Raw genomic sequence first — 72,089 nt, forward strand, 5'->3', positions numbered from 1 at the left:
AAAATTATTTATTTTTGTTAACTAGTGTTTGATGACAATTTTTTTTTAATTCTAGTGAGGTCGCACTCCGGTTTGAAGCAAAGAAAAAAGCTGATAGATTTTAGTACGTATTTCCACTTTCTATTGCATACATAAACCAAATATTATAATGTGCTTATTATGGCAATAATATGCGACACAACTTTTATAGCAATTTAGCAGAGCTATGTTACAAAAAAATCCCCTCTATAAGTCCTATGTAAAGTTAACATTGCCAAATACTGTGTAAACGGAGGGAATATAAACAGATATTTTTCATACACTAGATGGCGCTATTAGTTCTACAAAAGTTAACATAGATGTTTGTGATGATGTTAATGGAACTTTTTCTGTTAATTTACTCCTAAAGTTTATTGAATAAATACTGCTATAAATTATACATGTTTTTTCAAAGAGGGTAATATTGTGCAATGTGAGTATGTTTATCTTATCTTGATGGGCTTGTGTAATGAGTAGACACATCCGGGTCAGCTCGCGTGGTCTTTTATTTTGCATTCGTAGTATTTTCGTTCGTTCAATAAATTTACAAATGAAATTAAATTACTTGCTATTCCCTAAAATACTTACGTTTTCTACCCTCCATACACTTTATTGAATTTGTAAGTATTTTTCGCCGATAAAATCACTTTTTATTTTTCAAACTTGAAAACCCTCCCGTATATCTGCCACTGTTCTCTCCTAATACTGAAAAGTAAGGATATTGATTGTGATATGCCTTTTCCCATTTTCATGTAAAAAACACTAGCAAATGCAATTAAAACCTCGTTGGATCCATTTCTTTGAAAATCCATCGTCCCCCAATTGGTTTCTTTTTTAGTGCTATAATTGGTGTAAACTAGTCTGTTAAGCTGTTTCGGCGTCAACTCATACATTGTCAAACTGAATAGCTTATTTCAAATACTCAAACATCTTTCTCCATATCATAACTTGTAGATAAGTCCTCCGTGTTTACCGTGAAATCAATATGCGTGCATTTTTGGACAGATTTAATGCTTTTTAGAAAATTAAAAATTTTAAACAATTTCTAAAAACTCACTCAACTATTATAGACTAGTAACAAAAGAGATGAATATCAGCCACTGATTCAGTTCTTATTGTTCTTTGCATTTTATCAAATTCTTCATATTCAAAATGACTCGAAAAATCTTTATAGGAAAAGCCTTCATCTAAATGATTCAAAATGCTATCGACAAAGAGTAAGTCGATAAGATATATAGGTAACTATATTATATGTAATTTTTCAATCATTTAAAAAGTGAATGTATTCCAAATTTAGCTAACAACAATTTTAAGTAAATTACCAAAGTGAACAATTTTTGTCTCATCGCTGCATAGGATCTTGAGTTAAACCCATAAAGGTTCGTCTACAAACTTTCTAGGAAATACAAGTAGCCGTTTTATGAGCACACTTTTCAGTCAAGGTACTTTTCTTGGACTACGTGCTTTTATACTAACAGAGATCAACCCTTTCCTTATACGTGAATATGTATATTGAGTTGATATTGCCATTTTAAATTAATTTTTTAACTGTCTGGAACCTTTTAACGATTCTTTTAATTAGCTCATCATCTTTAGAATGTTTGGAGTTTAATATCATTCCATAGATAACTTTCAAATACTGCCTTATATAGGCGAACCCTTCTTTCCAAAACCAATTTTTTAATAACTTCCCTTTGCTCGGCATACTAATGTCGAGCTCCTTCTGGTTTTAAAAGATTTACAATATTCTAAACTCCCAACTCGTTAAAATTCTCATTCAGTTAAGAATTTTAAAATGCAATGAAATATGTGTAGCCGAGACACAAAAATGTAATAAATTTAATGTCGATAACTGGAGATAAACCGTCTATTTGATTCTGTTATTGTATCGAAGAGGTGACTCAAAAGCAACAAAAAATGCCATAACAAAAATTTAACGTGCATATGATTCCCAAGTTTTACATTTTTTAAAATGACGACATTGCATTGTAAAAATAATTTGTAATAAAATACGTTCGCAAAAATTGTATTGATGGAATTTTCAAGATACGAATTTCTATTGAGAAATACTATACGAGATGTGTTCAAAAAGTATCGCGAATCGTAACTGACAGTTTTCTTCGATTGCAGGGGCGTGGTGCATCATAAGTTCTTGCCACAGGGAAGAGCGGTCAATAAGAAATATTACGCCGGTCAATAAGAATTATTAAACGCCCGGATTTGTGGATGAACAAAAATTGGCTTTTGCAACACGATAACGCCCCTGCTCACACATCGTTGCTTGTGCGCGACTCTTTGGCCAAAAACAACACACTAATGATGCCGCAGCCACCGTATTCCCCAGATCTGGCCCCCTGTTACTTTTTCTTGTTCCCTAAACTGAAGAGGCCCATGAAAGGACGACGTTTTACGCTTCTCTTGACGAGATAAAGACGCCTCGTATGTTAAAAAGTAATTATATTAAGGGGTTATTCTAGTCTAAAAATTTTAACAAATCGTTTTTTTTTCATATTTCGATAGTTTTGATATTCAAAAAATTCTGCTTGAAAGTATTTTTCAAAATTCAGATTATTTTCAAAGTTATAGCCGTTTTAGTGAGCGAATATCGTATAACGGTTGAGCGAATATCGTATAACGTAAAACTTTAATCGCGTTTTACTCGAAACTACTATTTTCAACACTTCTGACATGATTTCTCAAGTTCTAATCAACCGATTAAACTTAAAATTTGGTGTGAACCTTCTTTATATATCTCTCTATGGTTGGAACTAGGATTATTAAAAAAATTTGATTTTTACTGTTTTCAAAAAATTTTGATTTTTGCCAAAAAAAACGGGCAAAAAATTCAAACAGTCGCCATTTACTGAAATTTTTTTTTATTTATCCTAGTTCAGACGATAGCGGCATTTGTAGTGATTAATTTTTTTTTTTCAATCACCCAAAGTGTTGGAATCGTGTCAGGAAGGGCGCACCCTCATTTTCAACCTCCGCCACGCCACCACGCCGCAATTAATCAAATTATCACAATTTTTTTTTATTTTTTTTTTTGTATTCTTAAAATATCAATAAATATCTGATAAAAAATTGGATAGTAAAAATGGTCTTAGTTTTTTTTTATTGGACTTTAAAATATGCCGTTAAATAACATTTCTAGACTAGAATACCCCCTTATAGTGAGGCGAAAAATTGTCTTAATATACTTATGAAATCTATGGACTATAAGCCGCGTGAGAACCTGTGCAGTAGGGTGATTCAAAAAACAGCGAATATTTGTTTTCGCTAGGTACTCTGACATGACGGTTTCACAGTCCATACTCTAGTTGTGCCCAATTAAAACCTTAGCTTATCATTGTTGCAGACTGAGTTGTTTGCGTTACACAGTCAATGCTTAATTTCTATAAAATTTTATTATGATATATGGCAACGTTATGTGCAACATTTGTTTTACAAATGTCATCCATAAAAATATATTTGAAATATTTAAATTATAACAGACAATACATACATAAATTTGCGAGAAAAGTTATACAGAAAATGGATGAAAACAACAAAAGAACCCCGAATTTCATCGCTAGTAAGTCGGAGCACCTATTGGAACTGGTGAAAATCCCAATCCGATTCCATATTTTTTTCACAAAAATTATTTCTTATTTCTTATTATTCTTCTTTTGGCAAATAACTGAAAATTCAAAACAATTTAAAACAAAAATCAGCTGTTACTTAAGCACTGCTTAAGTCTCCCATTTTCAGTAATTAAGCATAACTTAAGTATGAACTGTAAAACACTATTTTCCTGTTTCATCTTAAGCACAATTTAAGTATGGACTATAAAACCGGGCATTAGACACCTCGACGCGCCTTATTAAAGCATTTCTTTTAATGACTTATGCATTTCCCTACTGTGATCCTACGAATCACATTTTTGTTATGCCGCTTCCTGTTTTAATGATATCATATTGTGGGCGTATCAACAGTCCGAATATATATTCGAGCGATGCTAAATCATCAACCTTTTTCAGAAACTCAAAACCAAATATCAATGAAATATCTAATTTTTTACTCTAGCTTTCGCCTGCAGAACAATCAATCGCAATCAATCAAAATCAATTTGTCTCCTCATCCTGAAAATATTACTATATACTATGAATATCATATACAACATACAGATATAAATGAAATTAATTACACAGGAGTACTAAGTCTAAATATTTAACACAAATTCTGGCACAATGCCTAAAATATAATAATTCCCCGAACAGTGCTTGCTTAATTTGGATAATAAACAACCAGAGTAGAAATAAGATGCTAACAACATTTCAATTTCTCTGTCATTTAATTACGACGATTAATTTCAGGTAAACAATCGCATCAAAGTGACGGACAAAACTTTCGCCAATTGCAAAACAAACTCAAATACTTAATTGCCAATTTAGGTGAAATCAGTGAATAAGCAAACATGTTGATTTGTTGCAAAGAAATTCGCGCGCAAAATCAAACAATTCACTCAAAGGTGAACCTGATAGCGAAGGAGCTAGATTTACATGCTTTCACACATACATACAGAGGGACAATGAAACCTCATTACTACACGAAATACCATCAAAAATAAAACAAGTATGTTTAGTGGTAGCGCTGTAAGCGGTGTGATGAGGTTGAATTAATGATGAATTAAAGTCTGCCAGACTTTAAGGCAAAATCAATTTTCTGAGTTGTGCAGACAAAGGCGTTTATTGCCGAAATCCCACAGCATCCCGAAGGACAACGGACCAGACATCGACGAAGTGTGCTCCTAAGTGAACGTAAATGAAATCAAATTAACTCATTACTCACAACTATTTACCAGCATGCCAGCACTCAGCCACTCACACAGCCCAGTAAACAAGCATAATGGTAGCCTAAACAAATCGAATGCAGTCATCGATATTGTTATTATCAGCCGCACGGGTGGTGCCTGGCTGCAGCGGCAGGCAATAATGGGCTGCCAAATATAGACTGGGGAACGCTAGCCGGGGGCAGCACTTTGTTTTGCCTTGTTAGGGGTATCGTGCAGATGTGTCAATAAAATCTTGCTGCTGCCATTATTGCTGTTTGGACACTTACTCCTGCCCTCCTGCCCTGTCAATGCACTGACACATACAGACGTATCAATTAAATTAATTAAACAATTATTTGCGCCAAATCAAATTCACATTTAATCGATATTAGCGACGCAAAGCCCCTAATGACAGCATACACAGTCATATCTATGTAAAATAGTAAGAAGCATGGCACTTAGTCTTATCCCCAGGCCACCCACTCACTCAACATTTTATGCTCTTGTGGTTGCCTTGACATCTCGCGCGATTTTACGCGACTTTCCATTGCAGTAAGTGCGCATTTGTCGGCACTTAATTGGCGCCGAATTTTTCGCGTCTTTGATTTTATTGTACAACTTTTATTGTGGTAAACCATTCTCTTGGGTGCTACCCTTACATCGCTTCATCACTATATCATTTTATTATGGCGTTCGTCATGCGTCTGACGCCCATTACATTGCCCCACCAGAATTACTCAATCAATCATTTGTGTACGCAGGGGGCAGGGGGCGTCGTTTAACTGTAATAAATTTTCTTTTATTAACCCGATATTAATTGGCAATTATTGTTTTGTCAAGTAATAGTTCAAGCTTTGCAGCATTATTACACTGGCTGTAGGAGCCAGAGTGCTTGGCTACTTTAGGATAACTGCTATGGTCTCGGTAATAACAATTAATTACAAATTGCGAAACCAGCGAAGAGTAACTAAAATAAAAGCTTAACGAAAATAACTAAAAAATTTGTTGTTAAGGGTTTCAAAACCTCTCATTGGCGTTGAAAGCGTTTGATGAAATTAATATGATTGTTAGTGCTTACACCTACCTACATAGTAGGCCGGGTCGATTTGTGGGGAGGCAAAAAAATCGCCCATTGCTCTATGAAAATCATATTCTAGGGATCAAAATAAGAAACTTTGCCGAAGGAATCATACCTCTAAAACCAATTCTGATGTCCCCCAATTCGGGTCGAACTTTTAGGTAGGGGCAAATTTTTAAATAGAATTGAAATTACCATTTCATTCTTATTACCTCTGAAAGTGAGGAGATCTAAAGCAACAACCACTATGGTATTTCAAAAAAAATAATAAGTGAAGTGACCATTCCAAATCAAAAAGTTTACAATGAATCCACCATCTTCTACACCGCAAGATGAAGCAACTACATCAACAACTATCGAAAACCCAATGAGTCATATACCCACACATACATTCCCATACATAGTCATTATTTGTATGCCTCTATCGTTTATACGAGTATTTTGCTAAAAAAAAGATATAATCCATGGCTTAATAAATTCTTGGTCTTGGTGAATTGTCCAGGCTCCCAGCTTACTTATAGCCGTTGGTAGGTTGGTTGAAAAGGGACCGCGGCGGTCGCACTTAGGCCATCCATTGTTCCATTGTGCTCCCGGGTGGTAACCGATTTAAGCCTTATACAAGAACTCAGAGGATTTAGTGAATTTTTCCACCCCAGCTGCACATTGTCCTTTAATTGGAGTTTTAGGAACCGCGGAATATCCGTATCATCCGGCTGAAGGCTGCGCATTCACATAGATAATGCTCCAGTGCTACATCTTCCCCCGCGCATGCCCTGCATTTCACCGAAAACACTTTTCCCATTTTCTGAAGAAGAGATCTTAAGGGTAGGTGCCTTAAGATGATTCCCACAATTTTGCTAAGCTCCCTTTTGATTAGAAGTAGGATTTTGTTGGTCTGACCACCATCAACACTACCCCAAAGTAACTTTGTGGTATACCCTGAGATGCTTGTATTCCATTACTTGAGGTGTTCTTTTGGGGTCCACTGCTTCAAACAACTCTTAAAGGACACCGAGTGGTCTAGCTCGTGTGCCTTTTCATTTTCTTATATTCTTAAGTATATGACCGGACACTCAGATGATGTTAACAGTAACCTACTAAAAGTCTGCATAAACTAACGCAATGACACTTATTATTGGCGTCAACTTACGTTTGGCTGTCAACTAAAATGTTTATAGACTTGCTGTTAGAGCAGAAACTTGACACCCTCTGTTATGCCCACAATTTCTGCCTGAGATACCGAATTGTAGTCATATGGATTACTACAGAAGAAGCCCGTTCCTGCAGCCTTTGATCCATCGGTGAATATTCAGATTTCACCATTGGAACTATCGATCACAGAGCCATTGTTCCAATCTTCTCTACTGTTTAGTTTTCTTAGGTCTTCTTTTCTCGCCATTGCGAGTTTAACCCGATGTCATTAATAAGGTTCAGTGGCCTAAAAACATGAGCCGGCTGGTCGTGACCATTACCTCATACCTCATTTGAATGTATGTATATTGGCCGAATGTCGAAGGCCGATGGCTCTTCTGCGGGATTTCCAGATTCGAAGTGCCCTGGAAGTCTTCCTCTTAACATTTTCACATCAATTTAACTAAACTCAGATAAATATATTTGACCGAGTTCGAGCGTGCAGTTGTTCTACCCCTTGGAAGGGGAGAAATTTCTGTTATATGTCAGATTGAAATGGAAGATTTTTATCCTTCTTGGGAAAAGACAAATTTCTGTTATACATATGTCACAGTTATACCGTGATCTTCCACCCATACGGGGATCTTAAGAGCCCTCTTAATTAAGATTCAACACTGATTAAACACTGAACACTGAACGGCGTGGTCATCCACGTAGCAGACAACCTTGAAAATACCACTATCGAGGATAGTTAATAATTCTCTAATATATTGCTTATCACATGTTTTAACTATAGCCGATAATAGTGCAGCTGTGGTAGCATTGTTGACTGTACCTTCCACCTCAACGAATGCCGCTAAGGTGAATTCTGGGTTTTCTAAGGATCGTTTGATTGTCCCAACTACATCACGTAGAACGGTATCAACTGATTTCATCTTAATTACGCATGCTGCCTGAATTCCAAATGACTTATCGGGATTTGTTGTTTCATGAGATCGTCACAGATCCTCATCGGTCTCTAAGATTTTGGCAAGGAGTAGCTTTGAAGATAACTTTGGCCTTCGGCCATCAACTTTAAGACACAAGCATTATAAATACTAGCAAAGCGATGAGACAGCAGATCTACACCGTTCTATAAATGCTTTGAAAACCATTTTCGGGGTGAACACGAGACCGTCATCCTTGGTAGTAAGACAGGTTGAAAATTTCTCGCCCTACAACCCTAGCTGTTAACCATTAGGGCGGCCTTGATGCTTTCAATGTTTTAAAAGAATTATTAACTCAAGATAATAGTTGAGACATTGTTCGAAACTTAAATGAAATAAAATTTGGAGAATTTATGTACATATATAAAAATCGTATATAATACATCGAAATATATAATCAAATAATGAACAAATATTTAGTGAGTTCTAAATATAATACAAAACCGCAAAGTATATATGTATGTGTATGTAACTATAGGGTGATTTTTTAAGAGCTTGATAACTTTTTTTAAAAAAAAAAATGCATAAAATTTGCAAATATCATCGGTTCTTTATTTTGAAACGTTAGATTGGTTCATGACATTTAATTTTTGAAGATATTTTTATTTTAATGTTGACCGCGGCTGCGTCTTAGGTGGTCATTCGGAAAGTCCAATTTTGGGCAACTTTTCGAGCATTTCGGCCGGAATAGCCCGAAATTTCTTCGGAATGTTGTCTTCCAAAGCTGGAATAGTTGCTGGCTTATTTCTGTAGACTTTAGACTGACGTAGCCCACAAAAAAATAGTCTAAAGGCGTTAAAATCGCATGATCTTGGTGGCCAACTTACGGGTCCATTTCTTGAGATGAATTGTTGTCCGAAGTTTTCCCTCAAAATGGCCATAGAATCGCAAGCTGTGTGGCATGTAGCGCCATCTTGTTGAAACCACATGTCAACCAAGTTCAGTTCTTCCATTTTTGGCAACAAAAAAGTTTGTTTAGCATCGAACGATAGCGATCGCCATTCACCGTAAACGTTGCGTCCAACAGCATCTTTGAAAAATACGGTCCAATGATTCCACCAGCGTACAAACCACACCAAACAGTGCATTTTTCGGGATGCATGGGCAGTTCTTGAACGGCTTCTGGTTGCTCTTCACCCCAAATGCGGCAATTTTTCTTATTTACGTAGCCATTCAACCAGAAATGAGCCTCATCGCTGAACAAAATTAAAGCGCGAAAACACATTTCGAACCGAACACTGATTTTGGTAATAAAATTCATGATTTGCAAGCGTTGCTCGTTAGTAAGTCTATTCATGAATGAAATGTCAAAGCATACTGAGCATCTTTTATCTTTGACACCATGTCTGAAATCCCACGTGATCTGTCAAATACTAATGCATGAAAAATCCTAACCTCAAAAAAATCACCCGTTATATGGTGTATAATCGTGAATGCATATCTCTTATTTAGGCACATGTATGTAGAAGTATGCGTATGATAAGCATTTCAAATCAAGCCTTTATTATACAAAACACAACTTTTGTATTTTTAATTCTTACACAATGTACAGCTATTCATTGCAGTATTCTTATTTGTGGGTAATACATTAAATAAATTGAAAAGCTACAATCCAGTTTGTTTTCCAAGCGACTGTGAACACGTGCAACTTTCCAGAGCGAAATCTTTTTAAGAAACTCTTCAGTTTGTTTGTGACAATGTCACCACCTACGAGTTCTCAAGTAAAGCAGATACCGGGTTGCTGGCAGTCTGCAAACACAACAACAACAACAGCGAAAACAACGTCAAAACCATTTGTTGCCAACCGAGTCTTGCACTTTTTTTGCGATTTCTTTAAACTCGCGAGTTTGGTAAGAAATCAAACGTCTGTATTATCAAATATAAGTATATATACATATATTTATATGGATTACAAGTATATTATATGGTACATACATCGGTTTTTGTGTGCTAGTTATCTTCAAAACTTCTTCTGAGATTCACGAAATTATAATACAAGTTTATTTTCTTTTATTTAATGAAATTGTATCACATTAATTAAGGATTATCGGAGAAAGATTATCTCCGAACTGTAATATTATATCTTACAGATTGACTGATGTGTTCGCTAAAAAGTGGGGGTTCACATATTTGGTATCTGGGGCCTTGAAAAGTTATTATCTGATTTTCGGAATTTTTAGTCTGGGGAGGCATTCCTTAGAAGCGTTTTTTGTGCAAAGTCTTGATATATTCATTTATATACTGCAAAGTGAAAAAATTCAGTTGGGATTTAAAATTGCGTTATACGGGAAGTGCCAGTCTTCCGATTTCAATCATTTTACAATGTAATATAAGAATGTCAAGGTAGTATTATGCACTGAATTTGCCTGAAATTGATCGAGTCGATCCTGAGAATCCTAAAGGTAGGCGAGGGCACGTTCACTGTTCAATTTCGCCACAGATGCCTCTAAAGCCAAGATATAGCTTAAAAGGTTAAAACTAAGAGGGAGAGCATGTCATGGCTACTTACATAAGAAACATATCTGCATGTGCACTAGTCCACTTCACTTCGTAGGTTGCAATTCATATTTCGGGATTTGACAATCATTATATTGTAATCTGGCAACTCATAAAATTATCCTAAAGTATGCCGAATATTGTGGCATACGAGAGCTATTTGTGTTATTTACAGTAACTTAAAATTTTTTATCTTCGGCCAAGAAATGAAATGAAATCGCGAAACATATTCGTGCGATTATTTTTTACAACTTTTTACGTGAATTATCTCAGCAACAGTGCATCGATGAACTTAATTCAATCAAGGACCAGTATTTGTGGATACTATGTTGAGTTCAGTTGAGATCGTACATCAATTTTCGTAAAGGACGTCCAAAATCAGTTGTTGTTTCGGAAACTATTGATGCTGCGCAAAATGATATTGCAAACGGTTTGTGACCTATCATGAGATTGAGACAACTATGGGCATTATACAAATGCACTTCCAAGCAAAGTTGCCTGTTTTGTGGGTAAAATTGCACAAGTCGGAAACATGCCACTACAACAATGTAGAAAGGTTTATTATGAGTCGTAAATAACTATTTTTTGCCGGTTATTCTTCAAGAATACTGGAAAACTAACAATTGAAGATAGAACACTATTCACCACGGCAATGCGAGTTTTAACACATCGACTAAAGCAACGGCATTGTTGAGCAGTTAAAAGATCGATTTGGTTAACTATTGATTGAACTTGATAATGAGATCAACGGTTTTTGGCACCTTACGAAACGGTTGACGCGTTCAGAAAGCAAGTTTTGGAGATAGTACCTCAATCACAGTGACAAAAGTGATTTGAAAATTTCGATGTGAAAGATGCACCTTCCTCTGGTCGACCTTTCGTTGAAAAAGTCAATGAAATTATGGAAAATAGGACCGTCACATAAGCTACAAAAAGAAGCTCGCTGTTGGGATCCCACATGAATTGTCTGTGAAAAATTATTTGGACTGAATTTATAACATCTGCGATTCTTTACTGAAACCAAATTAAATCGAACCATTTCTGAAGCGAGTGGCAAAAGGAGACGAAAAGTAGATGAAATACAACAACAATGTGCGAAAACGATCATAGTTCAAGCGTGGTGGAGCTCAACAAATGGTTGTAAAGCCAGGTTTGACGCTTCGAAAGGTTATGCTGAGTATTTGGTGGGATTGGAAAGGAGTCATCTAGTATGAGCTGCTCCAGTCTGATCGAACGATTGATTCTACATTTTACTGCCAACAACTGATGAGATTGAAGCAAGCAATCGAAAAAAACGGCCAGAACTGTTCAACAGAAAGGCTTCGTCTCCCATCAGGGCAACGCTAGACACATCTTAGATGACTCCTCAAAAACTGGGCGAGCTTGGCTGAAATGTTTTGATGGACCCACCGTATAGCACTGACCATCGGACTACCATTTGTTTTGGTCAATGCCGAATTCCCTTAACGGCTTAAAGAGAAGCCTGTGAAAATTACCTGTCGCAGTTTTTCGCCAACAAACCAGAGAAGCTTAACACTGATAGAATAATGTCTCTAGCGGGAAAATGGCAAAAAGTGGTCTACCAAAATAGCATATATTTGGTTGATAAAAGTGCATTATAAATAAAAAAATAAGTTGATTAGAAAAAAACTTTTCGACTACCCTATATTAGAGTCCGATATTGGCGGTTCTGACAAATGAGAAGCTTCTTTGAGAGAAAAGCATGTATGCAAAGTTCCAAATCGTTAACACGAAACTGAGGAACTTTTGCTCGATATGCTGATCATTTATATATACATATGTATACATACTTTTTAGTATCCTTTTTATTTTCGATTGAAAATATATGAGAGATGTTTGTAAGCAAATTTAGAATTGTTTAATTATATTAAATTATTAATTGAACATTTTCATGAATGTATTTCATAATACCAAATTTTTTTATTTTTCAGGTCACAGGATTCTTTGGAATATGGACAATTTATTTCAATAAACAATTTTGGAAAAACAAGCACATCACTCTTTGTAGTATTTGCGCTATTACTAGCTATTGCCTGGTGTTCGTGGCTTCGGTGGTAGCATTTATACAAATTAAGAGAAGTGAAATTATGGATATTCATTTATTGAAATTGGCTTACGAAAAAAGTCAAAAAAATAAAATATCTGTGGGTTGCTTTCACTTTTATCGATTCATCACTTTACTAAATGACTTTTATTATTTACAGCAAAGCCATAAGAGAGCGAGTATGAAACGAGGTAAAAGCAAAACAAAAAATTTTCCCAACAACAAATAAATATCTATATTATTAATAAAGTAATTCGAATACAACTAAATACTAAAACATATTTTTTTCTGGATTGTGGGCCAAGTAAATACAAAAAGCTTTTCGTATATTTTATGGAATTGAGTAATGGCGTGACTATTATGAAAAAAAATCAAACTGGTAATATTTGAAACTTATTTACAATCATTTTTTATTCGAACTAAAACTTCTGATGTAGATATACTTGTATTTATATATGCAATATAACGGATGATCATAGTAGACGTAGACTTTTCAATAGCCCCTCTTTGACAGACCAAGCATGAGCCGTGTCAAGCTGTCATTTTATTTTTTTTTTCAGTATTGTTTGGCATTTCATGGACAGACTTACGCCTGAAAAATATTTACAAATTTTGGACTTCATTACGATTCTCCTTCTGTAAAGAATGTATTTCGAGTGCTTCCTTCAACATACATATGTTCAATATAATCGGCTTACTGATCGTACTATTCACAACCCCATCACCCATCTAATAATAAAAATATATATTGGGAATACTTTAGAAAGATCATAGAACGCTATGAAAGAAAATATGACTCTATATTAAATACAAAGTAATTAGAAGCTGAAATTTTACATTTTACAACAAGTATGCAACACGCAGCTTGGAAAAGTACACCGGAATTAAAGAAAACTGCTGTAAACTCTCAAACTAAAGATAAAGCTACAACGTTAGTAACATCAAACTCATTACCCAGCTAATGAATTTTAATAAGGTTTCTAAAGATCTTAATCGGATAATTAAGATATTAAAAATGTTTCGTTTTGCAAAATATTATCGGTCTCTAACCAATGGGAGAAATTTCAACTACTCTCTTTGAAAAAGCTGTAAAAGATTAAAAACACCAGAAACCAAAGTATGTCCCATTAAATTAAGCTGATTGTTGGGCCAGAGAAGATTGAAAAAAGCGGAAGTATTTTCGAATTATTTAACTAAAATATTCTCCTCTATCTGAAACACATGTAGATTATCTTACTGTTTTCAGTCAATAAAGCGAAGAAATCTCAAATTGCACAAGCAGTGAACTAAGTAAAGGGTGATTTTTTTGAGGTTAGGATTTTTCAATGCATTAGTATTTGACAGATCACGTGGGATTTCAGACATGGTGTCAAAGAGAAAGATGCTCAGTATGCTTTGACATTTCATCATGAATAGACTTACTAACGAGCAACGCTTGCAAATCATTGAATTTTATTACCAAAATCAGGTGTCGGTTCGAAAATTTTTTATCGACAAATTTTGTTCAGCGATGAGGCTCATTTCTGGTTGAATGGCTACGTAAATAAGCAAAATTGCCGCATTTGGGGTGAAGAGCAACCAGAAGCCGTTCAAGAACTGCCCATGCATCCCGAAAAATGCACTGTTTTGGTGTGTGGTTTGTACGCTGGTGGAATCATTGGACCGTATTTTTTTCAAAGATGCTGTTGGACGCAACGTTACGGTGAATGGCGATCGCTATCGTTCGATGCTAACAACTTTTTGTTGCCAAAAATGGAAGAACTGAACTTGGTTGACATGTGGTTTCAACAAGATGGCGCTACATGCCACACAGCTCGCGATTCTATGGCCATTTTGAGGGAAAAACTTCGGACAACAATTCATCTCAAGAAATGGACCCGTAAGTTGGCCACCAAGATCATGCGATTTAACGCCTTTAGACTATTTTTGTGGGGCTACGTCAAGTCTAAAGTCTACAGAAATAAGCCAGCAACTATTCCAGCTTTGGAAGACAACATTTCCGAAGAAATTCGGGCTATTCCGGCCGAAATGCTCGAAAAAGTTGCCCAAAATTGGGACTTTCCGAATGGACCACACCTAAGACGCAGCGCGGTCAACATTTAAATGAAATTATCTTCAAAAAGTAAATGTCATGAACCAATCTAACGTTTCAAATAAAGAACCGATGAGATTTTGCAAATTTTATGCCGTTTTTTTTTTTTTTAAAAAGTTATCAAGCTCTTAAAAAATCACCCTATATAATAGAAAAATCAAACATCTGAAAAATAAAAAAAAACCCAAGACCTGATTACTGCCGATGGCCATTGTAACCGACTATTTGATGCCTGACATTGAAGCTTGTGATCTCGGCGACATTTGGTTTCAACATGAAGGCGTCACTTCCGCATCGCATCGCATCAATCAATGGATTTAATGGGAAAACGAGAAAACACTTTGTTGAGCAAATAATTTCATGTTTTGGGCCGGTCTATTAGTCACCAAGATCATGTGATATGACATCGTTAGACATTTTCCTGTGGGGATATGTAAAGTCTAAAGTCTATTAGAACAGATCTTGGAGCAAAACATCGCGAGTGTCATTCACCAGTCGAAATGCTCGAACGAGAAAGCGAAAAATTGATTCAACGGATGGACCATCCGCACCCAAAGAATGCTGTTTCAATGATAATAAACATTCTCCATTAAATTTGAATTTTCTGTATTTTTTCTTTAAAAAAGTAGGTAGAATGGATCACCCTCTATAAATTATATTTGATAAAGGGGTGCCACCCGATGATCATTTTAATAACACCCAGTAATACCTCTATGGAAATCATATCAAAGAACTGACTTTCAAGAATTGGAGGAATGATGGTTCATGTATATCATAAATATTGATTAAACCACTCAATTTGAGGGTATTCAAAACCAACTTACACCCGCGATTAATAAAAATACTCAGGTAATTTGGTGCACAATTCCTTTAATTTTATTATATTAAGTATTAAATATGTATGTACATATGTATATGTAGATATGTTTAATTAAACGCAGCGACAAATGTTGTTGGGTTGAAAATAAGATGCTGCTCGCAGGAATTGAGTTGACCCGAAGTTGTTTCTAGCGCGTGGGAACTTTTGTTGCGGCGCAGTACAGAACGGAATGTATTAAAAACTTTAATGTTTACGCGGCGCAGTGGGGAATCGAATGGTAGCGGATTGACTTGATGAATTGTTTAGATCGAATTGTCTTGGCGAAAGGTGTCGACGAGGTGCAGTGTGGAAACGAATGTAGTCTCCTCTCCTGTTGTCTATCCTTTTTTGTTTAGTGGGTAGGAGCACAGGTGTGGTGAGTTCCGTTGAAGTGTCATCAGCTGTGGTGAATTGCGCGGTCGTACGTATATTAGAGTGCGCCAGTTTTTCCCAGGTTGAGTGAGGGGGAGGTTTAACTCATGTAATGTACAAAAACTTTAACGATCTTCTTTATGAAAAAAATCTATGCATGCGCTGTTTGATTGTTCCAAAGTCTGTACTGAGTCTAATCGAACATATTTTGAATAAATATTTGTTGCAATTCCATAAATTTCAGGTATTTAAGACTCACCTTGTATAGATGTATTTAGTATTAATGGAAAATAACTTCGAAACTACGCTAGTCTTTTTTTAACCCTTATAACAATTCTATAGAAAAAATTTAAACATTATTTAAGCAAACATGATACTATACCTATATATTGAGTTTTCCAAAAGGGATGATATACTTTCTAAGAGGCCATTCTTTCGACCATTCTTAATATGTCATGATCTGTAATTTTTATATCCTGAACAGGGTATATTAAGTTTGCACAAAGTTTGTAACGCCCTGAAGGAAGCGTCGGAGGCCCTATAATATATATAAAGCCATGCCCGTCTGTTTGTCTGTCTGTCTGTCCGTCTGTATATACGTGAACTAGTAAAACACCTTTTGAAATATCAATCTGAAGTTTTGCAAAAGTCATTTTCTCTTCAAGAACTTGCTCACTTGTCGGAGCTGCCGATATCGGACCAATATAACATATAGCTGTCATGCAAAGTGAACGATCGGAATCTTGTTCTTGTATGGAACATCCAATTAGTTGTGATTTAATTATTAGACTACTTCCAGTATTATATGAAGTCATTGGTATTTAGCAATAATCCAGACTCTCTTTAGCTGTGAAACTCAATATTGAACAATTCATGTCATACGACTTGATTTAGTGAAAAAAGGACTCGAAAATTTGATTCATCGAATTCGTTCCTGCAAAAGAAGTCGTGGAGGCCATTTAAATGGTATTATTTTCAGAACTTAATTGTTTCGATTGTGATGACCGAAAGTAAACTAAAACTAAATCGGTAAATCGTTTGATATCATTATTATATTCTAAGAGGCCATGAGATCAAAACAATTAACCCAATCCAACGGCAGGTAATTTATTTTTTAAAAATACAGTAGAAATTCGATAATCCGAATAATTGATTGCAGACCCGATTCGAATTACTGAATTATTCGGATTATTGAATTATTTTTTATATGTGAAGATATATAAGAAAAATGCTAAATTTCAATAAAAAACCAAACACGAATTCATTTATTAATAATAAAACAAACATTTAACTCTTAATTATATACATATATTTACTTTGAGAAGTTACAAAAAGTTAAGTTTTTTTTTTTACGATTTAAAGAAATCTTTTATATTTGTTTGCTTAACATTTTTTGTGCAAAGCTCCAGCGCTTCATCTCGCAAATCCGTTAAAAATAATATTTTCTCTTGCTCAATATCTTTTTGCTGTGCCCATAGAATAATCTTTTTTAAATTTTCAACTGCTTCAGCATTTGGGTTTTGCTCGTCTTTTTCAACATTTACTTCCGGTTCATCAGGATCTGACAACGTTAGAATATCGTCTGCAATATCACTTTCGTAGTTTTCTTCGATCCATTCATTCAAATTATCATTACTTACATTTATATTCATACAATTTTCAACAAGATCTCTCATAAAAATCGTTGTTTCAGTTTCACCTTGTATTAAAGAAGACATTATATTTTGTTGAAGAGTAGCCAAAGGAATATCATCTTCAGAGATGGTATTTTCATGAGAAATTTTTTACCAGCGCTTTTTTAAAACTTCCTCTCGAACTTTGTTCCATGCATGTTTGAGGAAAATACATGCATCCTTTAACGTAAAAGACTTCAAAGACTTATCGTAATCTCCACCTCCTCCCATTATATGACATAAAAGCGATTTCTTATAGTACAGTTTGGTTATTCTAATGGCGTTCTGGTCCATAGGTTGAATTAAACTGGTGCAATTAGAGGGTAAAAATAAACATTTGTAATTTTCTTAAGCAAGTTCAGTAGGATGACATGCAGCGTTATCTATTATTAGTAACGCTCTTTGGTCCAGATTGTTTTCAGATTGTAGATTATCTATTATTAGTAACGCTCTTTGGTCCAGATTGTTTTCAGTTTGGTATTGTTTAACTTGTGGAACAAAATAATTCTGAAACCATTGCGAAAAAATATATGAAGTCATCAAACCATTCTTAGATGCTTAGTATTCTACTGGAGGAAGATTTTTGAAAGAACGCGGCTTTTTTGATTTTCCTACAACCATAATCTGCAATTTGTGATCTCCAGTCTTATTTGCACAGCAAAGAAAAGTAACCCGTTCTTTAGACATTTTTCTTCCTGGCGCAGATCTTTCCTTAGCATGTACCAAAGTTTGACTAGGAAGTAATTTCCAAAAAAAGGCCGACTCATCTGCGTTATAAATTTGTGTGTCGCATAAGTCTTCAGATGATTGAAGTTCTTTCAACTGCCGTATAAATGCAGGTACTAAATCATCTTGTGCGGATAGTTTTTCGCCACAAATCTTTAAACAACGGATATTATATCTCTTAAATTTTTGATACCATCCATATGACACATTAAATATTTTGGCACTGCCATACCTATCTTTAAACATTTGTTTGACCTTTTTGCATAAAATTTCACGTGAAAGTATCTTTTGAAGTTCCCGCTGCCTTAAAAACCAAGAGTATAGGCGTTCTTCAAACTCTGGAAATTTACCTTCTCTTAAAGATTGACGCAGTTTTTGATTTTTAGCGCTTGCATTTTCCGATACTCTTTAAAACAAATGTATAAAAAATTAAAACTTGCAAACTAATTTTAACAGTTATGCAATTAAGCTTATAACCTTTTCTTTTTATATCAGAAATAGTCGAACGTCCTACTCCGTATTTGTTGGCTAATTCTTTATTAGATTTGCCTTTTTTTATTTCATCGATTATTTTTATTTTATCTAATAAACACAAAGTTAAATTCCCGTTAATCATTTCATTTCATTGATTATATGAGCACATCATACAATTCGGATTACAGAGTTGCAATTAATTCGGACTACAGAATAGCCAGTAGTAAGAATATAACCCTTCGGATTACTGGATTTCCGGATTATAGAGTAGTCGGATTATCGAATTTCTACTGTACATGTTTTACGATTTTAAAACTTGTATCGAAAATTCACGAAAAATTATGTATTTTTATTGTAACTTTTAAATCTAGCAATATTAGTTTTCAATTTGGCAATTTGGTTTAAAAAAAACTTATTCAACGAAAGTCGTACAAGTTGTCTTTAATAGTTTATTTGATGTGAATTAAATGCTTTAATCATTGATCTTTACTTTTTTGAAAGATGACAATTGAGACTTAAAAATATTCTTCAAAAATATTCCCTTTGTAAGTCATCAGTTATATGTACAGTTCTAAGCCAATATCCAAACATTACTGATTATTCAACTGTTTCTGACACCATTAATTATAATCATAGTCAACGAGAAGTGTACAAACACATATATGTATATATTTGTATATAAGAACATATGTATGCGCAGCCAAAATACTATACAAGCATTATTAAAACAGTTTGACGCTTAGCTTTCTTATGATGCTTATTTATTTACAAAACCCAAACGCGGATCTCAGGTTCAACCATTGAATGAGGCAGAAGATATGCGTGTATATAAATGAAACTTTGAGTTACAAACTGTCAAAAGTGGATCTTAAAGTATTAGCTCTTTTACCTTGTGATGACAGTTAGGTTTAAATATGATATTGCACGATAAAACTCTAAGAATGTTTAATTAAAAAATAATAATACATATCATTACCGTCCACCCATCCAACTGTCGCGAGGGGCGCAATCCGCAAACGAGCTGAATTAGCTGAGTCATAAAAGGGAAGAAAGTTTTTAAGCGTTACGATCTTCAGCTGCTCAGCTATAGCTATATTTCAACAGCCAAAATTAAGAATTATTTAATATATTTTCCTTTATTATATTATACCCTGGACAGGGTTAATTAAGTTTGTCACGAAGTTTGTAACACCCTGAAGAAAGCGTCTGAGACCCTATGGAATATGTATATAAATGATCAGTATGGTGAGCTGAGTCGATTAAGCCATGTCCGTATGTCTGTATATAAACGCACTAGTCCCTCAGTTTTTAAGAACTGCCGATATCGGACCATTATAACATATAGCTGCCGTACAAACTGAACGATAGGAATAAAGTCCTTGTATGAAAAGCTTTCGCATTTGACAATGTATCTGCACAAAAGTTGGCACAGGTTGTTTTATAAGATACTAAGAAATTGTTCAGATCGGCTTACTATATCATATAGCTGCTATACAAACTGAACGGTCGGAATCTATGTAGTGCTTGTATGGAAAACTTTGGCATTTGACGTGGTATCTATGGAAATTTGGCATGGATTACTACTTAAGGTAATAACATAATCTGCGAAAAAATTTGTTCAGATCAGATTACTATAGCATATAGCTTCCATACAAACTGGACAGTTACTAAAAGAAATGTACCTGTAAAGGGTATATGAGCTTTGGTACAGCCGAAGTTAACCTTTTTTCTTGTCTTTTAATGCTACTTGTTAAGAGTATATAAAATAATTTTTTTAATGGTAAAGTGTGAGTTTGTCAGTTCAATTGTGCTGGAATGAGAATTGAAATCGTGACATCCGTATATGTTTGTTTCGGACTGGTTCGTTTAACTCAAACAAAGTGGTCCTAAAGATTTTAAAAGTAAAGGTTGAGCAAATGGGGCATTAAAATTAAGGTCAGACAACAGAGATGGACTGCAGACTGACAAAAGTTTTACAAGAAATATTATAGCAAGCATTTCCCTACGACTAGTGAGCGTAGGTAGATTTATAAGTTTTCAACGAAAAGTATATGGGGGAAGATTTAACCAGGAAAGCCAATGTAAATTATTTAAGGCAAAGGCAAAAATTATTTTTGAACGGACTCTAACTTCTCCGAATGGACTTAACAACTAGGAGTCCATATCACAGAAGCATACTCCAATATAGGCCTCACCAAAAAAGATTTTCGTAGTAAGCGGATCTCTAAATTTTTTAACTTTAACAAAACTAAGAGCAGCTTTAGCTTTAAGGACCATGATTGAGCTTAGTAAAATCGAGGTATACAGGATTTGTTCGGAAAGTAAAAGGATTTTGATTTTCTTCCGTCGCGACTGTACTTCGGAACGTTCGCGTACCGACTGGATTCGGTAGAAGGCGTTCCTATCTAAGGAACGAGCGGCTGGTCAGTTGTCTCGGAGCACCTGGAGAGTCAAAACAAACATTTTCGTGCGAAGTGTTTCTGCGAGTGGTACAAGCCGAAAATACAGCGTTCGTTAAAACAGAGGTACGCGATTAAATTCTAAATGAAATTCGGTAAATCTGCGACAGAAACGTTTTATATGATCAGGAAGGCTTACTCAGATGTCGCTTTAGCAAGAAGTGATGTGTTTCGATGGCACTAGGTCTTTTTGGAGGGCTTGGAAGAGGTCACTGATGAAGACCGAAAGAATGAGCAAATCCAAAGTGAAAACTATGCTCATTGTCTTTTTTTACATCAAAGGCATCGTGAATTTGTTCCTCCTGAACAAACCATCAACGCCAAGTTTTACGTGGAAGTCCTCAAGAGACTTAAACAAAGGGTCTACAGTCTACAGTCTAGATGCAGAAGATATTTATAAATGAAATTTTATCTTTGTACAAACTGTCAAAATCGGCCCATTAAGAATTGGTATATCGAAAGATCATCAACTACATCATCTTGCTACACTGCATAGTCTCTGCTATTTGCTAAATAGCAAGTGCCTACAGACGAATGTTAAATTAAAAAATAAAAAAATAAAAACATTTCTATGAGCTTTTGATACATTAGTACGTATGTATAGTGCAAGTAGGTGCCTGTTCCTCATTTTATGAAACACAACCTAAAACAGCTGCCATAAGTAGAATACTTTTCAAGGTATCGCGAACAAATAGAATTTTGTTATTTATCTACAAAAATTAAGTAAACAACAGGAGCATGTGTTAAGTGTAAAACATGAATGTAAATATTTTCTTAGAGTATTTGTGTGCGCATTTAATACTTTGGAGAGGGCTTACTGCAAGGTGACCAAATGAGTCGATTTGCCGTGCTTTCTGGTGAGCTTTCATTTGATACCAGGAACATTGGAGTTGTTTAGTTTATAATAGTAATAAAAATAAGCGTTGCATACAAAGTTATAAAATTGAAGTGAAATGTAGCATAACAAATAAAATAAATTGTAGCTGAGTTGTTTAATGAACGGATAATATTTCTCGATCAAAAATTTTAATTTAATTTTTAAAAACATTTTTTCTCAATTTGATTTAAGAAAGCTGTTTCAATAGCAACATAAAAAGCAGTCGGTTAAATGATAGAAATTGTTTTTTTAAACTGAGTCGAATACAGAATATTGGAAATTTGGGCATTATGAAAATTATTGTTATTTGGTACATAATTTTGTAACAGCAAATGTTGATGAAATATGGAATACTAAAATTTTTATTTAAAATATTTGCCCATATTATTCATCCCTATGAAAGAAAATGTTCCTATATGGATCTATATGCACATTTTCTTCTCTAAGTTTGAATAATATCAGAAAATAGTTTGAATAAAGTTATTGCGTAAAATTACGATGATTTTCGAAAACGATTATGTCTCTGTAAATGCAATAAATATTGTACTTAATATATGTATTTCAGACATACATGTAAATAAACATCGAATTTCAATTTCCCAGGACCGGACCCGGACCTCAAGGTGGTTCAAGCCCGCACACTGCCCTGTGTATTCAACACTGTTTGAAATTCTTTTGCTTTCGAAACATTTTCTCTTACTTTTTCGGTAATTAATTGTTGAAAATTTGATATTACATTTCTTGAAAGTGCTGCCAAACTTCTTAGAGGCTGATATAAACATTTATTCAAGTGAAATATTTACTCATTTTATTATTAAGTACTGCTTAGAAAATCGCTTTTTAAAGGACCTACATTTTGATTTTTTTTGTTTCCATGTCTTGAGGCGCTTCAAATTTCGAAAATATTCTTTCAGTATGCTGACACTCACATACTATACATATATACATATATATATGTATATGTATAGTACAATTCACTATATACATACTTGTATATACACAAAGTGCTTATGCACTGAGACTCTGCTCTGCATATCGTGTGGTGAGTGTGAAAAGTCCATAACCGGACTGTCGTGTGTGGCAAGTGTCGTAGTGATAAGAAAAACCTTAAACTGGTCACTCTAAATAGCAGCTGTATTCAATACTTTTAATCGACGTTTAATCAAGTGCACAAACGGTGTGGAGCGCACCAGAGCTGTTGGGAGAATTTGCGAGTGGAGTGAGTGCCGCTCTATGCTCTAGCTTGTGTGAATTTGATTGTATTACAGCTGAGCCAAATTTGATAAGCGACAATAGCGGCCCGTTTGCTTTGAAAAGCCGCGTGAAAGTTGGCATTTATGGCACATACGAGTAAAACGATTGTTCACTTACTTTTATTAGTGTTTGTGTGTGTGTGTGTGAGCGCATTATTCTACGCTCATTAAGTACGCACAATAATTTAAAATAGCATTTCGATTTCAACTCATTTGTATGCGATTAAGTGAGCGCATTTCTTTTCAACGAAAAGAACAATGTGAAATGGTACATGCTACAATTTATACACACTTCTATTATACATATGTACATACATACATTATATACAAATTTGGAAAAAACAGAGAATCATCAACAGAAATGAGTGAGTAATATAGTACTTCTACGCCGGGCAGTTGCCGTCGAGCGTTTCATAAGTGCGGCCGCGTGTGTCCGGCTGTGCCGTTTAATTTGTTATTCGCCGCGAAGTGCGAAAGATACAAGTGTTCCGAAATTTGATAAGACTGCTGAACGATACTCACGTTACCATATAAAAAATATTTCAACAAAAATATTGCAGATAAACGAGATATGTACATATACCGACAATAGTATACAGTATAGTAACGGAAAACAAGCAGTATATGTTGTTGTATTTGCTTAAGCACGAAATAACAGTTGTATAAATATTTTCCAAATATTTTGTGTAAACAAAGTTCGTGTTATTAGTGTAGACATCCATATATTCATCCAGTGAAAAAGTAAAAGCTGAAATAAGCAAAGTGTTCGCTTGCAACAGGAACGCTTCCGGACGTAGTAATAACGCTGCAGTTCATGCAACAGTCATACACAGAAAATGTTCTCTACATCCGGCTACGATCGACTCTATGTCCGCAGCTCTTCCGGTTTAGCCAAATTGCTCTGTATGGTAAGTGCGCGCAATGCTGCCTATGATTCAGTAAATTTTTATTATATTTTGCTACACATTTTTTCCCGCTTTTCATCTCTTCATCTCTTAGCTATTTGCCGTGGCTGGCATCGTATGCATTGCTGTTAGCTCGGCGCCAGTGACGAATCTGCGCGGCCTCGTCTACATGTGTGTGATGGCATGCGCCTGCCTCGGCAGTGCGCTGGTGTTTTTGAATAATTTTTGCGAAATGCGGCTTTATAAGCGGCACTTTTGCAATGCAACCAGGTTTGAGTTGTACATTCATGCCACACTCGCCGTTCTGTGCTTTCTTGCCTCATCCGCCGCGCTGACGTTGGCGCTGGTGACCTACTCCATTGCAGCGGTGCGTATACACATACACACATACATATAATAACTAATAATTAAGCATGCTTTTGCTCCACAGTTTTTCGGCTATGTTGCATTCTGCTTGTACGCCTTGGAGGCCTGGTTCAACTATAGGCGATACCGCCAGCGTGATATGAGCACGCAGACGTAGTAGTGTACATGTGAAGGTTGTTGCAGATAACAGTATTTTCGCTGTTTAAGAATTATTTCATAAATGTTTGCGGATATTACCCATGTCGATATCACTTGCCTGCCTCTAATGAATTGCCTACTGCCATTGCACAGTGTTTCAAAATAATGTTTAGTAAACAGTATGTAATACTAGTATAAGTAACTTTTACATATGTACATATATGTATTTAGCGTTATAATATAGTGTTGCACTTAAGCAGTAATGACTTGTATAACTTTGACTCAGAAGTCGAACCTGCTATCGGTCTTCAAACACCAACAAAAATACTCTTGTACAGTCAGATGACTTTAAAGCATTTAAGTTTGGATTCCAAGTACTTATGTATATACATACATATATTTCATATATTTATCTATAAAAAAAAATATTTGCTTACATACATATATATTGTTATTTGTGCAAAAAACAAAGTATAAATGGACTGTATGCTGCCCATATAATTTTGATTTTTTTGAGGTTAGGATTTTCATGCATTAGTATTTGACAGATCACGTGGGATTTCAGACATGGTGTCAAAGAGAAAGATGCTCAGTATGCTTTGACATTTCATCATGAATAGACTTACTAACGAGCAACGCTTGCAAATCATTGAATTTTATTACCAAAATCAGTGTTCGGTTCGAAATGTGTTTATCGACAAATTTTGTTCAGCGATGAGGCTCATTTCTGGTTGAATGGCTACGTAAATAAGCAAAATTGCCGCATTTGCCGCAGAAGCCGTTCAAGAACTGCCCATGCATCCCGAAAAATGCACTGTTTGGTGTGGTTTGTACGCTGGTGGAATCATTGGACCGTATTTTTTCAAAGATGCTGTTGGACGCAACGTTACGGTGAATGGCGATCGCTATCGTTCGATGCTAACAAACTTTTTGTTGCCAAAAATGGAAGAACTGAACTTGGTTGACATGTGGTTTCAACAAGATGGCGCTACATGCCACACAGCTCGCGATTCTATGGCCATTTTGAGGGAAAACTTCGGACAACAATTCATCTCAAGAAATGGACCCGTAAGTTGGCCACCAAGATCATGCGATTTAACGCCTTTAGACTATTTTTTGTGGGGCTACGTCAAGTCTAAAGTCTACAGAAATAAGCCAGCAACTATTCCAGCTTTGGAAGACAACATTTCCGAAGAAATTCGGGCTATTCCGGCCGAAATGCTCGAAAAAGTTGCCCAAAATTGGACTTTCCGAATGGACCACCTAAGACGCAGCCGCGGTCAACATTTAAATGAAATTATCTTCAAAAAGTAAATGTCATGAACCAATCTAACGTTTCAAATAAAGAACCGATGAGATTTTGCAAATTTTATGCGTTTTTTTTTAAAAAAAAAGTTATCAAGCTCTTAAAAAATCACACTATATAATACTAAGCATGCCTTTGAAGTGGCTCGAGCTCGTTGAAAATTATATCCAAAGAAATATAGTTGAATTTTTCAATTTGTATTAAGATACTTCGGAATTAGAAAAACTTTGTAAAACTATAAAATTCTCTGTTTTAAATATGAATTTATATCCGTTGGTCAAGTACTATTATTTTTTACAGCTTCAAGAGATTCCTCCTTGTTATCTTCAAGTGTTCTGCAATCGCTGATCATCATTTCAGGTTGAATTGAGTTGTTTTAACTATGGTGATAATTAACTAGATTTAAATAATGTTTTGTCATTTACATACCTACTAATACATTGCGTAGTGATTGTAATATTACATCGCTGCTTAAAGGCTTAAGTTAAGAAAAAACAGCATATTTATTTATGTTCCCTCCTACTTGCTAAACAAAACATTGAATGCAGAGAGAATTGAAGATGTTAACTTAAAACCGGGACCGCCTTTGTTATGCCATCAATGTTTTAAGTTTTTCAAGACTAATTAATCGGTAGTAACCGATCAAGGGACATTTTCGAATACGTTAATACGGTTGACCAACGAAGTTAGCTTGAAAACAACACTTTCCATAATTTTACAGGCGAAGGAAAACCGATATAATAGAAATTATTCACATTTAGGTGAGGAGTAGACAATACAATTCTCATTTGATTGTAGACCGTAGGGGCCAAGGACTAAACCCATTAGTCGTTAACGTATCTTCCCTTTCCATGTTAATAGGATTTTGAATCAGCTGTTCGAAACAGGCACAAACGCTGACAATAAAACGTAAAAACGTCACCCTCGATAATGTTCGTAAATGTATATAGATTAACTTGGATTCCTGTCGTGATCATAAGTTAACTAATGTGGATCCGGTTCAATATGCTTTTTCAAATATTATCTTATCTATATACACAAGTACACTTGTTACAGTTTGGCAAATCAAAATAATATTCCTTGCTTAAGGAGTTATATATAGTTAGAAGGCCGAAAAAAGCGAATTTTTCAGAATTTTTTCTGAGAAAATTTTTAAATTTATTGATCCAAACCCTGCGTACACCTTGCATATTATGGTGTCTTTTAACTGTAATTTAAGACTTAGTATTAGTAAAAATATTTATATGTAAAGGCACTATAGCTGATCTCCGATAGCTCTTTGAAGTGGATCCTCTGATATTAAATAAAAATAAAACAAGTAAGGAAGGGCTAAGTTCGGGTGTCACCGAACATTTTATACTCTCGCATGATAAAGTGATAATCGAGATTTCATTATCCGTCATTTACATATTTTTTTTATTTTGGTTCCTAAAGTATATATTGTATTATACAGAGAAGGCATCAGATGGAATTCAAAATAGCGTTATATTGGAAGAAGGCGTGGTTGTGAACCGATTTCGCCCATATTTCGTACATGTCAGCAGGGTGCTAAAAAAATATTATAAACCGAATTTCATTGATATCGGTCTAGTAGTTCCTGAGATATGGTTTTTGGTCCATAAGTGGGCGACGCCACACCCATTTTCAATTTTTAAAAAAAGCCTGGGTACAGCTTTCTTCTGCCATTCCTTCCGTAAAATTTAGTGTTTCTGACGTTTTTTGTTAGTCGGTTAACGCACTTTTGGTGATTTTCAACATAACCTTTGTATGGGAGGTGGGCGTGGTTATTATCCGATTTTTTCCATTTTTCAACTGTATATGGAAATGCCTGAAGGAAACGACTCTATAGAGTTTGGTTTACATAGCTATAGTAGTTTCCGAGATATGTACAAAAAACTTAATAGGGGGCGGGCCACGCCCACTTTTCCAAAAAAAATTACGTCCGAATATGCTCCTCCCTAATGCGATCCTTTGTGCCAAATTTCATTTTAATATCTTTATTTATGGCTTAGTTATGACACTTTATAGGTTTTTGGTTTCCGCCATTTTGTGGGCGTGGCAGTGGGCCGATTTTGCCCATCTTCGAACTTAACCTTCTTATGGAGCCAAGAAATACGTGTACCAAGTTTCATCATATCTCAATTTTTACTCAAGTTACAGCTTGCACGGACGGACGGACAGACACGGTGACACAGACAGACATCCGGATTTCAACTGTACTCGTCACCCTGATCATTTTGGTATATATAATCCTATATCTGACTCTTTTAGTTTTAGGACTTACAATCAACTATTATACTCTCCTTAGCAACTTTGTTGCGAGAGTATAAATATTTCGTTGAAGTAATGTTAAATCGAGTAAATAATTGAAGGAATAAGCAAAACAAAATGGCGGTTTCTAAAAAAATCGATTTTTGACCAAAATTGCGAACTTATATTGTTTATAAAAAAATGTTTATCGGTGAGAAAACATTCACGATTAATACTGAAAAAGGGCACAATAGACCCACGGTCGCAGTGCATACCTTGATTAATTCTACTACTGAAAAATATATTTAAGAAGCTGGTGTTAAAATTTGAGACTAAACATTTAGCCGTTTTCAAGTAACCGACTTTGAAAACACCATTTTGAGAAAAGCGCTTTTTAAAGTTTGGCCTTGTACTTCCGAGCACTCTGAAACGCCTTTTCAAATTTGCGTGTAACTTCGAAAATGTTCACCGAAACAATATGAAATATGTCGTCGCCTGAAATGCAAAATAACGTATCATCAAAAAATTCGAAATTGATTGATTAATTACGCTTCACTACTTCAAATTACATACATAATATTACATATGTTCAACATTTTCAGGTTCTGCGCTTAGATATAAGCCAGTTTTAACCAATATTAATTTTTTTTCACTCCTGATCCATTTTATTTCGGATTTCATTCGTGCCATTTTAAATTTCCGAAAATCTTTTTACGTTATTTTACATTTCTGGTAACATTAAGAAAAAAAATATTTTTTTTTTGAAAATTCTATCTGTATATAACCCCTTAAATATATGTAAATATAAAATAATTTTATAAAGAAGAAAAGATTTGTTTACTTTTTTTCCACTGAAACATTAACCCATGGTCAGCTAAAGATCTTAAGAGGCTATATCAGTGTGACACTTTCAAAAAAATCAAATTTTTTTATTTGTTTTTTCGATATCTTATATTTCCATAAATCTTCTTCTTCTTAATCTTCTTAATCTCTCATCCGAGGCTGGTTGTTTCTATTCGCTGGGGTTGTTTTTTACGTGGCGGGTCCCAAACCCAGCACACAACCCTATGTAGGGGATATTTCGCCTTCTCACTTTAGCTCGCCTTCAAACGGATGTTCTTAGGCTACCCAGAGGATACTTGGTCAAAGACCGGAAGTCGTGAGCTGCTTGAGTCATATGTAAAAGAATCGTTTCTGGCCACTCCCAAGTGAATGGCGATCAGAGAACTAATTTATAATATAATAATAATAATAAAATATTCCATAAATATCCTGTGAAAATATCAAGAATTAATAAAATGGTGTAATTTTGAAAAAAAAAATCGTCTTTTCTTTTTTAATGCCAAATTGACAATTTTCAACCAATCAAAAAGATCGTAGGTCATTATATAGCAAATATATTCAACAATACTCAGTTTTAATTTAAAGTCGATTGCTTAATTTCTCGTTGAGTTATGATGTCAGCAATTTTAAAAATTGTCGTTTCGAGAAAAACGCGTTTAAATTTTCACTCATATATGATTATACCTGCGAGTGGTAGCTCTTTAGAATGCTGCCATCCGAAAACTATTCAAACTATTCAAACTACGACCTCGCCGATTTTACAGAATATTTTTGGAAATGTAAGCTATCGAAGAAGTCAATAAAACATTTTTTTTGTTGAAAGTGTCACACTGGCTTAACCCCTTAATACTAATATCTAACTTATCACAACAAAGTATAAATAAGGAAATTAAATCATATGATCCTTTATAAAAGTAAAAGAAGTAAAATACTGCTGTGTTTGAGCGAAATAATAATATACTCTTCACGAATTCGTAAAAATATTAAAAAAAAAAAACGAAGTACCAGTTGGTATAGTTTTAAAGAAATACACATATTTTTTCGATTCCACATATGTATATGTATAAGCTGCAATCAAAAGTAAGTGCACATGCACGCCTAGAGTATAAGTAGCAATGTACAAGGGCGTTATAATAACGAAAATTATTGAATTTACAGCTACTATAAGTTCCAGCTAAGTAAGGCATTTTGTCACGTAGATTCATATGAGTGCGAGTTCTTGACGCATAAGTAAGCAAATTGAAAAATTTTTGAATCATAAATACATTAGTCAAGAAGCAACATTTTGTCATATCCAACTGTACAATTATTCGAAGTGAAGCTTTTTTCATTCATTCGAAATGTTGAACAAAATAGCATTTACTGAAGATACATACGTATATAATGTATTACTCGTAAGTAAAATAAATGTTATTAAGCCAAATAACAATGTTTTCGTAAATATATGATTTCAGTTAATAAATATGGGAAAATTACGACGTCTGAGTACAACGGAACGCACTGCAGTGATACTTGAAGGCAAAGTTAACGCTCAAGTGTATCTCAATTTAATAATTTTGAATTGAATAGGCGGACTTTTTATCCTTCATCAGGGCAACGCTCTCATTCATAGCAACTTGAGGTCGCTGGAATGATTCCCACAAAGCCCCAACCTTTCCCCCATTGAAACTGTATGGGCGTGGATAAAGACGATGGTATGGTTGAGAATGCATTGGAGTTTATATGAATTAAAGGATATAATTATAGAAATATGGCCAAGATTTTCACCAGAAATGTGTAAAAAGCATTATCTTTCGTTGCTGCAGCGCTTGACGAAGTTATCACAAAATGAAGGTGGTCAACGCGGTTACTAATTCTTCTTCTTCTTTACTGGCATAGACACCGCTTACGCGATTATAGCCGAGTTAACAACAGCGCGCCAGTCGTTTCTTCTTTTCGCTACGTGGCGCCAATTGGATATTCCAAGCGAAGCCAGGTCCTTCTCCACTTGGTCCTTCCAACGGAGTGGAGGTCTTCCTCTTCCTCTGCTTCCCCCGGCGGGTACTGCGTCGAATACTTTCAGAGCTGGAGTGTTTTCGTTCATCCGGACAACATGACCAAGCCAGCGTAGCCGCCGTCTCTAAATTCGCTGAACTATGTCAATGTCGTCGTATATCTCGTCTCGTACAGCTCATCGTTCCATCGAATGCGATATTCGCCGTGGCCAATGCGCAAGGGACCATAAATCTCTCGAAAACTCGAAACGTCGACTCATCAGATGTTGTCGTCGTCCATACCTCTGCACCATATAGCACGATAGGAATAATGAGTGCCTTATAGAGTTTGGTCTTTATTCGTCGAGAAAGGACTTTATTTCTCGTTGGATTTCGAGGCTAAGATTGTTGTTGGTGTTAATACCGGTTCTAAGTTAGATGAATTTATCTACGACTTCCAAGTTATGACTGTCAACATGACGTGGGAGCCTAGTACGTAGTGAAAGTGATGACTGTTTGTATGATGACAGGAGATATTTCGTCTTGCCCTATCTCACTACCAAACCTACTTTCTTCGCCTCCTTATCCGATCTTGAGAAATCAAAGATAGCGGTGCAGGTGTTGAGATCAATGCTGTCAATATCATCGGCGTACGGCAGCAGCTGTATACTCTAATAGAAGATTGTACCTTCTCCATTTAGTTCTGCAGATCGAATTATTTTTCGAAGTAGATTGAAGAAGTCGCACGAAAGGTAGTCGCCTTGTCTGAAACCTCGTTTGGTATCGAACGGCTCGGTGAGGTCCTTCCCGATCTTGATGGAGCTTTTGGTATTGTTCAACGTCAGTTTACACCGCCGTATCAGTTTTGCTGGGATACCAAATTCAGACATCGCGGCATACGAGGGCTGCTATATATATTTCTGGCCTAATAATGAAAATAGGCATATTTATTAACGAAAATGTTTTTTTTTCGTTGGATTTGGCTCGTCTTGGAAGACCCACACGGTCGATTGCTATTTTGTTTCGGGCTCATACGCATGGATCCATGATTCTTCACCTGTGACGATCTCATACAAGTAAACGTCTTTTGAAGCACAGCGATCGTATTTTTTCAGCACTTCTTTACACCAATCCACACGAGCCTTATTTTTTTGAGCGATTGTCAAATTGTGCGGGATCCAACGAGAACAAACCTTTTTTACGGCCAGGTGTTCATGCAATATCGAATGTATGCTGGTGGGAGAAATGCATAGGCATGCCTCTATCTGAAGGTATGTTACATGACGGTCTTGCATTATCAGTTCACGTACGGCATCGATGTTTTCTGGCACAACGGCTGTTTTTGGACGACCTTCACGGAATTCGTTTTTGAGCGAGCGTCGGCCACGATTGAATTCGTTGTAACAGTTTTTCACAGTGCTATAGGATGGTGCTTCATATCCAGACACAGAGTATTGTTCATCGATGCACTCGTGGCGTGATCATCCACCTCGTAAGTTGTGAAACATGATCGCACGTCAATGTTCACGAGTTAATTCCATTTTTTGGCCGAGATGAATTTTTAATTCCCTGTAAATAAAACAATTCACGATTAAATGACAAAACGTTCTGAGTGATGTTATGCTAAAAAATGTCAAAATTTCCAATGAAAATGTCAGATTGGACCTGGCAACACTTAGTGTTGCGTAGCCAGAAATATATATAGCAGCCCTCGTAAAGGCACTCCTTTTCGTGCTGACAAAAGCGGCTTTGAAATCGACGAAAAGGTGGTGTGTGTCGATCGTATTTTCACGGTTTTTTTTCAAGATTTGGCTAATGGTGAATATATGGTCGGTTGTTGATTTGTCAGGTCTAACGACACACTAATAAGGTCCAATCAGTGTGTTGTCGGTGGGCTTTAATTCTTTACACAACACACTCGATAGAACCTTATACGCGATGTTGAGTATGCTTATCCCACGGTAGTTGGCGTAGATTGTCGGCTCCCGTCGTTGTTTTGTTTTTTAGACGGGTAATTGCTATACGAACTTCTTCGTTGTCGGGCAATGGAACGTCCGTCATCGATCGGGGAATCGGTTTCACCATCTCCTGGTGATAAGCTTTCATTGGCATTCAGCAGTTTGGAGAAGTGCTCTCTCCATATTTTTAGTCGGCTCTTGACATCGGTTACTAGATCACTTCTGGGGGCTCTACAGGAGTATGCTCCGGTTTCTTTTAGTCGCCGCATCTTTACCCCTGTCGGCCAGCTTGGCAAACTCTACGTACTTACGCATTTCGGCTTCTCTGTTTTTTTGTCTGCAAATGCGTCTCGCTGCCCTCTTCAACTTTCGATATCTAACCACACACATGACGCCGAAAATTGTTTTTATATACATAAGCGACATCTTAGTGGAAACCGATCGAGTGTTTTGTGAGCTATGAATTTTTACCTTACAGTGGATGATGACACTTCTACGGCCCAGTCCTTTCAACGTTGACTTATAAAATGTCAAATTTTATGAAAAATAATAAAGAACAATATATCTACAGATTTTGTTATCAATACTCTCTATAGTTTTTTTTCTACTTTTTCACTATGCACATGTTTAGGGAATTTTTAGAGCTTTTGCTTTATGTAATATGTAATAGTTCCAACTATATTTCATTCTCCATTTCATCCAAAAGTGTACAATAAATTGTATGTTTAGTTAAAAAGAGCTGCTCTTAAATTCTTCCAAAGTCAAGCAAAGACATTTTTGCGGGTTGACGGACAATATATTATTATTTAATATTAAATACTGACTGTCGCAGCATAACAAATCCCGATTCGCACGCAACAAGCATGTCCAAGTTATGTTCCTTAGACATTCATTGGCGTGTCGTAAAAAGCCCAACAAATGATTCAGCAAATGGGAAACAAAGATGTATTAAGGAATCCCACTCGTTGCATTGTAAGGACAATTCAGTCGCCATAATAAAGTCTACGTGCCTATGTGTTGCACGTCGTAAAGTATGTGCTTTAGCAATATTAAGTCCTTTGCTGGACGGCGTAGAATTCGTAGGCTTAAATGCTTTCATAGCTGGCGGCGAACTGTCATAACTTTGTGTCAAAGAGTAGCCAATGAGATAATGAAATTGTATGCGCAGCCAAAAAGCGAAATAATTTCATAATACCAAGTGCGAAAAAATCCTTTTGTAATAGAGCAACATTCACTTCAACATCAGCAACTGCCACGGCGTAAGAAAAATTAAAAGGATAAATAAATTGAATGTATGTGTGTACACCGAATAAACGGTAAAGGTAGCAGACGACAGCAGAAATTGGCAATCGATATTAATTGTGTGTTAATTAAGGCCGACGGACAAGACGGACATGTTTTTGTTATGAGTTTATTTCAATGAGTAAAGGGTGTTGTTTTTAGTGTGGTTTCTCATGTGGTTTTCAACAAAAAATATAAGACATATAATTTAATGTTATCCCCAAGAATTTCGCTTTGTAATTTAGATAAGAGTTTGATATAAAATTTAAAAAATGAAAGTGATACGGGCAAGTATTCTCCACGGTTAGCTTGAATAAATTCCAGCCGAGAAGCCCAATTTTGGAGCGCTTTTTGCACCACTAGAGGCCGTATGTCAGCAATAGCGCGCCGGAGTTGTCTCTTCCAAGACGCACTTGTCTCGCACTTATATGCATAAACAAGGAACTTCACATATCTCCACAAGAAATGGTCCAGAGGTGTTAAATTGTATGATCTTCGAGGCTACGCCATAGGCCTTCCTTCAATAAATTGATAAATATTTCGTAAATGTTATAGCATGTAGCACCGGAACTGAAGGTCGTCCATATTAACATTCTTCAATTCAGGCCCGAAAAAATCATTAATCATGACTATATATCGTTGCGGCCGGTTTAATTTTTTAAAGAAGTATGGAGCAATAATTCATCCACCCATGGAGCAATAACTCTCAACAAGTTATCTTGTTAAAATCACGATATTGATAAGTCAAGAGTTGGATATTCCAAGCCGGCAAATTAAGATCCTTCCGCAAAATCTTTAATAAAGTGGATATGCATAGCTTCATTTATTGCGCCCGCTGGTAGGTGAACTCATTCGGGTCTTCTTCGACGTCTCTGAGGAAGCGCATTATCTCTTCGAGTAAACGTGGTGCGAAACCGATCTATGGTTGCTCAAGTCACCGAACACTGCGTCACGGAGCTTGGTATTTCAACTTGGAAAGACTTGCGACTGAACAACGTTCACTAATCGTACAACTTTATTAAGAAGATCCGACGTTTTCGAGCCAAATTTTGTACAACTATGGGACCCATTTCTGGCATTTTGAAAGAAGGGCAGACTGAGGAGATTCAAGAGATGTCATTTCATCCAGAAATAACAACGGTTTGATATGGTTTGTGGGCCAGTGGAATTATAGGTCCATTTTTTTTAAAAATGTTGATATTGCGAACGTAATAACCGACTGAATAAAGTTGAAGCTCGTGATCTTGACGACATTAGGTTTCAATAAGAGGCGCCTCTTCCTACATATCACATTAATAAATCGATTTATTGAAAAAACACTTCGATACTTTCACATTTTGGGCCGGTCCTTCCGCAAAATCCAGTTACCAGTCGAAATTCTCGAACGAGTCATTCATTGGACTCAACGCATGAACGCGGCCAAGATTTGATAGAGATAGTCTTCAAAAAATTAATGCCAAAGAATTTCGAATGACAATAAATTTGAATTTTCTGTCTTTATTCTTTATAAAAGTAGAGAACCTAGAAATAGATCACCGTTTACCAGTTCAACTGAAGTATAGTTCTGAGGTTAAGTATTTTAAACACTCATGTCACGCCCCATATATTGACAGCTCCTTTATCGGAACAGCGACGGTGGTTGTCTGGTTATGAGGAATTTCACTGTATTTGTGTTCGTAATAAAGTAAACACACAAAAACATTTCTGCATCATTTTCAACGGTGATTCCATTGGAAGCACAAAATTTCACGCAAGTTCGTTCTTCATTGTTTTCAAAGGTAAAGAAAACTTTTCGCATCGTAAACAAACAGCGACCATGTTGAGTGTATGGCAAATAAACATGGTTTTTAGCGGATGTCCTGCTATTTTCGTAATGTAAAATGCAGATATCAGTGAAATATTTTTTTGAGCGAGTAGTTATTGAAGTGTGTGATTTCACCTAAATTATTGTTATTATATTTCGTTGAAGTAAGTGCTTTTTCCTTAAGAATACTGGCTCCATTGATACTGTGCTGTCCTCAGACCGCGTCGCTGCTGGAAATATACGAGGGCTGTCCGATAAATAATCGACCTCAACGTGAAGCTAGCGGCACATCTAAAAAAAAAGCTTCTTCTTCAAATTGTGCATATTATAATAGCTACTCGCCAAAATTTTAGAAATTTATCTTGCGCAATTATCTGTTGACAGTCGTTTTTGTGAGTCTATTTCGGTGATTTCCCCAAAATGGAAAAAATTGAATATCGAGCTGTAATTAAATTTTTATTTTTGAAAGGCAATACGCCTTCACAAATCAAAGATGAGTTGGACTCTGTGTATGGTGACTCTGCACCATCGTTTACCACCGTAAAATTTTGGGCAGTTGAATTTAAACGTGATCGCTGGAGCTTGGAAGATGATGAACGTCCTGGGCGTCCAAAAACTGTAACCACTAACGATAACATCGCTAAAGTTCATCAATTGGTACTAGACGACCGCCGGATTAAAGTTAGGGAAATAGCTGAAATTATGAAGATGTCAAAAGAAACTGTTTGTCACATATTAAACCAAGATTTGGACATGAGAAAGCTGTCCGCGCGTTGGGTGCCGCGTTTGCTTACCCTAGACCACAAACGTGCGCGCATGAACATTTCCAGCGCTCTGTTGGCTCAGTTTAGAGGCAATAAGACGGAGTTTTGGCGCCGATTGATAACTGTAGAAGAAACTTGGATTCATCATTATACGCCCGAAACAAAAACCAATCTAAGCAGTGGATTGAAAAGGGGAACCAGCCCCAAAAAAACCTAAAGCTGTGTATTCGGCTGGGAAAGTGATGGCGAGTGTTTTTTGGGACAGCCATGGAATTATTTTTATCGACTATCTTGAAAAAGGAAAAACTATAACAGGAGCATACTACGCATCATTATTGGACAAGCTAAAGGAAGAAATTTCGAAAAATCGGCCACATTTGCAAAAAAAGAAAGTCTTGTTCCACCAAGACAACGCACCATCTCACACCTCAACAGTCGCCATGGCGAAAATCCACGAATTGCGGTTCGAACTGTTTGACCATCCACCTTATTCACCGGATCTAGCACCAAGCGACTTTTTTTTGTTTCCTCAACTTAAAACTGCGCTCGGCGGCCAGAGATTTTCGTCAAATGAGGAGGCAATCCCTTTCGTGCACTCGTATTTTGCAGACAAAGACGCCAAGTACTATTTGGAAGGGTTGCAGAGATGGGAGCATCGCTGGGAGAAGTGTGTGGAGTTACAAGGAGACTATGTAGAAAAAAAAAATAAAATTTTGGAAAAATTGCGTGCTTCATGGTTAGGTCGGTTATTTATCGGACAACCCTCGTACAATATTTAACGACAGTGGAGAGGTAACCAACGATTGTCTGACAATACTCTTATTATTCCAAACAAATGGTTTTTGTTTGAATCGATATATTTTTATTTCCATGCTCATTCGTTCAGTTTTTCTTTCATTCTTTGATTTTTTGCTACATATTTTTCTCTTTCTTTAATAAATTAGTTTAGAATTCGGAGAAACTTTATTAAAAATAGCTGAAAAAGCCTCATACTTTTCTTCTTTCTTAAAATGAAAATTCAGATCTACCATAAATGAAACTGAGTGCTGATTACAAATGTTATTTTTTCCGATGTTTATATATCTACCAATACCAGAGTTATTAACTTCTGTTTCGTTGGTGCTTGGTTCGTCTTTAATTCCATGCTACACCTTAAAGGGCTAATGACCACTTTCTTATATGTCTTAAGCTCAGTAATCAGACACCCTACCACATGCATTTCGCAGCATGTTTTCCCATCCACTTCATTAATAACTAATGGAAAGTCATTGACTATGTGCTGGTACCAGCATAACACAATTAAACTCTTCAGCAATGCCTAATGGACGCAGGAAATATGGAAACAATTTGTCTCCGAAGTACAAAACGGTATAAGTTAAGTGCTACTAAATTCATACTCACTTGTATGGTACATACATACTTCGTATTTTGTTTAATTATACCCACACGACACATAGGAATTGAGCTGATATTTTGTTACAAATATTAAAATGTTCTTAATTAAGATAATTATTGTTTAAGTTAAGTCTATCTATGACATTATCTATCCTCAAAGTATTTCAGATTAAGAGATTTAACTGCTGACAAGTTTATAAAGTTATGAACTGTTTTAATGTCAATAGTTGTCTTCGAATCGTCTTTTCGGTTCTTTTTTTGAGCTCAGCTCTCTTGTTGATTTCAATACTAAGGATTATCTATATACTCCAATAAAATGATATTACTTCTTTCAGCATTTGATTTTACCAGTGCGTTTAGCTAGCAGGAGATAATTAATATGTATATTCCTCTTCGTACGTCTATTCTTCTTCGTTTGAAAAATGGTTAAAATCGGTCTAAATAGTTGATTGTAATCGGTATCTTCAACAAACAGGAGCGTATCTAATATTTGGTTTCACCAGGACCTGTTTTTGTTTATTTGCTGTTAATTTAGCTGTATTATTGTACTTGGCTTGCCTATCCGAGAAACAATTACGTTAATACAATATGTTGTATGTTATGCCAATAGGTAGATATGTTTGTGTATATAATAAAGTGTTACTTGCGTATGTCATGTGGGGGCAAATGTACGAACTTAATTTTTATTTAGCCAAGGATCTCAGTGTCACATACAAAGTGAGCCTGTCTGTATTTGTGGCACAAATTTACTCAAATACTAGTGGAAATGATTTGCCAGAATCTGTGGAGTAAACGCCTATAAGCTTGGCTAACTAACTTCTGCCTTAACAGTACATTTGCTTTCGGTTTCAATTATAACCGTTCGATTCCTTCCATTGGCACGTACTTTGAATATGATAATAGTTTTAGGAGCAACAATGTGCTTGCATCGCTGTGCTATCCGGAAGTTTTCTTTGAGTCATGGTTAACTTTTTACGAATGCTTCGTCCTCTGGGGCTATTAAACGTGACAACATGTCTATGCAACTCATTTGTGATATTATTAACTTTCAGTCCTACGAAAGGCTGCATATATAGTATATAATGATACATACGCGTTTTTGGGATAAGTCAAATTGTTCGGCCTGGCTATGTGTGTTGTCGCTCCAACTTGCTGGAACCAAGCGCTATTAAAAGGGATACGTCTACGGTGCAGGCAATTTACCAAGTTATTTTTTTCTTCGGCCATTTCAATAATTTTTTAGTAAAATTCCAGGCGAATTAGGCAAATCGAGATGGCTGAAATGGCTTGTTATAAGCACTTTGAACGGAAACGGATTTAAATCAACATGAATTATTCGTTGGAATAACTGTCTGTTAATTCCAGGTTGCGCCAACAAATAGCGAGTCGAAACTTTTGGATTTGCATGAATTGACGAGGACTTAAAACGCTAGAGAGTACTGTAAAATTTTGCATAAGCGACATGTGAAAATTCATAATCGAGCATACAATGACCGATGAATTGTAGCATGATGACATGAGCTAATCAAAGCGCAATTGCCAAAATTACAATTCACTGTAATTGTAGTGATTGCATTCTTCGTTCGCTTACAAAGTCCCACGAGCGTGTTGCACGTGCGACCCGCCGTTAATGTGGTTAGGTAAGGCTACACAATTGAATCATGTCGTCCGAATAAACGCGTTGCAAACTGGGTGGTGGCAAATAAAGAAAATTAGCTTCCTCAGTGCTAAGAGAAGAGATATGTTTCCATTTGTAGTTTCGACTTACAATCTCAAAGATGAAATTGGACTCGTTAACAAGTATAGTGACCTGCGATATCTCTATAAAGTTTGAAGTTAAGATCAACAAGAAAAAACCTTAACTTTGATTGCACCGAAGTTCGAATATCCTTAACAAATTATAAAGTTTCCTTACAAGAACTTGATTTTGATCGCCCATCTGTATGGCAGCTATATGCTATAGTAAACCGATCTGCACAGTTTCTTAATGGATTGCTTCATTGTTCTGGATAATAACCCATCTCGAATTTCGTGAAGATATCTCGTGAAATGTAAAAGTTTCCTTCGCAAGCACTTAATTTCAATTGATCAGTTTGTATGGCAGCTATATGCTACATTAATCCGATCCAAACAAGTATTCTTGGAAGATTGTATTATTGGATTAGGCAACAATCCATCCAAAATAGATCGTGAAAAGAAAAAGTTTTCCATACAAGCACTTTATTCCGATAGTTCAGTTTGATGACAACTATATGACATGGTGGTTTAATATCAGCCTTTTAGAACAAATGAGCAGCTTCTTGTTGAGAAAAGAAAGGCTGCAAAATTTCAGTTTAATACTTCAACAACTGAGGGACTACCTCGCACTATAAAGACTGAAGGTGAAGGCCAATCGATTCAGCTTGCCATGCCGATTATTTGTATATATACGAGTATATATACTTTGTAGGCTCTCTGACGTTTCCTTTTGGACGTACCAAACATCGTTAAATATACCCTGCACAGAGTGTACAAACTATGGTTTTCGTTTCAAGTTCTGCAAGTGGTACAACTTCTATTGTAGTTACGTAAACATTTTCATTAGCTCTCAGATTTATACATAAGTAAACTAAAATTCTACTATTTTCTCATCAGTGTAGTTATTTGTCTTATACTCTTATTCAGATTAAGTTTCTACGAGTGGCAGTGTAGTTAGATTCAATCCAGCTGAAGCATACTCTTGCTGACATTGTAACTACTCAGTAAGCAGTTGTTATCATCAACCGCTTAGTGCTAAATTATAAGCGTAATTAAGTTTATTAATTTACGACATAAATTGCTACTACTTGCAAGTCGAACGTGACCGAAAGCCACTGCAAGTAAAACCCAATTAAAGGAGAAATTTTCATGTGCTGAACGCTACGATTGTGTCGCCTCGGCGTATAAGTAACGAGTGAGTATAACCAATGTGTGCATACTTAAGTCTATGTTCTTGCAAATATGTTTGCAGCAATTATGGTATTTGCAATAAAGTAGTAATTTATTTAAGCAACATCATTTTAATCCCTTGGATCTGCTCATTAGGCGCCATTAGAACAGTTACAGATAGGCAGCAGATATATCTAACTGAATTGACAGCTGGAATTACACACAAATTTATAAGCAACTTTCAACCACTAGAAAAAAAGGATTGAAAATAAATTTTAAATATTAATTTGTTTGACATTAAAGTTTTGACTTTCTCGTTCTGAAAAATTGATTTTATTAACAACTACTAGTTTTACTTTTGAAACATTTTAAAAGTAGTAATATCCACTAAAAATAATTTAAAAAAAAAATATTGTAATTTTGTTCACCTAAACAAAAATATAAATCCCAGAGTTAAGTTTCCTTTTTACTATGCTGCATTTAAGGTAAAGATGCATATATAAGTTTAACATTACTTACATAAATCACTTTGAATTGTCTTGTCATCCTCCTGCCAGGATTAACCCTTTTTAAATTCTTAATCAATTGAGACCCTCTTGCGTTGTCATCTCAGAATATTGCTGACATTCATTTAGAATTCATTAAAAACTCATACATATTACAAATTTATGTACATATGTATATGTATATACATTTTTCTCTACATACAAAAATGCTGGAATGCAAGTTAGATATGAGCAAGTTTAAACCCTCCAACAATGAAGCGGCAAAAAATATTTCCTTTCATTTTGCTTTCCTTATAAATTTTCACTGATTTGGCAGGGTCAAATTTGAATGCCGACTCAGATATGCAGGTGCAGCAACAGTTATTTGAAAGCAAAACAAAAGCTGAAAAAATGTCGACTTACCAAAGCAAAAGGATTGAAAGGAAACGACCAAAAAGAAAAGAATATTGCCGGATAAAACTTGATTCTTGACAGGTTACGATTAGATACTGCAACCTACAGCACTTCAGTTTCAGAGGAAAGGAATTAAGTATTACACAAAAACTCTTTTGCTTACAAGCACAAGAAACTCAATGCAAACAATTTGTGTGTTTTCTAAGAAATAAATAACAGTTTACATGAGGATACCATTTTTTGTAAAATTTCAAATTTGATGCCAAAGAAAATTGCAAACACTGTTCTGCATTTTTCCTTGCTTTCTGTCAAGCATTTGGTAAGGTCTGGCATCTAAGCTTATTATAAAGTTAAATTAAAAACTGCATATGTCTGACTATCTGATGTTGAAATCGTGCTTGCATAATTGGTCATTTTACGTATGTCAGAGCGAGCTGATTAGTCGAATCTGAAATTCATATGCGCTAGTCTACCTCTAGGCAGCGTTCTTGCGTCTGTGCTGTACATTCTCTATACGGCTGACCTCTCAGTGATTCACTAACAAGTTACGGTATTTGCCGAGCTCTATTCCCCAATTATGACTCCCTATGCAGATGACACAGCACTGCTGGCATCGAGTAGCAATTATACTGCGCCCTAAGAAACCATACACGCAATAGATCGCTGTAGAACCGTGACTCATCAAATGGAACGTGGCCCATAAGACTGAAAAGTCCATACACGTGACGTATACTCAGACACGAAAAATGTTCAGAAGTGACTTAATATGGTCAGTTGCTTTCAACTTTCGAAATATCTCGGACGTACAATTGATAAGAGAGATAAGAGATCACGCAACGATCAAGAGAACGTAGCTCAATTTAAGGCTTGCGCAACGGTACTGGCTTTAAAGGGTGCCTACAAAGTGAACGCTTAAAGCTGAGCCTGACGCAAAGCTGATTTCAACAAGCTACTCATATATAAGGCAACACTCAAAACGATATGCCGTGTTGTTCAAATCTGGTGGAAAATTTTAAAGTTATTTAAGCCTATCAAAATAAATTTTTCGAACTACAGTGGGTGCATCTTTTCATGTTAGAAATGACGTCCTCCATCGTGACATAAAAATGCCCACTGTGAAAGCAAATATAGAATTATAGAATCTATTAATAGTTACATTTGTCGATTGCAGGGCCATATCTTTTAACTATATTTTAAGACTTGGTATTACTCGTAGTAAAAATAGTTATCTGGAAAGCAACTACAGCTAATCTCCGGGAGCTCCTCTCAAAAAAGACGTTTTGCGGTGACTACTATGCCTACGAAGTGGATCCTCTAAATTAAAAAAAAAAAAACAAAAAACAGATTTCGTTAGAGTAATATTAAATCTAGAAATTAGTTGAAGGGACAAGCAACACAAATTGGCGGTTTCTAAAACAATTTGCTTTTGGACCAAAATTTCGGCCTTAAATTGTGTACAAAAAAAATATTTATCGGTGAGAAAACATTTTCGATTAATTACCACAAAATTTATTCAAAAAGCTCGTGTTCAGGTTTGAGATTAATCAGTTTAGCCGTTTTTGGGCGATGTTGGTCACCGACTTTGAAAGCACCATTTTGAGAAAAACCCGTTTAAAGTTTGCTCTTGGTTAAAATCACCTACACATCATTCTGATAAACTCTCACTGCTGAGATCTGTAAAAATCGGACGTATAGCCTCAACAATATCTTCTTGTAATGACTCATGATCATGTTCGAAAGGGGTACTTGATTGGCAGCTGTATCTGGTCCATACGGCCGAGATTTTGCGTCAGTTGAACAATTATAATAATATGTGGCTCAGACAGCATTCTACATTTTTTCAAGGGAATCAAAATTTCTCCTCACCAATAAGGCAATAATAAATTGTCAACTTATCGATCATCTTTCCAGTAAGTATGCCTTTTCCACCGAGACCTTTTTTGTATTAAATATTTCCCCCTTTTTTGCTTTCAACTGTTTCAACATTTTATTTTACACAATCTCGGAGTCACTCTTTGTGTCCAATATATTATTTTTTCACAATTTATTGATCACTGTAAGGTGCAGTCTTTAAAATTTCCAAATATATTTCGGAGTCACCGTCTCCGATGTAATTTTTCTACATGACTTCAAATTTTTCCAATAATCGTTAGAACATTTCGTTGACTGAATCAACTTCCATATTCCCAAAAGAACCAGCATGACTTGCTGTGCAAGTATTTTCATGTTCTGCAAACCATTCATTATATTCTTTGGTATCGAGTTTCAGTTTGGAGTAGGCGTTTTTTACAAAAATATCTTACATTTTACCAGAATATATACAAGGCTGTTGAAAAAGTTTTTCTATGATTGTTTTTACACTGAAGTTAATATTATACATTATTAAATCGTAAGTGAGCTCTGATATAAAAGTACGCATGCCCATTAATCCACAAATCTTTGCTGCACCTTTTAACCCTAAACCGAGGGCTCTGATATATCATGATAAATAAAAATCGTTAATTTACTACTGTAATCAAATCGAAAGGTGAATCTTTGCTTTATACTTCGCGTATTTTTCGAATCTATATTTTTTTCTGTAAGCTGGTAGTACTGTTAGTGGCATCTATGCTAAATATCACGTCAAAATATTCATTAGTATTTGAGAAAGTGAATTTTTCGATTTTTAATATGTCTGAATTTATTGAACAAAGATGTGCGATAATTCACCATCTCATATTGCATTGGTTAATTGTGATCATTTCGCCACATTTTCAACTAATATCGCATTCGCCTGATTACCTTCGTGACCACTCCAAGGACATCGTTTTGACTCAATTGAGGATATAAAAGATGAAAAAGAATTGAAGAAGGCTCTGATGGCCATCATGACAGAGAAGTGCTATGATGACTGGAAAATTCGTTGGCATAAGTGTATTGCAGCGAGGGCATTACTTTGAATTAGATGAAATGGATAAATACACCTTTCAGTTTGATCACAGTGGTATTTCATTAGAGTGCGCGAAAAATGGACTGCAACTTATGTTACGATCTGCACACTTATCACACAGCAAAACATTTTTAAACCAAGTCGTCTTTCGGAAGCAGTTTGAAACTTAACATTTCTGTCACAGATCTTACATTTCACATATTCAGAAATTGCTGCAAACACTGTTATACGAGGGCTGTTATATATATTTCTGGCCTAGTAATGAAAATAGGCATATTTATCAACGAAAATGGGTTTTCTTTTTTGTTGGATTGGTTCGTCTTGGAAGACCCACACGGTCGATTGCTGTTTTGTTTCGGGCTCATACGCAAGATCCATGATTCTTCACCTGTGATGATCTTATAAACGTCTTTTGAAACACCGCGATCGTATTTTTTCAGCATTTCTTTACACCAATCGACACGAGCCTTTTTTTGAGCGATTGTCAAATTGTGCGGGATCCAACGAGAACAAACCTTTTTTACGGCCAAGTGTTCATACAATATCGAATGTATGCTGGTGGGAGAAATGCATAGGCATGCCTCTATCTGAAGGTATGTTACATGACGGTCTTGCATTATCAGTTTCACGTACGGCATCGATGGCTGTTTTTGGCACAACGGCAGTTTTTGAACCGTGGACGACCTTCACGGAATTCGTTTTTGAGCGAGCGTCGGCCACGATTAAATTCGTTGTACCAGTTTTTTCACAGTGCTATAGGATGGTGCTACATATCCACACAAATATTTTAGTTCATCGATGCACTCTTGTCGTGATAATCCATGTCGAAAGTTGTGCGTTCCAGGTAGGCGCTGTCGCTCTGGATCATATGGTCTGTACAGAATTTTGTAAGACACCTACAAATAGTGTGGTATATACTTCGTATAAGCAGTATACAGTTATGTAAGAACCAACACATTGTATAGAATTACTAAGAAAGATTGCAACTTTTTCTTATCACAAAGTGTGCAAAGGTTAAATAACCTGTATGCAATATTCGCTGAGCTTTCCTCTATAGTGCAACTTGATACTAAGTAAACAAATTATCCTTATGTAAATATTTATGTGGTAAGCGCGTAGCTTATAAAATCTATATGGCTCCGAGTATTTCCTTAGTAAGCATCGCAAAATTCGTAATAAATAGACATTCAGAGAAGCTACGCATTTTGTGCTGCCTTGTAATCGCCAGTGCAACCTAGTCAAGCCAGTGTGCTTTAATGCATACATACATACATTTTTCATATTTGTCATGCAAACGCCGTTAGCTTTCAGATCATTTTTCACAAAATCAAATGGTCAATGTGCTTCTGCGGAGAGCTTACCAATCAAGCGACTATAAAAGGAATATCGCAAATACTTGCAACACACATAGAGTAGGTGTTTCTGTGGTAAAAATGTCGCTTTCATCTATCAATTGTGAACTTGAGTTAACGTCAGGCCATTTCGCAGTAGTGATTCAGGAAAAAATTTGTTAAACGCAGTTGAGCAGTTACCGTTGTGTGCCTTGCAGTTCAATCTGTGAGAGAGTGTAGAATTTATATGAAAATTCTGCTTTAAGGGGAGTGGAGAAAATCGATGTATTTGTGACTGATGATTTCAAAGGGTTTGTGTTTTGAACCGGCTACTATCAATCAAATGTGTGACCACATCAACTATTCAGTTTCTATTCGTATTTTCGTATCATCGTTTTTTTATTCGATGGCACGAACAGTCAACAAATGATGGAAAATAGTTGGGCTAGCTGCTCTACACAGCGCCATGAATCATTTTATTTTCACTGCTCGTAACGTTAGAAAATTGCTGGTTTGTTGATTTGACCTTCTGATACTATGTATCGATCTCAGCCAATTTGGTGGGCACAAAACCTTGATTCTGTTTAAGATTTAAACTATGTTGCTTGCAACATCTCATCCAGATACAATAGATATGGAATATAACAGCATACTGAGTGAATATTCGGCATTCGGCGAGTATGTTATCGTAAAAAAAGTCATGTAGTTCAAAAATGAGGGAGTTAATTATGAGGTGCTATCAGAAGAATAAATTGTAAATGTCGGTTATCGCACAAAGGTTCGCTTGCTTCAATAAATGGTATTTGGAGCTATTCATTTGTTTAAAAAAAACAAACAAAGGACTTTGAAACACCTGCAGGAAGACAAGACCTCGAAAAATCACTCCAGCAGAAGACAGCATCATATGTGCAAAGTAAAGTGTGCGAGCAAAAACAATCCGTTCATGACTTCTCGGGGCATAAAATTAGTGAAGAAAGCTCAGTTCGGACGATAAGAAGGAAGGAAGGCGATAAAAAAAACCTTCGTGTCAAAATTAAATTGAGAAGCGGTTAAGATTTGTAAAGGAAATCTCGAAGAAGATCCCCAATACTGGAATATAGTACTCCGGACTAACGAATTCAAGTTCAATTTATCCAATGTTATGGAAAATCATATGTGGGGAAGGCTCCAAATATGACTCAAAACCCAAGGTGTGAAAACATCATTACATTGTCCAACATGACAATAAAACATACTTCAAGGATAGTGATGAGCTGGCTTTCGAATAAAAATATGAATGCTCTACACTCGCCTCCACAAAGTACTACCTTCAATCCAATAGAAAATTTAAGGACAATTGTGAAACACGCTCTTAAGAAAAAAACCGCAAAATAATGACGAACTGTTTCAAACGGTTAAAGAAAGTTGGAACAGCATATCAGAGTAAACATACCAAATTTTAAATCAAAGTGTACCTCGAAGACTCATCAAAGTGTTAAAAATTTAATCCATTTGGTTCAATGTTGTATAAATATTTTTAAGGTGTGAGTATCGTCTCTAATCATATGAGCAGACTGAATTGAGTTTTTCTTGTGTTTAGCTCAGTTTCTTAAAAATAGGATTAACGTTGTTGTTGTTTTTTATATAAAACTCAAATAAATTGTATTACTTAGTTAATCTCAATTAAAACTATTTACTCCTTTCTAATTATAAGACGACCACTGTATATGTTATATAAACTCAACCAAAGATACTAAATTTACTATTTTGGGTACATGCGAAAAAAAGTTAAATAACCGGAAAATAATTTCAATTTGAACAAGGGGCTTAGATCACGGCCTAGAGCGTTTTCATTCATATTCTGCCTTAAACCACATTAGGTCTATGTCAACTTTCATTGAAATCGGTAGAGTAGTTCCTGAGATATGGTTTTTTGATCCATAAGTGGGCGACACCACGCCCATTTTCAATTTTTTAAAAAAAAGTCTGGGTGCAACTTTCTTCTGCCATTTCTTACGTAAAATTTAGTGTTTCTTTTTTCGTTTTTTGTTAGTCGGTTAAACGCACTTTTTAGTGATTTTTCAACATAACCTTTGTATGGGAGGTGGGCGTGGTTATTATCCGATTTCTTCCACTTTTAAACTGTATATGAAAATGCCTGAAAGAAACAACCCTGTAGAGTTTGGTTGACATAGCTATAGTAGTTTCCGATGTACAGAAAACTTAGTGGGGGGCGGGGCCACGCCCACTTTCCGAAAAAATTACGTCTAAATATGCCCCTCTCTAATGCGATCCTTTGTGCCAAATTTAACTTTAATTTCTTTATTTATGGCTTAGTTATGACACTTTATATGTTTTCGGTTTCCGCCGTTTTGTGGGCGTGGCAGTTGGCCGATTTTACCCATCTTCGAACTTAATCTTCTTATGGAGCCAAGAAATACGTGTACCAAGTTTCATCATGATATCTCAATTTTTTACTCAAGTTACAGCTTGCACGGACGGATGGATAGACGGACGGACGGTGTCAGACAGACATCCGGATTTCAACTCTACTCGTCACCCTGATCACTTTGGTATATATAACCCTATATCTGACTCTTTTAGTTTTAGGACTTACAAACAACCGTTATGTGAGCAAAACTATAATACTCTCTTTAGCAACCTTTGTTGCGAGAGTATAAAAAATTGTTAGAAGAGCTACTGTGTATATATGGGGTCAATACTTCCCGCCCAAATCAAACCAGTTTTTGATATACAAGCAAACTGTTGAGAGAAAACACGTATTTAGTATTTTGGAAAGTTGATTTCTAAAACTTTTGGTCATAAAATGGCATGGTGGCACCCTTAAAGGAAAGTGAAATATTCAGAGGAAATTTAAAACTTATTTATACGGAAAGTAGGCTAAGTTGTGAAACGATTTCGTCCATTTTCACACAATAATATGAGAATACTAAGATAATGACATGTACCAAAGTTGGCTGAAATTGGTCGAGCACGCTCTGAGAAATAAGTTTTCATCTTAAGGTGTGCGTGTCATGCCACTCAGCCAATTTTAAAACCAGCTGTTACAAAGCTCGGTAATATAGGTCCCAATGGATAGTTGCTGCGATTATCTGAATCCTGTTGAGGTGGCAAAGTTCACTTAAGTTGCCATCAAAGTCATCTAACGTATTGTTTCGACGTAGTTGGACCGTAGATAGATGATTAGATAAGTGGTATGGATCAATATCAGATAAGTAGGAGTTCAACCTGCTGTAATATTTGGAGTCAAAATAAAAACAGTTTCCACAGCTCTCGACATCATCAATTAATGTCCGTTAGTTGAAGCTTATCGATTCTTGGAGCTAAGACCTTCACAATTTAAGGCACAAAATCAAGTTACAAAGCCTAAGGTAAATCGGAAAAAAATCTGAACGAGGGGAAACTTCATATCTCTACCAATTACACAGTTTGATTTTGACGATGGGTATGACACCGCCCAACTTTTGGTGAAATCGCATACCTCGGGACCCAACTAACCGATTTGGTACCGTAGCATTACTTTTATATTCCTATATCACATTGTAAAAATCAGTGAAATCACACAATAACTACGCCTACTTCCCATTACACACAATTTTAAATTCCTCTTGATTATTTTACTTTCCAGTTCACAAATAAATATCAAGAAACAATTAATATAATGGTTTAAACTTTGAACGAATAATGCCCTTTAGCGTATGCCAACTTTTAACCAAAAATTCTTCTTCATGCCACTAGGTACCGAATATTTGGACCCCAGTACTTATAGTTGATTTTTGTTCCAAAAAAATATCGGTAATTGTCTGAGATATATAGTAATTAAAATTCAGGGATAATTCTTCTCTGATAATGGTGTCAAAAATGGGTTGAATCGGGCCAATACTTCTCTGACCCCTATGTACTTAATATAAATATTGGGTTGTCAAAAAAGTCTATTTTTATTGAATCAATTCGTGTGGCACCCATACATCGTGCTTCTTAGTGACTCCAAGCTTCCTAAATGGTTTACGAGGTGTGTTCAAAAAGTATCGCGAATCTAACTGAAAGTTTTCTTTGATTGAAGGGACGTGGTGCATCATGAGTTCTTGCCACAGGGAAGAACGGTCAATAAGGAATATTACCTGCAAGTTATGCGCAATTTGAGCTAAGCAATCCGCCAGAAACGCCCGGATTTGTGGAAGAGCAAATATTGGCTTTTGCACCACGATAACGCCCTTGCTCAAACATCGTTGCTTGTGCGCGACTTTTTGGCCAAAACCAACACACTAATGATGCCGCAGCCACCGTATTCCCCAGATCTGGCCCCCTGTGACTTTTTCTTGTTCCCTAAACTGAAGAGGCCCATGAAAGGACGACGTTACGCTTCTCTTGACGAGATAAAGACGGCATCGAAGGAGGAGCTGAAGAAGATAAAAAAAAAATTATTTTTTGAAGTGCTTCGAAGATTACAAAAACCGTTGGCACAAGTGTATAATATCTCATGGGGATTACTTTGAAGAGGACAAAATAGATATTCATGAATAAATTAATAATTTTTGAAAAAAACACAAAATTCGCGATACTTTTTGAACACACCTCGTATAACGGTTTGATGAGTACTATGCCGGTCTCTTTCGACCAATTCAGCGATTTTATCGCAATTTTCGAGGACAGGTTTTCCGGAGCGTGGCACATCTTCGACCACCTCTACACCAGAACGAAAACGTTGAAACCATCGTTGTGCGATGGAAATGGAAACTGTATCGGGTCCATAAACTGCACAAATTTTATTGGCGGCTTGAGATGCATTTTTGCCTTTATCGTAGTAGTACTGTAAAATATGCCGTATTTTCTCTTTAGTTTGCTCCATGTTTGCGACGCTATAACTAACGAACGACTTAAAAGAAACGACAATCAATCAAACACGTGTTAGCGCGTGAAATGAGCTTTCCAAAAAGGTATAGCATGACCCGATGCGACGAATAAAACTAGAACTACGCGCTTTCAGCGCCAACTAGCGAAAATACCGCAAGACTACTTTGACAATCCAATATAATGGAACTTTCGGCTGAATTTGTACCCTTTTGAAAATGAGCTAGCGTCTTTTACTTTTAACAGTGTATCTTTGTGCCTAAAAAAGATAAATTTTAGGGAAAAATTGATCTAGCCTTCATATAACTAATATCAAGATTTCCGAACATCCGGCTGACTTTACTCTATATGATTAGTTTTTGAGTAAGTACATGTTAATAGTATGTGGTATTGGGAAAAATAAATAAAATCGAGTTAATACTACCCCAACTTTCGTAATATAGTATATTATACTACATATAATAGTTTTCGTATTTCTAACAAACATTATGTGTCTGTCAGTATATAGTACATATATGTAAGTATATATACTATGTATATATAAGTTTGCTTCGATTTCGATCCTCAGGTTGACGTTTTACGCCATAAAGTATTTCCCTGGTTTTGATTTTTGTAAGTTGCAAGAGTATAAAATGTTCGGTTGCATGCGAACATAGCTATTCCTTACTTGTTATATGTATAAATGAACAAAACCTCTTATATAAAAACAGTCGGACTATAACTTTCCAAGACCCCAGGTGTGGTATATAAGAACGCAGGGGTATGGCTGACAGTAGAAAGTATAACAAAATCTGTTAAGCGAGCTTATTTCAGTTAGTGTTATGTAACTTTAATATAAACTCTTGCTAATCTATTAATATCTCGTCTTGGATACTATACTACAAAATTGAGAACTTTTGAACCTTCTAAACTTACTTTTTTACCTTCCAATATGCTTCTTTTAACATAAAACTCAATTAGCCTACGTTTATATAAATAAGTGCTTCGCAGACAAACTAGATAAAATTGCTAGAAAAATTATAATTTTTAGAATACAAATTCTCTGCGTAAGTGGAATGTGCTATGTAAGTGAGGGAATATACTTCAGGTCTTAATTAGGGGTCTCACAACTTGCCATAACGCATCGTAAAATCATAAATGTTTACACTTGTGTAAAAAAATTGTTGTTGGACTACATACAAAAATGAGTTTACGCAATTACAATTCTCAACGTTTTGCATTCCGTTCGTTACAACTTTATCAGATTATATGAAGCCCTAATTATAAATATTTAAAAAATGTAAGCATATTTCTATAATCAACAACATGTTGGTTATTTGCTTTAGGGAGAACTGTGTTGGCATTAAAACTTATAAATTCCTAGATTTTACCATTAGCATTAAAAATATCATAATTAAAAATTTTTCTGATGCTTTAATCCAGTTCATAACGCTTGTCTCATATGTTACTCATACGCCATGTGCTCTTCACAGTGAAACACGAAATATTTCACATAAATATGTATGTATAGTAGTCTGCACTTACACACAAACACAAAGTGTTGTTGTGCAAGGGATTGGGCTTGGGCTTTTCTAGGGATGAGCGGTGCGACTGCGAAATATCAACAACACCGTTAATTAGTCGTTTCCTGTTTGCCAGCGCGTACATTTTCCATAACCATTTTTACCGGTATCCACAACACTTAGCCTGTCGTAACGGTAATTGTGCTAATTTCATATCAACGTGCAAATGTAATTAAATATTTTATTAAATTATAGTAACTGCTGTACTTAACAGCCAGCAAACAGCAGCCGAGCATTATCAGCCGAGCAGCTGTTGCGTTGACGGTTTGAAAAGCCCGTCGTCCAACTAACAACTCGCCGCCCGGCTGGCTGGTTTAACAACCGTTATATGCAATATGTCGGTTAAAGCGTTGCAAATAGTTAGTTGCAAACTGCTTTAGTATGCGTTCTAATCACATTAGCCATGCAATGGCGAGCTGGCAGCTTTCCAAAGCTGACCAAAGCGATATGGAAAGCCAGCGAATGAAAGAGAATGCAAACGAAGGCCGATAACAGCAGCCAAAGCGGCTAAAAGTGCTAAAGTGGCATTTACAGCGTTAGAAAACGGGCGTGCAATTCTCAGGTGCTCGCTTACCCGCAGTCACTTAAATGCACGCGGCTGCATGCGATGGCCTGCATTTGCTTCTGGGTATCTGCTAAGTGGCCTGAAGTTTATTGAAATAAAAAATGTCGCATTTCATACAAATATATACAGATAAGTAAGTATATATGTATTTGCTGAGTATGCACAGGTACTTCTTTGCCACGTGTTTGCTTTGAATGACACTCATTTTAAATAAGCAAATATATTTTTCATTTTGCTGACCTGCAGCAATTTTGTGCATTCTTCAATAGCGGCGTACAGAGGTGGCTGACAAGCTAGCTAAAGGCATTGCGATTGAAATTAGTTTAAATGCAATATTTTTAACAATCTGTAAATATCCAACCGAAGAAATTTATATTATATTTAATATTTATTTGTTTGCAGTAAATTTTCATTTGATCCATTTTAACCGAAGCACCATAAGCAAGCATTCAAAAAGAAGCAATAATAAGTCCGAACGAGTTGTACGCCGAGCCAAAATCGAAAATTTCCGTCCACCTCAATTTTTAAATATCACAGCTTGTGTACCGTGAGGCCAATATTCTGTGAGAACTTTTAGAAATGTGAACCTTGTTATCGTCCATGCCTCTGCACCACATAGCAGGTTGGGAAAAATGAGTAGAGTTTGGTAGGACTTTGCCTTTTAGTTCCCTACTGAGCTCGAAGTGGAACCTGATGGCAAGAGTTATTCTTCGTTCAATTTCGAGGCTGACATTATTTTTGCTGTTAATAATGGTTCCGACATACACGAAAGTATCTACGACTTCGAAGTTATGACTGCCAACAGCGTCGTGGGAGCCAAGTCGCAACGACTGTTTGTTTGATAACAGGAGATATTTCGGCTTGCCCTCGTTCACTACCAGATCCATTTGTTTCGCTTCTTTATCCAGTCTGGAGAAAGTAGAACTAACCACCCGGTTGGTGAGGCCAATGATATCGATATCATCGGCATACGCCAGCAGTTATACACTCTTATTGAAGATTCTGCCTTCTCTATTGATCTCTGCAGCTCAAATTATGTTCAACAGGAATAAATTGAAAAACTCGCTCGATAGTCGCCTTGTTTGAAGTCTGGTTTGGTATCACACGTATCGGAGAAGTTCTTCTTGATCCTGACGAAGCTTTTAGTATTGCTTAACGTCAGTTTACACAGCTGTATTAGTTGTGCAGGAATACCAAATTCAGACATCGCGGCATAAAGACAGCTTCAAAATCGGTGAAGAGGTGGTGTGTCGATATTCTCATCACGGGTCTTTTCCAAGTTTTGGCGCATAGTGAATATCTGATCAGTTGTTCTTTTAAAGGCCTATAGCCACTCTGAAAAGGTCCAATAAGTTTGGTGACGGTTCTGTTTTAATCTTTCTCATAGTACGCTCGTTGGAACTTTATATGTGATGTTAAGGAGGCTTATCCCACTGTAGTTGGCGCAGATTGCGGGGTATCACTTTTTGTGGATTGAGCATAGCACACCTAGATTCCAATCGTCTGACCATCCCACAAAGTAGCTGATTATTGGTTCTATCAGTTCTATCGCCACATTTGAATAATTCGGCCGGCAATCTCCCCGCCACTTTGTTGTTCTTCAGACGGGTAATTGCTATTCGAACTTCACTGTTCCGCTAGACCGAGTTACTGACGAGTGCTTTTAGAGAACAGGAGAGCCAGTCGAGTTGAAAATCGTCCAGCTGTCGGTTATGATTGCAGCTTATTGACGTTGAACTTCCTGGTGTTTGTTGACGTACGTTTTTTGCTGCACAGAGATGGGTGCGGATCTTGGCTGAAACAAGGAAAGTGGTCCGAGCCGATATTAGGACCACGGAGCAACGCTTGTCTAAAATATTGGACGTACGAACGTGTCTTTCATCTATCACAACATGATCGATCTGGTTAGTGGCTTTTTGATCCGAAGACAAGGCAAGCTTGATGAATTTTTTTATGCTGGTATCTACACTGAGATAATGATCATAGAATGAATCGGAAAGCATAAAAGTTTGGACTGATTCATATAGGAAGGTGAATATGCCTACGAATATCAACTATTTTTGAGGCTCCTGTGTGGCTTTGACAACACATCTTTGCTCGAAATTGTTCTTCAAGTATGCTGTCCTTATATTATGTGTTCGGACGATGTGATTTCAAGATGTTGGTTGATGGAACTGATTATTAAATGAAATGTTTGCTGAAAATCTCCTATTTTAAGATTAACGTTTGCGGAACCGTGAACTTAGAATTCGAAGAATCAAACAGTCGGAAGCCTGCTAACGTTATTTCGAAGTATTAGCGCTTGTTAACAATCCCGTGTGTGGATTCTAGATTTAGCTCGCTAATCAAGGAAGTATTTGCATGGAAAATCTGAAATTGCTTTCCTAATATGATATATGAGTCTATCAAGTGCATGGGTCCTGTTTTTCTCAATGTGAATACGTTTATGGTCGAATTCCCAATTTTAATTAAAAACACTTCAAAATGAAGCTCAAACTGAGGTCGTTAAAATTTACCCAAGTGAAACTCATACACACTTGTATGTGTATATGTGTATTATAAATTCAATATGAAAGTTGCAGTCTTCTCTGCATACATATGTATCTATTCAGGAGTAGCCATTACATAAACTATCCTTCTTATCTGCTATAAATTTAATAGCCGCCGTAAAAATCAGCCAAGTTGCGACGATATAGTAGTCGCATGCTACCGAGCTCACCAACGGGCTTCGAGTAGAAAGGAGATGACTTCAGTTTAACGTACATTCATATACGGAATTTTGCAGTGAGCGCGGTTGACATCAACAGCAGCATCGTCATCAGCACGGACGTCATCAGCGTCAATTGTGCAGCCAAGCGAGGAACTGACATTGCCACCAGCGCTGCAGCGCACGTGTGGATGCTACGGACATATGTAGGTGTGTGGTATTAGTCAGCGCTTAAGCTCCCGTGGTGGTTTAGTTTCGTGTTGTGAACATTTCAGCGCCAACGATGTTATACGTGCATTGCCAACAGCTCAACCCATATTCGGGCTATGTGTGCGCGCAATGCCAACAGTAACAAGCCACAAATTCAGCAACAACCGTAAGCAACTGCAGTAGCGATTCATGATGCAACGCGCCGAAAGCTTCATATTTGCGTGTATCTATTTGGAAATAGATACGTCTGTGAGTAACCAAAACGCTTTTGATAAACTAATTTGCTTAAAAATGGAAATATAGTGCCTACATTGCACATAAAAATACACCATGCGATTCCACAGCTCCATAACAACGTGGATACGTGTGTACGAATCATATTAGTAGAGCTGAAAGCTATATATTATAGATTTCCGAAAGGAATATTCGCTTGTTATACTCAAATTACTAGAAACAAGTGTGGAAGTAACTAACAGTGGATACTCCCACTTAATAAAGTATATCAGCTATATTAATAGCTTACTTTGCCTGTAGCAGCCGCTAAGGTTTGATGTCTTTTTATGAGCTTGCTGATTTTCGCCTCCTCCGTGACCAAAAGCAACAACGTAACAATGACGCAACCTTGATATTCAGCAGGCATGGCTCGTGTGACATTTTCCAAAAATAAACAGAACCTTAAAGGACCGTTGTTTTACAAGTAAACATAAAAAGTTAGGAAGAGCTAATTTCAGATGCAACCGAACATTTTATATTCTTGCAACTTGCATGAATCAATACCAGGGAAATACCTTACGATGTAAAATGTCAACAACTGAACGCCTGTCTGAATTTCTATTGCACATCTGACACATTGACCTATATTTTCGTTCAAAAGTCAACTATAGGTATCGGGGTCCACATATTCGGTACATAGGGTCTTGAACAGTTTTGGTTGAATTTGAACAACTTTTTGTCATATGGTGGCATACACTATTATTCGTGCAACGTTTAACCCCATTATAAAATTTTGTTCTTGATTTGTGTACTGAAAACTGAACGAATCAAGTGGTTATTGCCCGATTTCAAACATTTTCACACTGTGATATACATAGGAATGCCATGATTTTGCCGAAATCGGTTTGTCAGTAGATTTCACCAAAAAGTGAGCGGTGCCACGGCCATCGTCCAATTTTTACCCCGGCCCCTATAAAGCTTTATCATACTATCCCCGCGGAAAATTGATTTATCGCACTTTTAGTAGTTTTGAACTGTACCGTTATATGGGGAGTGAGCGGGGTTTTCATCCAATTTCATCCATTGTCCCACTGTCGGTAGTAGTTCTTGTAATATTCGTGCTGGGAAAATTTGGTTGTGGCTTAGGCAGTGGTTCGATTACGCCCATCTACGAACTCGATTTTTTTTGTACTAAGGAACCCACGTACCAAGTTTCATCAAGATATCTCAATTTTTACTCACGTTACAGCTTGCACTGACGGGCGGAAAATGATTGAAACCGATCTCGATTAGTTTTAGGTGATAGATACAACCGTTAGGTGAACAAAACTACTCGTATAATACTCTGTAGCAACTGGTTGCAAGAGTACAAAAATGATTGCGTAATAATATTGCGTAATAATTCACTCCTTCACTCAATTTAATTAAGAAAGCACACTTATCGATGTATGGGATAAAAAGTCAGCCAGAAGTTCGAAAATTTTTGTATGAGGTATTTGAAGGCTCAGCGAAGTTTTGTCGGATTGAACTTATTTTCGAGATACAGACATACTATTATCAGGAAAGGATTTTTTCCTTACGTCAATAATATATGTACATATCTCACATAACGATAATATAATAATTATAATATTTTTTCTTTTAAATAATTGACAATATTTAGACCTGAAATGGCAAACTTTAAAGAGATTATTCATGCAATTTTTTGTTCCGATATATTAATTGGTGTTTAACCTGCATACTGGAAAGTCCTTGGCGCATTTTATGTGGAGATCTTAAATTGGAAGCGTACAAAATACAGCTTGTGCAAGAACTGAAGCCGCTCGATCTTCCAAACCGACATCGCTTTATGGGCTCCTGAAAAGTTCCAAGATCCGACATCTCAAAGCCAAACTTTTTCGGCGAAGAGACCTAATTATGGCTCAATGGTAAACAAGCAAAATTATCGGATTACGTGTGCTTTGTGGGCCGGTTGAATCAGCGGTTCATATTTGTTCAAAAATGATACCGTTGAGAACAAAACCGTCAATTGCGATCATTATCGCGCCATGGTAACCGACAATTTGATCTCAGCGACATTTGGTTTAAGCAAGATAACCCTTTAATTTTATATCTTACTCGATTATTTTAAGTGATATAATAATTGCTAGTTGAACAAAACTAAAGGGTGATCCATTCCGAGGTTCCTTACCTTTTTTAAAGGAAAATACAGAAACATCACATTTAATTGGAAATGTTCATTATCACTCAAAAGAACATACCTTGGCTTTCATTTTTTGGAAAAAGTACCTTTACTTAGATCACTCAAGACCAAGTGGTCTACTTAAAAATCTTTTTTTTATTTAAACAGTAGACATCGAGGCGAATGGAGGCACACTCATAACTTCACTGTCGTGAAGTCAACGGCCAATCTTCCAGAAACAATCGGATTCTTATTAATAGTCTTTTTAAATATTTAGAACTCCACTGATTTCTGTAAATATTGCTGCAGCTGTGCTCGGTCTTCTCACTTCTCACACGACGTCAGACGACGCTTCGTTATGATTAAGGAGGTAATAACTTTGTCGAAGGAGGAGCTACTACTGTGATCACATTGAAAGGTGAATTTTGTCCATTTCATCTCCTTCAAATTAATCACCTCCCGCTGCAATACACTAATGCCAACGAATTTTCCAGTCATCACAGCACTTGGTAAAATTCTCCGTAATAATGGTACATATTCGATTCAGCTTTTATATCCTCAATTGAGTCAAAACGGTGTCACGTGAATTTGTTGAGTAGCCAGAAGTTACACGAAGGTAAATCAGAGAATGCGGTGGTTCGGCACGATATTAGTTGAAAAAGTGGCGAAATTATCACAAATAACCAACGCAGTATGAGATGATGCATTGTTACACTTCTTGAGCAAAGAAAATTGGATTGAAATTCAGATATAGTACAATATAATAGCAAAAATTAAAGAATTCACTTTTAGAGTCTCACGAAACGACGCGTATGTCAAATATTAATGGATATTTTGACGTGAAATTTAGCATAGATGTCACTAATAGTACTACCAACTTACAGAAGAAAATTTATCGATTCGAAAAAAAAATTCACCGTTCAATTTGTAATTTGTTTCACAGTAGTAAACTAGATCTTAAAAAATTATTTTTTTAACTGTTTTGAGAATTAGAAAAAACGCTGCCAGAAGGGAGGGACGGATTGTTGATGATATTTTGCAAGGAAAACATAGACATTAATGACTAACTAGACACTTTCGTAAGAAATGCAAAATTCGCGGTACTTTTTGAACACACCTCGTATGCACACATCAATAATAGTGACACACACATTTGCTTATGTATGTTTTGGCGCCAGCATGCCACAAGCCTTAATTAGCTACTCTGTGAATTATGTTGCGATTCTGCTAAATTGTGAAAGAGTTTATTTGCCAAACTAGTGTATTTGGTTTCGGCTTAAACACCTGCGTAGCGGTGAGTAATGTGTGAGATGTTTAGTGATTTGTGGGTTACCATTATTTATTATTTATTTATAAACTTAATTGTAAAACATTTCTGTATTTATTTGTATATAAGACATACAAATAGCACAACTCTTCTTCTTGATTGGCGTAGACACTGCTTACGCGGTTATAGCCGAGTTTGCAACAACGCGTCAGTCGTTATTCCTTTTCGCTGGCGCAAATTGGAAATTCCAAGTGCAGCCAGGACCTTCTCTTCGGTATCTTCCATTCGGACGGCTTGACCTAGCCAGGGTAGCCGCTGTCTCTTAATTCGCTAAACTATGTTAGTGCTGTCGTCATCTCGCACAGGCCTAAGTTTAATAATGAAATGAATGTCACTGTTTCTTTTACTCAATTATCATTAGCAAGGCAACTCCATCGAAATTAATATGCGGCATAAGAAAGTTGAAATGATATAAATACATATACAAACAGACATCATTAATAATCATAATATGCAAATGTCGGTCTTCTGCTTCATCATGATTTGAGCTGGCATGCTTTCGAATATAATAAAGAATCTCATGATGCCTTCGAATTAGCAGCGTTTCAGTAACTGCGCCTTAACATCCGATAAATAAGCAGCGCGCTGAATGATTTTTGATGAAAATGGCAAATATGTGTTGTTGCATTCAATTTTATGCCAACAGAATTAACAACTCGTGACTATATTTATATATATGTAGTCTGCTTTTAGGCGCCGCAAGAATCAGCTACGTATACGATAATTTTGAGCAGGCTCGTGCAGTCTTTGAATTATGCGTACCGCCATAAGTATGCGTTCATCTGCATATATACTATATAGTACGTATGTAGGAGTATAAGTTTATGCAAAATTACGTTCGCTCCCAGCGCGACTTGCACAAACAAATTACCGCCTTCAGGCAGGCTGTTGCTTTTAGCCAATCTGTCTGTATATACAGGAGTATCTATAAGCCACTGCGTCTGTGGAAAAAATTAATAGATCAATTAATTGCTTCGAAGACAAATCAGGCTTTTTGTTGGCGCTCGACTAAGTAGTCCGCCGGGCTGCTGTCGGTTGTCAGGACATGATAAATTTTGCCATAAATAACCCAATGCAGTTTGCTTAATTCAGATTCGCATACGCAAATATGTGATTGTGAGTGCAAGGCGATGGATAAATGTTTTAGTTGCGTGAGAGCCAGATTGGCATAATATCTCATCTGTGGAATGTGCTAACTTAGCTGGTGAACGCATGGAATTCCCTAATGCAGATATGCTAAGACACACTTGTACATGTAAACACATATGAAACATTTCTAAAGCAAATGTTTGTTGAATTTAAGAATATATTGTGGACACAAAGATTAGCAATATTATTTGTGACTTTGTTATTTGAGAAGCAAATGTAAAGAAACACATTGAATTCCATGTAAACACCTTTCATTATCTATTTGCTTTACTATATAAATAAATTTGGTATATTTGACGCATTGTAGAAAATGAACCCTGAAACAGCGATATACCCGAATTCAAATAAGTAAAATGTAATGAACGATTATAAAAGAATAGTAAAATCGGGATTAAAACTGTATAAAACATATATTCAGAACCCTCTCAGCAGTTAATGAAACCAGTCATACCGGTAACGTAACCGGTCACAATGAAACATTCGCTTGTTGTTGCAGTTGCAATGATTACCCAGACCCTGCCTGGGGGACAGGCAGTCACAGTCACTTGCACCGAATAGACTTAACGGTAGTCCCAGGCAAGGAGTTGTTTCAGCGAGTTCAGACCATAGGGAGAGGGGAGTTGGTTTCATTGGGTTGCAAAAAGGCGATTAGTGTCATGTGGGAACTCATTGCACGCAGGATATGTTATATATATGGGTTCCGTAAGCTTAACTGCTACAATACGGAAAAAGTTGCCTTGGGGTCACTCTTGTTTCAAGCTACAATTCGAGTTTTTGTTTTGCTGTGGGTAGTTGGTAGTTGGAGGATGGAGTCATATGTAGAAGTGGAGGATGGAGTCATATGTAGAAGTTCACGCAAGTGAGGAAAGTTCTCTGATCGCCATTCACTTGGGAGTGGCCAGAAACGATTCTTTTACATATGACTCAAGCAGCTCACGACTTCCGGTCTTTGACCAAGTATCCTCTGGGTAGCCTAAGAACATCCGTTTGAAGGCGAGCTAACGTGAGAAGGCGAAATATCCCCTACATAGGGTTGTGCGCTGGGTTTGGGACCCGCCACGTAAAAAAACAACCCCAGCGAATAGCAACAACCAGCCTCGGATGAGAGACCCCCCTTTTGATGACGACCATGGAAAACGAAATAAGGACTACGAATTGAGGGCATGCACCTGGAATGTCCGGTCCCTTAATTGGGAAGGTGGCGCTGCCCAGCTGCTTGATTTCCTCACGAAATAAAAGGCTGACATCACCGCCGACCAACAAATGCGATGAACGCGACAAGGTCTCATATAAGCAGGTCCATGTGGCATTTACTACAGTGGCCATATAAAGGAGCACAAGTCTGGTGTAGGATTCGTGGTGGGGGAGAGACTCCGTCGCCGGGTACAATCATTCACTCCGGTGACTGAACGTCTAGCCACAATCCGCATGAAAGCGATATTCTTCAACATATCGCTGATTTGCTCCCACGCTCCGACAGAAGAGAAGGACGATGTGACCAAAGATGCTTTCTCTGAGCGCTTGGAGCTCGCTTATGAGAGCTGCCCCCGCCACGATGTCAAAATCGTGCTTGGCGACTTCAACGCCAGGGTGGGCAAAGAAGGTATCTTTGGCACTACGGTCGGTAAATTCAGCCTCCACGAGGAAACATCCCCAAATGGGTTGAGGCTGATCGACTTCGCCGGGACCCGAAATATGGTTATCTGTAGTACTAGATTCCAGCATAAGAAGATTCATCAAGCTACCTGGCTGTCTCCGGATCGAAAAACTACCAACCAGATCGATCATGTTGTGATAGACGGAAGACACGTCTCCAGTGTTTTAGATGTGCGTGCGCTCCGAGGTCCTAACATCGACTCGGACCACTATCTTGTTGCAGCTAAGATTCGCACCCGCCTCTGTGCAGCAAAAAACGCACGCCAACAAACACAAGGAAGGTTCGACGTCGAGAAGCTGCAATCACAACAGACAGCCGAGCGATTTTCTACTCGGCTTGCACTCCTGCTCTCTGAGAGCACTCGTCAGCAACTCGGTATAAGGGAACTGTGGGACGGCATTTCAAACTCCTTACGTACAGCTGCAACCGAAACCATTGGTTTTCGGAAGGTGCAAAAGAACAGCTGGTACGACGAGGAGTGCCGTGTCGCAGCGGAGAGAAAACAGGCTGCCTACCTCGCAACGTTACGATCGACCACAACACGTGCGGGATGGGATAGATACCGAGAGTTGAAGAGGGAAGCGAGACGCATTTGTAGACAGAAAAAGAAAGAGGCCGAAATGCGTGAGTACGAAGAGCTTGATAAGCTGGCCGACAGGGGTAATGCTCGAAAATTCTACCAAAAGATGCGGCGGCTTACAGAAGGTTTCAAGACCGGAGCATACTCATGTAGAACCCCCCAAGGTGATCTAGTCACCGATGCCCAGAGCATACTTAAATTATGGAGGGAACACTTCTCCAGCCTGCTGAATGGCAGTGAACACACAACGCCAGGAGAAGACGAACCCGATTCCCCAATCGATGACGATGGAAAAGACGTTCCATTGCCCGACCAAGAAGAAGTTCGAATAGCAATTACCCGCCTGAAGAACAACAAAGCGGCGGGGGCGGATGGATTGCCAGCCGAGCTATTCAAACACGGCGGCGAAGAACTGATAAGGAGCATGCATCAGCTTCTTTGTAAAATATGGTCGGACGAAAGCATGCCCAACGATTGGAATTTAAGTGTGCTATGCCCAATCCATAAAAAAGGAGACCCCACAATCTGCGCCAACTACCGTGGGATTAGCCTCCTTAATATCGCGTATAAGGTTCTATCGAGCGTATTGTGTGAAAGATTAAAGCCCACCGTCAACAAACTGATTGGACCTTATCAGTGTGGCTTCAGACCTGGTAAATCAACAACCGACCAGATATTCACCATGCGCCAAATCTTGGAAAAGACCCGTGAAAGGAGAATCGACACACATCACCTCTTCGTCGATTTTAAAGCTGCTTTCGACAGTACGAAAAGGAGCTGCCTTTATGCCGCAATGTCTGAATTTGGTATCCCCGCAAAACTAATACGGCTGTGTAAACTGACATTGAGCGGGACCAAAAGCTCCGTCAGGATCGGGAAGGACCTCTCCGAGCCGTTCGATACCAAACGAGGTTTCAGACAAGGCGACTCCCTATCGTGCGACTTCTTTAATCTGCTGCTGGAGAAAATAGTTCGAGCTGCAGAACTTAATCGAGCAGGTACAATCTTTTATAAGAGTGTACAGCTGCTGGCGTATGCCGATGATATTGATATCATCGGCCTCAACACCCGCGCCGTTAGTTCTGCTTTCTCCAGACTGAACAAGGAAGCAACGCAAATGGGTCTGGCAGTGAACGAGGGCAAGACGAAATATCTCCTGTCATCAAACAAACAGTCGTCGCACTCGCGACTTGGCTCTCACGTCACTGTTGACAGTCATAACTTTGAAGTTGTAGATAATTTCGTCTATCTTGGAACCAGCGTAAACACCACCAACAATGTCAGCTTTGAAATCCAACGCAGGATAACTCTTGCCAACAGGTGCTACTTCGGACTGAGTAGGCAATTGAGAAGCAAAGTCCTCTCTCGACAGACAAAAACCAAACTCTATAAGTCACTCATAATTCCCGTCCTGCTATATGGTGCAGAGGCCTGGACGATGTCAACAACAGATGAGTCGACGTTGCGAGTTTTCGAGAGAAAAGTTCTGCGAAAGATTTATGGTCCGATGGAACGATGAGCTGTACGAGATATACGGCGACATTGACATAGTTCAGCGAATTAAAAGACAGCGGCTACGCTGGCTAGGTCATGTTGTCCGAATGGACGAAAACACTCCAGCTCTGAAAGTATTCGACGCTGTACCCGCCGGGGGAAGCAGAGGAAGAGGAAGACCTCCACTCCGTTGGAAGGACCAAGTGGAGAAGGACCTGGCTTCGCTTGGAATATCCAATTGGCGCCACGTAGCGAAGAGAAGAAACGACTGGCGCGCTATTGTTGACTCGGCTATCATCGCGTAAGCGGTGTCTACGCCAGTAAAGAAGAAGAAGTTTTTGGACTCCAACCACGCTATTCACTGGGATGTAGTCAAATGAATGGCACTCAGTAACCGTCGGAAATTGGTCGCAACCAAAATTTGGTTAAAATTTCGCGACATGTTGGAGTAATGTTCTCTTGATGTTCCTTGGAGGCGAATCCCCCTCAAGCAGGTGACTGGCGGGATGCTTTTTGCGAAAACACCGCGGAAAAACTGGTAGGGAGCATGTGAGGACATCATATGCGTTCTGCTGCATCTAGGCAGTCATATAGGGGCGGCGTAGTTGATGTACTTATATGTTATCAATTGTCCCAAGCTTGCTTTTGTGACAATCGCAGTTGTAAGCGGAGTGCAGCAGCTTAGATAGGGTTGTTTATATCAGGAACTTCATAATAATAGACGGAAATGTTGAAGTCCGGTCTATACGCCTTCGTCCAGTGTGTAAATATGATGGCCGTAGATTTGGCAGGGGAGAGTTTGAGGCTCCTAGCAGTGAAGAAGCGAGAAAGTTCTTGAAGATAGGCGTTCACTTTTGAACACATGATATCAATTCCATTGCCCGATGTCCTTATCGTTCAATCATCTGTGGGAGCTTCGAAATGTACTGATTAAACTGTGCAGAGAGGGAACTCCACCATGTGAAACCTGCTGTTAAATTCTTCGCTCCGTTTAAGCCGGTAAAGACTTCTACGAACTATTTAAATCCAGACGACGTCATTATCTGCTTACCTCGCAGAGAGAATCATAGTGGTCTTAGCAACGGTCAGTGCAGCCTTTTCCAACTTAGAAAAAGAAGCGAAAGAGTGTAGTCTTGTGGTGAATGAGTTGAAGTACCTAGAGGTAAACACTTAGCTTCCTCGATTCTGGGGAACTACGTCACTGTCAACAGCTTTAAATTTTAAATGTGAAGGAATTTGCCTGGAACTTTTATACGGCATGTAAATAGCATTCGTAAGAACGATCCTCCGCAAAATCTTTGGAGTCGTCGGAGTGAGCGATGAATATCGAAGAAGATGGAACTTGCGGCAACATGAATATATTGTATGTAGTTGAGCCCAGATTGTACGAATGGAAATGGAAAATGGTTTCGATTCTTGTCCAATAGGTAGACAACTGAAGCAAAGGCGTCGTATAAAAAAACAAATGCAAAAATATCAAAAAACCTCCCGTTACTGTAAAGGTTCCGATAAAAGTTTAAATGTATACGTGCGATAGTCTTCTAGTATCATCAGAGCTGCCAATATCCATTTTTGAATTCAGAAAGCTAGGAGTTAATTGATCAATTAACCCGTCTTTGCTCGATTAAAACCCTAATTTAGATCGATTTACCATACAAAATAATAAAAAAATTTATTTTACTGCATTAATTCTTAATAAAATAGAAATCGAGATGAAACTGGAATGCAACTTTGAGGGTTGTTGTCCACACTGTAGATTAGGCTTCTGTCCAGGCTGTAAATTTTTTCTGTATGCATTAATAAAATACAAATCAGCTGATGAATTATTCGAGAAAATATAAAATACGAAAAATGAAACATACAATAGTTTCGTAATAAATACTCGCTGCTTACCGTTTTAACATTTTGTGCATTAATTTCCGAATACTTGAAAACAAAATAGAAATACAAAATCTAGAAAATTCACCTCAAGTAACAAAACCGCAGAGATTTAAATTGAACAAAATGAGAACAATACAAATTGCTCTTTGTTCAGAAACACTGCGGGGGACGCATGTAAGAGCCTTAAATTTATGCGTTGCCCACCACTTAATGGACATTTTCCACATCATTATTCATTTCACTGTGACGCCTGCAAGAGAAGTTCAATAACAAAGAAGTCAATATGTGAGCGCCGCGACTTCGAACACCTTTCAATGCTGTCGAGTGGAAATGGTATGCTAATAAAATAATAGTACATTTTCGCCCACACCTTCCTTTATTTTATTTACTTTTTCAATTATTTTCACAACATTGAAGTCATTTTGACGCCGTTTGACTTCCGCTCCACTGAATGAGCATACACACATTTGAGATTTGTGTACTGTCAACACAGCGGGAGCACGCACTTTTCTTCCTTTCTTCTGTAAATATTACTCTGCGATTTAAAGATATTTTTATAAGTGTACTTTACTAGATGATTTCGCCAAGCACCGACACTTCGCCCAAGCGCCGTCCTTACTGTTGCTGTGAATAACTTCCGTTGGGAAGATGGTGCCATATTTTAATTCGAAGCTCATGTGTGCGCACCTTATCATAGAAATAAATTGGAGCATAAAATATTCAATATCATCAGCTGAACTCTTGGCTCCAATGCACTTGAGTATGCACACACGATTCCATCAGTTGGCGGGGAGTCCTCTTCGGTTATTGGAATGTGTGTTAAACATTTTACGCGAAAGATTATATGGAACTTCGGTATTCATAAACTGATATATGGAAATACTCGTACACAGTTGTGGCAAGTTAACATACAAATTAAAATATAATAGGAAAGTTCAGAAAATAAATGGCAAACTGTAATTGAGTTATTGCTTGGCATGCTTCCGGAAGCTTATTCCGGTATTACACATGTATAATCTCTTTAATGCTATATTTTTAAAGAATTTGACAACTGATCTAATCTTCAATCTGATATTCAACCAATTACAATAAACTAACAGAGACTAAATTTAATTCGAAACCGAATAATTAGAAAACTGAGTACTTTGTGTCGGACAAAAAACGCATTTTTCTTCAGCAAATTTCGATTTTAGTTGTCATCGGGGGGATAAAACATAAAAATTTTCACCTCTTTCTAGCAATTTGTGGACTCCATCCCAAAAGAACTGAGCCGATTTGGCGACCAGTAATGAATCATGCCAAGTTTTGATACCTTGGCCTTGCAACAAGAGGCGGAACGTTTTCATGATGGAATTTCCTACTATTTAGTCGAAAATTCCGAGGCATTTTTCGGCAAACGTTCTGCTTTCCGGTTGATTTGTCTCATTGGTCGGGTTTCACATATGAGTTTTAGCATTTAGTATGGTCGTAACATATATATTTTGCTTCATCAGTCACAAGGCGATGCAAAAACTATTTCTTTTTGTGGCATTCAAGTTGCATTTCCAACATGCCAAATCGTCGTTAAACGTCTCTTGGCTTCAATTCATTTCAATTCAATTTCGACTGCCTTTAAACATCACCCTCAAACCAACCATCCCATTATTCTTTCTTACTCAAAAATATAGTTTCGGTAATACTCGCTAAGTTCTCGTTCTAGAGCAGACTTTCGTGGGACGGAAATAAGTCTAACAGAAAATAAAGCCAAAAGAAGAACATTAATAGGTATGTATAGGTATACCGTTTTAATACCACCCCTCGGAGACCCTTCTAAATATATATATATAAGTATATATATGTATAAGATAATTGACTTACACAATCTTTTTGTCGATTTTAAAGCTGCTTTCGACAGTGCGAAAAGGAACTGCCTTTATGCCGCGTTATCTGAATCTGACGTTGAGCAATACCAAAAGCTCCGTCAGGATCGGGAAGAACATCTCCGATCCATTCGATATCAAAGAGAGTTTCAGACAAGGCGACTCACTTTCGTGTGACTACTTCAATATGCTCTTGGAGAAAACAATTCGAGCTGCAGAACTAAATAGAGAAGGTACTATTTTCTATAAGAGTGTACAGATGCTGGCGTACGCTGATGATATTGATATCATTCGTCCCAACAGCCGCACTGTTAGTTCTACTTTCTACGGAATAGATAAGGAAGCGAAGCAAATGGGTCCGGTAGTGAACGAAGGCAAGTCGAAATATCTCCATTCGTCGCACTCGCGACTTGGCTCCCACGTCACTGTTGACAGTCATATCTTGGAAGTTGTAGATAATTTCGTCTATCTTGGAACCAGCATTAACAGCAACAACAACGCCAGTAAAAAGGAAGAAGAGAAATATGATCGGTATAGTGATCGCTTTAACTATACACGATATCCTTCAGTTTGTAAGATATCGATCTAGAATTTTTCACATGTCCTTTTCTTTCCAAGAAGCTGATCATTTGATCGAATGGCTAATATCTGACCAATATAGCATAAAGCTTCCACACAAATTGATCCAACGAAATCAAATCCCTTATGGAAAAATTTTTCATTTGACGAGATATCTTCCTTATATTTGACATTAGCTTTTGGTTAAGGCAATAACATAAGATCCGATCGGATTACTGTAGCATATAGCTGCCAAACAAAGGGAACGATCGGAATCCAGTTCATGTAAGGAAAATTTTGTATATGTGAGGGGTGTTAAGCTTCGGTGCAACCCAACTTAACGTTTTTTATTGTTTCAGTTCAGAACGGATTTCCCATTTGGTCCAACCATCGAAACAGTCCTTCTCGAACAGATACAAAAGTTTCATAATTATTAAGCCTTAAAGAAAAGTGGAATTTGCGCATCGTGGTTGTATGTAACCATTCTGTATTCTCTTATACCGTTGCATAATTTCTACAGACGGACTAGCTATGTAGTTGTCAAAGAGTGTTAGTATTGCTGTATAAATAGCTTTAATTAGAAATGCATGTTGACATAAGTTTCGAAAGTGTTCCTACTTACAAATCCATAAGAGCCCACACATTTTCATGCCATGGCCATGTCAAGTATATATAGCACATGTGTATGTGTGCAAGTAGAAGCTGCCTAAAGAGTAAAACTGTACTTAAAACAGTGTGTGTGTGCATTCATACGTCCACAGGGCATTTCGATTGCTTTCATTTCAAACTTTCTTTTTTACATAAGTTTGACTTTAAGAGGCTACAAATGAAGCTAACGGTCATAATGAGGGAAAAAAGTTCTAAGTAAACACTTTTTTAAATCAGAAAAAATAAGAAGAAGGATTTCAAAGCAATTCAAAAATAAGTGTAATTTTGCCTTTTTGTAGTAAAAAGGCACTTAATTACAAAAAAAAAAAAAGTGTATTTTTGTCATGAAAAATGCTCATAAATTCTTTATGAGAAGTCAGCTTAAAACTCTATTTATAAGACCATCATGCGCCCTAAACAGGAACTTGTATTAAGTTCACCACAGAGTTTGTAGCACTATAAAGGGAACGTCGGAGACCCTTTACAAAAGATCGAGCTGAGTCGTAAAGCTTGGATTCCTATCCTTTGGATGACCTTAAGGTATTTCCCCGGCTTTGATTCATGCAAGTTGCAAGAGTATAATGTGTTCGTTTTCACCCAAACTTGGTTCTTTCTTACTTGTTACTTGTTGTTTTCTTATTTTTTATGCATTTATTGAAGTTTAAAGGTTTCGGCAGCCTCTTGCTCATTCAGTTAGACTTTGAATTACTTTTCATAAGTGGCGCTTTTATTACTTACTTTTGCATTCCTTTGTCCGTTATATTAGTTCCCTTCTTTGGCTTAATGCCATCAATAGGATTTGTTGCTGATTTGTGCACTAACATCAATGCACAAAGAGGTCTTCGTCCACACACAATCCTTAAGTAATTTAATGCAAAACATTTTTTGACTTTATGCATTCACACCCAATTTCCTTTTCTATGTATTAGTCTGTCGTTTAGCACCACTTATTTTTATTTTTATTGCAAAAGTTTTCGGAATTTAATATTGAAAACAAATCGAACAGCGATTGACCAACTCAAACTCTCACAAGACGCGGTTGTTAAGATTGAGCTTCAATTTGTTAGAAAATTTGTTTATGGATTTTTTTAAGTATTTCTTATATTTAATAAAATAATAATAGAATTTTCTAAAATTATTCGCTGTTGTTAACAAATAGCACTAAAAAGCATTTCAGTACAAATTATCTTTGAATGAAGTTATTCGAGTTATTTTGTAAACTTTGTGGAGAATTCATGATTTCTTTGTTGTGGTGCGCAGTTGTTTAGTTTTTGTTTTTGTGTGCTTTTGAGCCACGAAATAACACCAAATTTCTTAGTGAATTAAATTACAGAGTTTAAACAAGAATAGCGTATAATTTTCAACGAATCCGTCAGTACCAAGAAGTACCCAATCCAAGACCACAAACCACAGTCAACGTCAACAAATTAATTATTCGTATGACCACAAACAGCCAGAGTTTCCGTGAATTACAATTTCAGAGAACATTAGCTACGTTGGCAACGCTACTACCTTGCCTTACGAACCGGCCATTATCCAAATCCTCGAGGCAGACGTGGACAAAAAAAAAATCAAAAATCGGAGCTCAGAATTAGTCGTGTTATGAGTATCAAAGAAGACTACAGAAATTTAAATTTATTATCTCTAATGACGCAAATTGTCAAGCCAGTTCAATTATCAAGTAGTCTATCCGGTTCCTTATAGTTAGAGGAGGAGGCGCAAAAACATTATAAAGGAGTTAGATGAAATCATTGTTAAGTGTAACGGGGATACTCAAGTTTTTATAGAGGTGGGAAGCTGTACAAAATTGAAACGACAACTCTTAGAATAAGCAAAAATATTATTCACAGCAAGCTCCTTAAAGCTTTTTAATTTGATAATGTAATATCCCATATCTGCACATCTTTGAGTCAAACGGAAACCGATTTCAGTAATATATTGTGATATTGAATTATTCGGAAATTGTAATTTAAATACCCCGGATCAGGAAAGTGTTTGAGAGATGAAGAAACAGTTCGACAGCTCTGTCAAGTCCGTTCAAATGATTTTGGTGAATATTTTGGGTATGAAACGCGTTCGTGCTCGACTCCTCCCGATAAAGTTGAATTTTTTTCATAAAGAGCACCATAAACGGGTATTTTTGACCATGCTTGACCGCGCGAGTTCCGATCCCACATTCATGGAGAGCATTATAACCGCCGATGAGACATGGGTTTATGAGTTTG

General features: G+C 36.9%; 1 protein-coding gene and 1 long non-coding RNA gene across 2 annotated transcripts; both read left to right on the forward strand.

Annotated features, from left to right (window-relative positions):
* The first annotated feature begins 9,573 nt into the window (after positions 1-9,573).
* LOC109579353 (uncharacterized) lies at positions 9,574-12,856 on the forward strand. The gene is made up of 3 exons (XR_007422703.1): positions 9,574-9,876; positions 12,475-12,687; positions 12,748-12,856. It is a non-coding gene; the product is annotated as an uncharacterized LOC109579353 (long non-coding RNA).
* Positions 12,857-23,586: 10,730 nt separating this feature from the next.
* On the forward strand, positions 23,587-25,532 carry LOC105223235 (uncharacterized). The gene is made up of 3 exons (XM_011200886.4): positions 23,587-24,280; positions 24,372-24,644; positions 24,708-25,532. The coding sequence occupies exons 1-3, from the start codon at positions 24,209-24,211 to the stop codon at positions 24,798-24,800; spliced, it is 438 nt and encodes a 145-aa protein (XP_011199188.2). The 5' UTR covers positions 23,587-24,208; the 3' UTR covers positions 24,801-25,532.
* The last annotated feature ends 46,557 nt before the right edge of the window (positions 25,533-72,089 follow it).

This window comes from Bactrocera dorsalis, chromosome 4 (genome assembly GCF_023373825.1).
Source record: "Bactrocera dorsalis isolate Fly_Bdor chromosome 4, ASM2337382v1, whole genome shotgun sequence".
Classification (NCBI taxonomy): domain Eukaryota; kingdom Metazoa; phylum Arthropoda; class Insecta; order Diptera; family Tephritidae; genus Bactrocera; species Bactrocera dorsalis.

Bases quoted from the DNA above. Each gene is read 5' to 3' on its own strand.
- LOC105223235 (XM_011200886.4), top strand. From the start codon at position 24,209: ATGTTCTCTACATCCGGCTACGATCGACTCTATGTCCGCAGCTCTTCC. The intron at 24,281-24,371 runs GTAAGTGCGCGC...TTCATCTCTTAG, and splicing joins TAGCCAAATTGCTCTGTATG to CTATTTGCCGTGGCTGGCAT. The intron at 24,645-24,707 runs GTGCGTATACAC...TTTGCTCCACAG, and splicing joins TGACCTACTCCATTGCAGCG to TTTTTCGGCTATGTTGCATT.